The 72,089-nt window shown below is 37.4% G+C and overlaps 1 protein-coding gene across 1 annotated transcript; it reads left to right on the plus strand.

The window, feature by feature from the left end:
* The first annotated feature begins 3,621 nt into the window (after positions 1–3,621).
* MMP7 (matrix metallopeptidase 7) lies at positions 3,622–34,147 on the plus strand. Its single transcript, XM_059929888.1, has 7 exons — positions 3,622–3,718; positions 20,998–21,176; positions 23,688–23,914; positions 24,000–24,148; positions 25,508–25,636; positions 31,493–31,654; positions 34,119–34,147. The coding sequence occupies exons 1-7, from the start codon at positions 3,622–3,624 to the stop codon at positions 34,145–34,147; spliced, it is 972 nt and encodes a 323-aa protein (XP_059785871.1).
* The last annotated feature ends 37,942 nt before the right edge of the window (positions 34,148–72,089 follow it).

Consider the following 72,089-nt stretch of genomic DNA (forward strand, 5'->3'; position numbering starts at 1 on the left):
CTGGAGGATCAGAGAGGCTAAGTAATTACCCCCACATTACTGAAACCAGCATGCCAGATCACCTGAGTAGAATTCCCAGGTCTTTCCCAATGTACTACTGGCCTATCGTGTGTGTGTGTGTGTGTGTGTGTGTGTGTTTAAGAGAGAAAAGGCATCATGGCAGGTGTCAGTGCAAGGGGCAGGAGGCGTCCAGAGAGGACTCCATTTCAGCATATTGAGAGGACTTTACTTTGAAGAGGAATAATACTGTATCAAGTACTGGGCCATATTCTCTCTCCTTCAGCCCCCAAGCACATGTCTGTAGCTGCACTTACTGAGCACCTGTGATGTACCAGGCACTGCCCACTCACTATTACATTCATCCCTCCAAAATCCCTGCACTTAAATTCTCTCAACCCCATGGTTCCCAAACTTCCAGATGCACAAGTGGACTCACAGGATAGCTTAAATTTTCAGGGGAAATACAGCAGTGCCTAATGTTTCTTGGAAATTGGACAAAGTTGTAGTTTAAAGTAGTTCACAGTTTCAATATTAGATCATGCTACATTCCTTTTGATGTCATCAAACTTTGCAAAACTGGGTTTTCCACAGGTTCTGTGATTTAAAAAAAGCAAGTACTGTGTGAAAATCAGTGTGGATTGATCTTCCCCAAAATCCAGAAGTTGTGCAGTGTCCACCAGGAGCACACATACATTCCATTAGTAAGAAATTGTGATTATTTAAGGATGAAATAAAAATTATTTTTCTTTCAATTTATATGTATTCTTTTTTCAAATAGCTCCTAAGTTGTTAGGACTTAATTATGAAGTTGATTTGGACCTAACTACTTAATAAACAGGACTGTTGGACATTTCTTTTGGCTTAGAGGCACTGCAAAAAAAAAATTACCAAGACCCAGGGGACCAGAAACAAGAGAGTTTTAGAACCTCTTTGTAGAGGTAAAGAAATGGGCTCAGAGAAGTTAACTAACCTGTCCAAGGTGATAAAACTGGGACTTGAATCAATATGTATCTGATTCCAAAGTCTTTTTTTTTTTCTACCACCCTATATTTCCTCCTGCCTGTCAGACAACAAACCATCTCCATCAGTACAAACAGAGGGTCAGACTTGGTCACTGCCCCATCAAGAGATTCAGAAATGTAGTCAAGTCTTCTGTGGGGGCTACAGTAACCCTGCCAGCATGATGTTACTCACCCCAAATATCTATAATCCTCCAGTAACCTCCATTCTGCCTCCCCAACTGATGTTCTCTGTCTGGCTCATAACATACACCAAACTCAGGTCCCTAAGGACAAAGACCACCCCTTATACAAAATAACTCGGCTTATAATATATAGAGACATGATGTCAATTCATGCCAGTCTGTGATGAAGGCTAGACATAGGATGTGGGAAATTCAGTAATGAAGAGGGCCCCATGAAAGGAGAACTGGTGGGGTTTCCTAATAACTAAGGGGAATCTTTCTGACTGTACACTTCGGGAAATTCTCAGACTTAGAATGACTGGAATAAGACGTGATGTTAGAATTACTTCCAAAGGGTGTAGTAAACATTACAGAAGTCTTTCTTTCACCATTAATGAATGCAGCTTCTTCAAACCAAAAAAGTAGGCAAAAGAAAATCCTGATAGCAAAATTATTGAATTTATTACCTAATGTCACACACAAAGAACAGTGGCTACATGTCTAATTTAATTATGATTTACATCAAGGGAAAAAAAGGCCAAAAATAATCAAATGCAAATGATAAAAAAACACCAGCTATTATACTGAAGGGAAGATAGGGGACTTTTCACATGCATTGCTATATCCCTCAAGGCCTTCTCCTCTGTAGGTGCTTAACGATTATGAGTGGGTTTGAATTGAACCAAATTATTGGACACCAAACTAAATACCGCAGTGAATTTGAAAATACTACCATGAGCTAAAACAAAACTCTCTAACCAAGATTTTTCTGTTTTTCTAAACCAACTACCATTAACAGATGAATTTTATGGTATGTAAATTAAACCCCAATAAAGCTGTTTTTTAAAAAAATGCTGTTAATATCTTCGAGGCTCTCTTAAAAATTGCACAGGTGATAGTTTAAAATTCTCTCTTTACCTTGTAAAAATTTACTTATTTTCCATTCACATTTCTTTTCATAGTTTTTAATTTCTCCAAGATACATAAGTAACACATGTATTCATAAGCATGCTTACAAAAAATTCAAAAACTCAGGAGAATTGAGAAGGCAGTTTGACTAAATAATTAGGAGCATAGGTTTTGGTGACAGACTGGATTTCAAACTTGGCTCTACCACTTACTAACAAGTTACTTAAAACCTTTGTGCCTCACTTTGCTCATCTATAAAATGAAGATGATGATAATAATAATAATTTCATGAGTGTTTACCACGTGTCAAGGGCTGTTCTAATAAGCTTTTTAAAATATATATATATATATTTATTTATTTACTTATTTGGCTGCACCAGGTCTTAGCTGCGGCATGAGGGATCTAGTTCCCCGACCAGGGATGGAACACAGCTCCCTGCATTGGGAGCGCGGAGTCTTAACCACTGGACCACCGGGGAAGCCCCGGGAAGCCCCTGTTCTAATGAGCTTACGTGTATACCTCAATTAACCCTCATGGCAACCCCATTACTTAGGTACCACTTTTATTTACATTTTGCAGATGAGAAAACTGAGGCACAGAGCATTTAAGTAACTTGTTTAAAGCTCACAGTCGCACAGCTAGTCTGTTTGTAAGGTGAGATATGAACTCTGAAATGTCTGTAGACTAGAAGAGCCTACACTCTTAACCACTGGTATCTTCCTCCTGGGATGGTAATGAGTACATGAAATGAAACAGGTAAAGCTTTAGGAGAGGGTCTGCCACATGCAATAAATGTTAGCTTTTATTACCTGTTATAAAGTAAAAAGTGAAAATCTCCCTTTATCTGTATTCCACTGCCCCCACCTCCTCAAAAGAAATCACTATTACACATATATTTTATATTTAAATGTATATTTATTTATGTAAATGGAATAATACTAAACATTTTGTTTAGCTATTTGCTTTTAACTTACCTATATGTCTCTGGATACTTGGAAACATTTACATGAGAGTGCACAAGGATCATTTAATTTAGGATAAAGATGATGGTTTAATTCAGTGGAGAAGATGAATGTGAGAAATGACAACATAAGAAAAGGGGCTTTAAGTCTCCAGGGCAACAAACTGTGAGAAGGTAGATATATGGAGGAACTAATAGAAGATCTAATGAGTAAAGTTTGCTAAATAGATTCTTCTAGTGCTGTCTCTGAGCTCATAGGGGTCTAGAGTTGACCTGGGTGATTAACTTCTGTCCTTCCTGGTAGACAGGGGAGGGGGGATAACTTTATAAATGTATGCCCTTCTTTTAGGCAAATAGAGAAAGGGCAGAGAGCTTTTCTTATCTCTGTTTTTTCTCACTTGCCTTCAGCTCAAAATAAGCCTTATGCCAAAGTGGCATATTTTGGGGTGGCATATTATGCTCCCCCTTCACTACTGATGACAGGGAAAAAATTCATTCCTAGCTCACTGTAGACTGCTGCTGTACTCTAGCTTCCCAGGGGGTGACTCTGAAGGACAGGAACGAGGGATGATCATTCCAGTAAGCAGAACACTGAGCAGTACATTTGGTCTTGATGCTGATGATGATAAGCAGTCATCAACTCAGCCTGGAGGACGAAGTGATCGTAAGTAAGAATATACATAAATTCCTGGGAAATCACAAGTCACTTGACTGGTTCATCAAGGGTCTGGAACAAACAAGATAGAAATATTATAAGACCAAAGACATGGAGGTCTGGGAAAGTAACACCTGAATGAACTTACGCAAGTAAGCACAAAATGTGTGGATCTTTGTGTCTCATTCACATCAATGCCTGAAGGAGAACATCTACCTAGGAGGAAGCACTGAACACCTGTGTGGATGTAATCATGCATACAATGGAGGTCAGCCTGCCTCTGTCCTCAGTTACCGCATGAACATAATGGGCCTATGAACAACATGGCACAGTAATGGACATGGAAGCTATTCATGAGCCCAACTACAGTTCACCTAGCTGCTGCCACTGTTACTACAGATTTGACTTGTCAGTATTAAGGACTGAATCTGAGCCCTCAATATGGTACCATTCCTCAAGGGGGCCAAACGGTTACTTGAGACAATATATCTGATTAAATCAGATATTGCAGGTATGTGTATGCCTTCATTGTCCTCAGTGCATCAGCCAGCAACACCAGGCTGTGCTAAATATTCCTCCTCCATATTCCTCAATATCTCAGCAAAACCTTATCATAGCACTAACCATACTGTATTCTAATTTTCTGTGTCTATTTCAACCAAGCTGCCAATTTCTTGATGGCAGAGTCTAGGTGTTATTTTTCAAGAGTTTCCTAGCCCTATTACAGTGTCAGACCATACACCACATGCTTTATAAATATTTGGTAAGTAAACGAATAAGTTAAAAAAACTCATGCAAACACCCAAATGAGGGATACTAAGAACTATAACTGGGGCAGTGGCAGTACGTTTAGAGAATCCTCTGTCCTTGGTCCATCAGTCCATGCATGCCGCTGTCACTGTCACTACAGCAAGATTAGATAGCCTAAATGTAAAATAGATAGTTAGTGGGAAGCAGCTGCATAGCACAGGGAGATCAGCTCGGTGCTTTGTGACCACCTAGAGGGGTGGGATAGGGAGGGTGGGAGGGAGATGCAAGAGAGAGGGGATATGGGGATATATGTATACATATAGCTGATTCACTTTGTTATACAGCAGAAACCAACACAACATTGTAAAGCAATTATACTCCAATAAATATGTTAAAAAAAAAAAAAAGATTAGATAGCCTTTCATAACCATATTAGGATCAGGGTAGAAGGAGACTCAGACCAGACAGTAATTTGGTTGGTGAAACTATTTTATTATCTATTCATTATTAATCACCATGATTATCACAATGACACAAAAGCCTAGTATTAAAAATCTGTCATGTGTCTGATACTATACACAGAAAATCCTAAAGATGCCACCAGAAAACTACTAGCACTAATCAGTGAATTTGGTAAAGTAGCAGGATGCAAAATTAATGCACAGAAATCTCTTGCATTCCTATACACTAACAATGAAAAATCAGAAAGAGAAATTAAGGAAACACTCCCATTTACCTTGCAACAAAACAGATAAAATACCTAGGAATAAACCTACCTAAGGAGGCAAAAGACCTGTATGCAGAAAACTATAAGACACTGATGAAAGAAATCAAAGATGATACAAACAGATGGAAAGATATATCATGTTCTTGGATAGCAAGAATCAACATTGTGAAAATGACTACACTACCCAAAGCAATCTACAGATTCAAAGCAATCCCTATCAAATTACCAATGGCATTTTTCACAGAACTAGAACAAAAAATTTCACAATTTGTATGGAAACACAAAAGACCCCAAATAGCTAAAGCAATCTTGAGAAAGAAAAACAGAGCTGGAGGAATCAGGTTCCCTGACTTCAGACTGTACTACAAAGCTACAGTAATCAAGACAGTAAGGTACTGGCACAAAAACAGAAATAAGATCAATGGAACAGGATAGAAAGCCCAGAGATAAACCCATGCGCATATGGTCACCTTATCTTTGACAAAGGAGGCAAGAATATACAATGGAGAAAAGACAGCCTCTTCAAGAAGTGGTGCTGGGACAGCTACATGTAAAAGAATGAAATTAGAACACTTCCTAACACCATACACAAAAATAAACTCAAAATGGATTAAAGACCTAAATGTAAGGCCAGACACTATCAAACTCTTAGAGTAAAATATAGGCAGAACACTCTATGACAAATCACAGCAAGTTCCTTTTTGACCCACCTCCTAGAGTAATGGAAATAAAATCAAAAATAAACAAATGGGACCCAATGAAACTTAAAAGCTTTTGCACAGCAAAAGAAACCATAAACAAGACAAAAAGACAACCCTCAGAATGGAGAAAATATTTGCAAATGAAGCAACTGACAAAGGATTAATCTCCAAAATATACAAGCAGCTCATGCAGCTCAATATCAAAAAAACAAACAACCCAATCCAAAAATTGGCAGAAGACCTAAATAGACATTTCTCCAAAGAAGATATACAGATTGCCAACAAACACATGAAAAGATGCTCAACATCACTAATCATTAGAGAAATGCAAATCAAAACCACAATGATGTATCACCTCACACAGGTCAGAATGGCCATCATCAAAAAATCTACAAACAATAAATGCTGGAGAGGGTTTGGAGAAAAGGGAACCCTCTTGCACTGTTGATGGGAATGTAAATTGATACAGCCACTATGGAGAACAGTATGGAGGTTCCTTAAAAAACTAAAAATAAAACTACCATATGACCCAGCTATCCCATTACTGGACATATACCCGAGAAAACCATAATTCAAAAAGCTACACATACCACAATGTTCACTGCAGCATTATTTACAATAGCCAGGACATGGAAGCAACCTAAATGTCCATCAACAGATGAATGGATAAAGAAGATGTGGCACATATATACAATGGAATATTAGCCATAAAAAGGAACGAAACTGAGTTATTTGTAGTGAGGTGGATGGACATAGAGTCTGTGATACAGAGTGAAGTAAGTCAGAAAGAGAAAAATACCGTATGCTAATGCACATATATGGAATCTAAAAATCGGTACTGATAAACCTAGTGGCAAGGCAGGAATAAGGATGCAGACATAGAGTACGGACTTGAGGACACAGGGCCGGAAGGTGAAGCTGGGATGAAGTGAGAGCGTGGCATCGACATATATACACTACCAAATGTAAAATGGATAGCTAGAGGGAAGCTGCTGCATAGCGCAAGGAGATCAGCTCGATGCCTTGTGATGACCTAGAGGGGTGGGATAGGGAGGGTGGGAGGGAGGCTCAAGAGGGAGGGGATATGGGGATATATGTATACATATAGCTGATTCACTTTGTTGTACAGCAGAAACTAACACAATATTATAAAACAATTATACTCCAATAAAGATATAAAAAAAAAAAATCTGTCATATGTCTCTATAGCACTAGCACCTAGCAGAGTGCCTGGCATGAGGCAAACACTCTATATATATCTGTAGAATGAATGACTCAATGTCCCAATTAATGAATGAAAGGTAGCATGGAATATTGAAAGTACTATGGGTTTCACAGACAGGCGGGCCTGGATTTTATTCCCAGCTCTACCATTTAATATCTATGTAACTTTGAAGCTAAAATATAAATAATAATACCTTCTGAATTACTTGGTTGAAAGCATCAGAAAACCATCCCAAACAATCACAATCAAAAACAAACAAACAAATACATGGGGAATTTCATTGGCTTGCATAATTGGGAAATTCAAGTAGTGGAAATCTCTTCAGCTCTGTTTGCACCCAAGGAATCAAATGATATGACTGAAAATCTGAAGACCAACCTCTGCTTAGTTTTATTCTCAGACAACTTTTCTCCACGTGGTAGCAAGATGGCTGCTAGATGCTCCAAGCTTGCATGGTTCATATAGCTCATGTTCCAAAAAAAGAACAAGAACAAAAAAGTTCCCTCTCTCAGCAGTTGTCTACATCAAACCCAGAAAAGGTTCTCACTGGTACTTCTGGAATACCTGCCCCTTCGACTAATCATTGTATCCAAACCTTGGAAAAGGGTGTGGAGGCCAGTGAAAGCACATGAAGAATTACTTAAGTTTGGGGAGAGACAGTTCACTAAAGGAAAAATTTCCAAGCAGACAAAAAGTAACATATTTGCACTATAATTATCTTTCAGCATTGATGTGATGATTAACAGCAAAATCCCATGTAAAGCATTTACTAAGTAGTAATAAACACTCAACAAATAGCAGCTTTATTAATAACAAAGCTTTTAGGGGAATGGAGTTCAATGTAATTACAAGAATTACACATTCAATTTGAATTTTCTCCTTATTTGAATACAACAAAAACCTACTTATTTTTAAATGTTGAATTTTGTGTGTCATACTGCCCTAATTTAAAGAACAGAAAATTATTGGTATCATTGAAAACTAAGGAAGAGAACCTGGTGGTTAAAAATTCTCAATATTTAGAGTTAGGCCATTTGATATCATTATCAAATTGGCTCATATAGTCAGCTTTCCTCTCTTGCTTATTTGCTGATTTAAAGAAAAAAAAAAAAGGATTCCAAATGCAATTTGGTATACAGAATTGGACCCTGGAACAGAAAAGAACATTACTGCAAAAACTGGTGAAATCTAAATAAAGCCTGTAAATTAGTTAAGTGATATTCCAATGTTAATTCCATTTTGATAAATGAATCATGGTTATATAAGATGTTAATATTAGAGGAAGCTGGGTAAAGGGTGTTTAGGAACTCCTTGTTTTATCTTTGAAAACTTTCTACAAATCTAAAATTATTTTAAACTAAAAAGTTTTTTTAAGGCAAATATGAAAAGAGAAAAGTACTTGGAGGACACGCAAAATGGAGCACACAGCAAAAAAAGACAAGATCTTGCTTTCAAGGACCTTGTAGTCCTATTGAGGAAGGAAATGACCTTGAAATAATTTATGAAACAATATTTCATCCCATGAGAGAGGCAGTGTTACACAGTGATGAAGAGGACAGACTGCCTGTCTCTTCCGCTTAATAGCTGTGTGATACTGGGTAAGTTACTTAAACTCTACACCTCAGTTTCTTCATCAGTAAAAGGGGATGATAATAAAAGTACCTACCACAGGATTGTTTTGAGGATTTAACAACATGTAAAACACTTAGAGCCGAGTACCTGGTAAACTTTATAATAATGTTTGCTATTATGATTATATTATAAAGTACAAAAATAAACAGCACTTCCAAACTGGAAAGCAAGAAGTAAACCTGTCACTGTTTGCAGATGACATGATACTATACATAGAAAATCCTAAAGACACCGCTAAGAAATTACTAGAGCTCATCAGTGAATTCAGTAAATTGCAGGATACAAAATTAATACATAGAAATCTGTTGCATTTCTATACACTAACAATGAACTATCAGAAAGAGAAATTAAAGAAATAATCCAATTTACAATTGCATTGAAAAGAATAAAATACCTAGGAATAAACCTACCTAAGGAGGCAAAAGACCTATACTCAGAAAACTGTAAGACACTCATGAAAGAAACTGAAGATGACAAAAACAGATGGAAAGATTTACCATGTCCTTGTATTGGAAGACTTAATAGTCTTAAAATGACCATACGACCCAAGGCAATCTACAGATTTAACGCAATTCCTATCAAAATACCAATTACACTTTACATAGAACTAGAACAAATAATCCTAAAACTTATATGGAACCACAAAAGACCCTGAATTCCCAAAGCTATCTTGAGGAAAACAAACAAACAAACAAAATACACAAAAAAAACAAAGCTGGAGGTATCATGCTCCCTGACTTCAGATTATACTACGAAGTTACAGTATTCAAAACAGTACAGTACTGGCACAAAAATAGACAAATAGATCAATGGAGCAGAAGGCCTAGAAATAAACCCACATATTAATGGTCCATTAATCTGTGACAAAGTGGGTAATAATATACAATGGAGAAAAGAGAATCTCTTCGATAAGTGGTGCTGGGGAAACTGGACAGCAACATGTAAAAGAATGAAATTAGAACATTCTCTAACACCATATACAAAAATAAACTCAAAATGGATTAAAGCCCTAAGTGTAAGACCTGAATCCCTAAAACTCCTGGTTGAAAACATAGATGGAACACTCTTTGATATAAATCGTAGAAATATGTGCCTGGATCTGTCTCCTAAAGCAAAGGAAACAAAAGCAAAAATAAACAAATAGGACCTAATTAAACTTAGAAGTTTTTGCACAGCAAAGGAAACCATCGACAAAATGAAAAGACAACCTACAGAATGGGAGAAAATATTTGCAAATAATATGACTGATAAGGGGTTAATATCCAAAATATAGAAACAGCTCTTACAACTCAACATCAAAAGAACAAACAACCATGTCAAACAATGGGTAGAAGACCTGAATAGACACTTCTCTAAAGGAGACATACAGATGGCCAACAGGCATATGAAAAGATGCTTAACATCACTAATTATTAGAGAAATGTAAATCAAAACCACAATGAGGTATCACCTCACACCTGTCACAATGGCTATCATCAAAAACTCTACAAATAACAAATGTTGGAAGGATATGGAGAAAAGGGAATCCTTATACACTGTTGGTGGGAATGTAAAGTGATGCAGTCACTATGGTAAACAGTATGGAGGTTCCTCAAAAAACTAAAAGTAGAAATACTCTTGGTTAGATATCTGGAAAAAATGAAAACACTAATTCGAAAATATACTTGCACCCCAGTGTTCACAGCAGCACTATTTATGATAGCCAAGACATGGAAGCAACCCAAGAGCCCATCAACAGATGACTGGATTAAGAAGACATGGTAGGGCTTCCCTGGTGGTGCAGTGGTTGAGAATCCGCCTGCCAATGCAGGGGACGTGGGTTCGTGTCCCGGTCCGGGAGGATCCCACATGCCGCAGAGCGGCTACGCCCGTGAGCCACAGCTACTGAGCCTGCGCATCTGGAGCCTGTGCTCCGCAATGGGAGAGGCTGCAACGGTGAGAGGCCCACGCACCGCGATGAAGAGTGGCCCCCGCTCTCCGCAACTGGAGAAAGCCCGCGCACGGAAACAAAGACTCAACACAGCCAAAAATAAATAAATAAATTAATTAATTAATTTAAAAAAAAAAGAAGACATGGTATATACACATGGAATATTACTTTATATATAATGGAATATTACTCAGCCATAAAAAAGAATTAAACACCTCCATTTGCAGCAACATGGATGGATCTAGAGAATATTATGCTCAGTGAAGTAAGTCAGACAAAGACAAATACTGTATGTTATCACTTATATGTAGAATCTAAAACATAATACAAATGAATGTATACACAAAACCGAAACATATTCATAGATATAAAAAACAAACTTGTGGTTACCAAAGAGGAAAGGGAAGGGAGGAGGGACAAATTACGGGTATGGGATTACCAGATACAAACTACTGTATATAAAATAGATAAGCAACAAGGGTATACTATATAGCACAGGGAATTATAGCCATTATCTTGTAATAACCTACAATGGAGCATAATCTGCAAAAATACTGAATTATTATGTGGTAAACCTGAAACTAACACTAACTTGATTTAATATTGTAAATCAAGTATACTTCAATTTTTTAAAAAAATAGATAGCATTATCCTTTGTTTCCAGGATGTAGAAATGACCAATTCTGCTACTAATGTTGCTTTAAAAAGTGTTTTGGGTTAAGTTAAGAAGTCTTTAGTTTCTTTGAGTAGTATAACTTTGTGAGAGCTTCCTTTAGACATAAGTAATTTGGGGTTCTTTTCCACTGCATACATTTATTAAAAGGGGTTTTCACTGCTTTCATGTCTACCAGGTGTGAATGAGGTTCCTGTTTGGCTGCACTGTTTCCAGCATTTGTTAGTTGTGTATGTGAGAGAGAGTCAGGGAGGAAGGGAGGACTAGATATAAGGGTTTAAAATATAGTACTGTATTTATGTTTATCAAAATTTTCATTTTGTCTCTATTTTTTCATGGGAAATCTAAATTACTCTTCATTATAATTAGTTATAGCTTCTTAGTAGTCTTATGTCTTAGTTCTTACTTTAATCTAGCTTTATAGTTTTCTTTCTATAATAGAGACCTTTGAATTTTGCAAGCTTTGTTATCATTTGTCATTTAGTTATATATTATAATAGAAATGATATATAACTGGGCTATAATATATAATTTTCCTTACTTATACATGTTCTATTCCTTGACTTTTATTTTGTGTTCTATTCCTTGGTAACTATTTGGATTCTGTGACTTCTTTTTGATCTTGATTCTTTTAATGATTTTAAATGATACTTGTTACCTTTTAAAATCTGTGTTCTGCTTTGATATATTAAAGAAAACCTTATGCCCTTAGAAAACACATACACACAATAAAAAGTCCCAATAACTGTTCTGTCTCTAAAACAATCCAGTTGTTTTCAATGTCAATCAAAATATGGGAGAAGAGGGGACAGAGTAGAGCAAATATTCTCAGAGTGATTGACTGCCATGGCACTTATAGACACAATCTGGAGTAAATTATTTGCTTCTCTCTCTTTTTTTAAAACCACAAAAAGCAATATAGGCATGAATATGAATTACTTCTACAAAGTGTAGGTCATGTAATCTGATGTAGCTGAGGAGCTAAGTTTTTGTTTTACCAGTAGGCATAGAGTCCCCCTAGAAAAATAACTGCCTTTGTTGAGAAAAATACCTTGAAGAGCTGTTTGGTAATGGAAAGGGAGTGCTTGCATTATAAGGATTACTAATGGGTCCCTAATTAAAAACAATAATAAAACAAAAGTTTAGGGTTGGAAGCCAGTAGAAATAGAAAAAGCCCAGCAGCAGGGCAGGAAACAGATCTAGATGGTGACAGGTTTTTGGTTTTTTTTTTTTAGAACAGGGAAGCTTATCACTAAATTTTAAATTATCTATGGTACTGTGCTGGGTAAGGAGAATTACTTTCTCCTTCCCTTACCCCTTACTCTTCAGTCAAATCTGTTACACAGAACTGCTGTTTGCAAGTCCATCTGGAGGATGTCGAGCACACAAAGTTATATCCTACTTCAGGGTTGGGCTGAGACAAGGACAATCGCTTCCCTTCCTTCCTGAGGTATAACTTGTAAAAATTGGCACTGATGGAAAAAATGTCTAGCTCCATTCAGAAGTTTCCCTGCCCTTCCTCTTGCAAGCAAGGGAGGTGGGCTTGGTTACACACAGTCTGGATCGTTGCAGGTTATGGTTTGAGAGGAAAGAAAGGGATAGACAGAAAGGAAGAGTAAATGGTTTTGTTTTCACTTTCTCCCTTTGGTGGTAGAGGAAGGAAGCTTCAAGAAAAATGGAACCTAAGCAGAGGATGCGGTCACTCAGCTCATCCTGTCTTTCACTTTCTTCTCACTTCCCTTCCCTCTGTGTGCTCCTTCTTCCTCCTGTTTCTCAATTCTAGAACTTTCCATTAGCTGATGCATGGGGCTGCAGGGTGAGGGGGGCGCTGCAATGAGAGGCAACATTGCTGCAGCAGCTCACACTCCACTCAGAACAGGCTTAAATGTCACTTTGTTCGGTCGCCTCTCACCCAGATGGAAAGGGAGGGCTGTATGTATCATCAGCTGCGTCCATTAAGGTATTTCACTGCCTTCCTTTCCTCTGTATAAACCCATCTTCTCTTGAATGTGAACTGTTTCCATGCATTTAAAAATTAAATTTGTGTCACTAGTCCTAATATTTGACTTACTCTATTTCAATCTTTGTGCCTTTTTCTTCTTTGTGCCTTTCTGTTTTGTTGCTCATATTCTCCACCCAAAAATTTTATTGATAAACACCACAAATGCTTTTCTTGTTTAAAAAGTAAATAACATCTATGATAAGATTTCTTTGGTTACTGTAATACACCACATTGTAATATTTAAAGTAGTTACTTCCTTGTGTCTCAGAAGACATTGGCATTATCAGCATCAGTAAAACTACTAGAACAAAACTATTTAAACCTCTTGTTTTTCTTTTATACTTAATCTGATCACCATGCTATGTTTAAAGAGGTGAAAGAAAAAGTGCATTATGATATATAAAATCCCTAACATATAACGACAATGACAACAATACTAGCTAGCTAGCATTTATAGAACTCTTACCATACCATGCTCCATAAATACTGCTAAGTCTTTTATACACTTAATCCTCTCATTTAATTTCCAACACAATCCAAAGAAAAAGGTACTATCCCCATTTTTAGATAAGGAATCTGAAGCACAGAGAGGTTAAGTACTTTGTCACTATGACACAAAAGGAAACTGACCCCTTTAACATGATAACAAGTTCAGTCAGTGTGATCAGAACACCAAAGCAGAAAATCACAGTACAGCAGGGGAAAATTAAAGGTATAAAAAGGAAAACTATCAAAAATAAAGCATACAGATCAGTGACCTAAATATAAGAGCTAAAACCATAAAACTCTTAGAAGAAAACATAGACATAAATAATCACGACTTTGGACTTCGTGGTAGATTCTTAGATACAAAACCGAAAGCATGAACAACCAAAGAAAAAATAGATAAATTGGACTTCATCAAAAGTAGAAACTCTATACATCAAAGGACATTATCAAAAGAGTGAAAAGATGACCTACAGAAAGGGAGAAAATACTTGCAAATCATATATCTGATAAGGGCTTAGCATCCAGAATATATAAGGAATTCTTACAACTCAACAGAAAAAAGACAAACAACCCAATTTCTTAAAATGGGTAGAAGACTTGAATAGACATTTATCCAAAGATTTACAAATGGATAACAAGCACATGAAAAGATGCTCAACATGAGTCACTACTCATTAGAAATACAAATCAAAACCATAATGAGATACAACTTCACACCTACTAGGATCGTTATAATTTTGAAAAATTTAACACACATAAAAAATGTTGATAAGAACATATAGAAATTGAAAACCTCATACATTGCTGGTGGGAATTTAAAATCGGAAGGACCTTCAAGAAGGTGGAGGCTTAAGACGTGGAGATCACCTTCCTCCCCACAAATACATCAAAAATACATCTACATGTGAAACAACTCCTACAGAACACCTACTGAATGCTGGCAGAAGACCTCAGACTTCCCAAAAGGCAAGAAACTCCCCATGTACCTGGGTAGGGCAAAAGAAAAAAGCAAAAACAGAGACAAAAGAATAGGGATGGGACCTGCACTTCTGGGATGCAGATGTGAAGGAGGAAAAGTTTCCACACACTAGGAAGGCCCTTCACTGGTGGAGATGGTGGGTGGGCGGGGGGGAAGCTTTGGAGCCATGGAAGAGAGCGCAGCAATAGGGGTGCAGAGGGATTTCCGCACAGAGGGTTGGTGCTGACCAGCACTCACCAGCCCGAGAGGCTTGTCTGCTCACCCGCCAGGGTGGGTGGGGGCTGGGAGCTGAGGTTCGGGCTTTGGAGGTCAGATCCCAGGGAGAGGACTGGGGTTGGCTGCATGAACACAGCCTGAAGGGGGCTAGTGCGCCACAGCTAGCTGGGAGGGAGTCCGGGAAAAACTCTGGACCTGCCTAAGAGGAAAGAGACCATTGTTTCAGGGTGCGTGAAGAGAGGAGATTCAGAGCACTGCCTAAATGAGTTTCAGAGGCAGGCATGAGCCATGGCTATCAGCGTGGACACCAGAGACAGTCATAAAACGCTAACACTGCTGCTGTAGCCACCAAGAAGCCTGTGTGCAAGCACAGGTCACTATCCACACCTTCCATCCCAGGAGCCTGTGCAGCCTGCCACTGCCAAGGTCCAGTGATCCAGGCACAACTTCCCCGGGAGAACACACAGCTTGCCTCAGGCTGTTGCAACTTCATGCAGGCCTCTGCCACCACAGGCTCACCCCACATTCGGTACCCCTCCCTCCACCTGGCCTGAGTGAGCCAGAGCCCCCGAATCAGCTGCTACTTTAACCCCACCCTGTCTGGGCAGGGAACAGATGCCCTCAGGTGACCTACATGCAGAGGCGGGGCCAAATCCAAAGCTGAACCCCAGGAGCTGTGCGAACAAAGAAGAGAAAGGGAAATTTCTCCGTGTAGCCTCAGGAGCAGCAGATTAAATTTCCACAATCAACTTGATGTACGCTGCATCCGTGGAATCCCTGAATAGACAATGAATCATCCTGAAATTGAGGCAGTGGACTTTGGGAGAAACTGTAGACTTGGGGTTTGCTGACTGCAACTGATTTGTTTCCGGTTTTATGTTTATCTTAGTTTAGTATTTAGAACTTATTATCATTGGTAGATTTGTTTACTGGTTTGGTGGCTCTCTTCTTTTTATTTTTTTATTACTTTTTTATTCTTTATTTTAATAATATTTTTAAATATTTTATCTTAATAACTTTATTTTCTTTATTTATTTTTATTCTCCCTTGTCAACTGAACTGTGTGGCTGACAGGGTCTTGGTGCTCCAGCTGGGTGTCAGGCCTGAGCCTCAGAGATGGAAGAGCAGAGTTCAGGACATTGGATCACCAGAGACCTCCTGGCCCCACATAATATCAGTCAGCAAGACCTCTCCCAGAGATATACGTCTCAACGTTAAGACCCAGCTCCACTCCAACCAGCAAGCTCCAGTGCTGGATACTCCATGCCAAACAACTAGCAAGACAGGAATACAACCCCACCCATTAGCAGAGAGGCTGCCTAAAATCATAATAAGGCCACAGACACCCCAAAACACACCACCAGATGTGGACCTGCCCACCAGAAAGACAAGACCCAGCCTCATCCACCAGAATACAGGCACTAGGCCCCTCCACCAGGAAGCCTACACAACCCACTGAACCAACCTTAGCCACTGGGGGCAGACACCAAAAATGACAGGAACTATGAACTGCAGCCTGTGACAAGGAGACCCCAAACACAGTAAGTTAAGCAAAATGAGAAGACAGAGAAATATACAGCAGATGAAGGAACAAGGTAAAAACCCACCAGACCAAACAAATGAAGAGGAACTAGGCAATCTACCTGAAAAAGAATTCAGAGTAATGATAGTAAAGATGATCCAAAACCTTGGAAATAGAATGGGGAAAATACAAGAAACGTTTAACAAGGACCTAGAAGAACTAAAGAGCAAACAAACTATGATGAACAACACAATAAATGAAATTTAAAATTCTCTAGAAGGAATCAATAGCAGAATAACTGAGGCAGAAGAACAGACAAGTGACTTGGAAGATAAAATACTAATAACTACCACAGACCAGAATAAAGAAAAAAGAATGAAAAGAATTGAGGACAGTCTCAGAGATCTCTGGGACAACATTAAATGCACCAACATTCGAATTATAGGAGTCCCCAGAGGAAGAGAAAAAGAAAGAGTTTGAGAAAATATTTGAAGAGATTATAGTTGAAAACTTCCTTAATATGAGAAAGGAAATAGTCAATCAAGTTCAGGAAGCACAGAGAGTCCCATACAGGATAAATCCAAGGAGAAACATGCCAAGACACATATTAGTCAAACTATCAAAAACTAAATACAAAGAAAAAATATTAAAAGCAGCAAGGGAAAAGCAGCAAATAACATATAAGAGAATCCCCATAAGGTTAACAGCTGATCTTTCAGCAGAAACTCTGCAAGCCAGAAGGGAGTGGCAGGACATCTTTAAAGTGATGAAAGGGAAAAACCTACAATCAAGATTACTCTACCCAGCAAGGATCTCATTCAGATTCGACAGAGAAATTAAAACCTTTACAAACAAGTAAAAGCTAAGAGAATTCAGCACCACAAAACCAGCTTTACAACAAGTGCAAAAGGAACTTCTCCAGGCAGGAAATACAAGAGAAGGAAAAGACCTACAATAACAAACCCAAAACAGTTATAAAAATGGTAATAGGAACACACATATCAATAATTACCTTAAATGTAAATGGATTAAAAGCTCCAACCAAAAGACAGAGGCTTGCTGAATGGATACAAAAACAAATCCGTATATATGTTGTCTACAAGAGACCCACTTCAGACCTAGGGACACATACAGACTGAAAGTGAGGGGATGGAAAAAGATATTCCATGCAAATGGAGATCAAAAGAAAGCTGGAGTAGCAATCCTCATATCAGACAAAACAAACTTTAAAATAAAGACTATTACAAGAGACAAAGAAGAACACTACATAATGCTCAAGGGATTAATCCAAGAAGAATATATAACAATTGTAAATATTTATGCACCCAACATAGGAGCACCTCAATGCATAAGGCAATTGCTAACAGCTATAAAAGGAGAAATCAACAGTAACACAATCATAGTAGGGGACTTTAACACCCCACTTTCACCAATGGACAGATCAACAAAATTGAAAATAAATATGGAAACACAAGCTTTAAATGACACATTAAACAAGATGGACTTAATTGATATTTATAGGACATTCCATCCAAAAACAACAGAATACACTTTCTTCTCAAGTGCTCATGGAACATTCTCCAGGATAGATCAGATATTGGGTCACAAATCAAGCCTTGGTAAATTTAAGAAAATTGAAATCGTATCAAGTATCTTTTCCGACCACAACGCTATGAGACTAGATATCAATGACAGGAAAAAAAAAACTGTAAAAAACACAAAAAACATGGAAGCTAAACAATACACTACTAAATAACCAAGAGATCACTGAAGAAATCAAAGAGGAAATCAAAAAATACGTAGAAACATATGACAATGAAAACACGATGACCCAAAACCTATGGAATGCAGCAAAAGCAGTTCTAAGAGGGAAGTTTATAGGAAGAAAATCGTAACTCAAGAAATAAGAAAAATCTGAAATAAACAACCTAACCTTACACCTAAAGCTATTAGAGAAAAAAGATACCCCAAAGTTAGCAGAAGGAAAGAAATCATAAAGATCAGATCAGAAATAAATGAAAACGAAATGAAGGAAACAATAGCAAAGCCCAATAAAACTAAAAGCTAGTTCTTTGAGAAAATAAACAAAATTGATAAACCATTAGCCAGACTAATCAAGAAAAAAAGGGAAAAGACTCAAATCAACAGAATTAGAAATGAAAAGGAGAAGTAACAACTGACACTGCAGAAATACAAAGGATCATGAGAGATTACTACAAGCAACTCTATGCCAATACAATGGACAACCTGGAAGAAATGGACAAATTCTTAGAAATGCACAACCTGCCGAGACTGAACCAGGAAGCAGTAGAAAATATGAACAGACCAGTCACAAGCACTGAAATTGGAATTGTGATTAAAAATCTTCCAACAAACAAAAGCCCAGGACGAGATGGCTTCACAGGCGAATTCTATCAAACATTTAGAGAAGAGCTAACACCTATCCTTCTCAAACTCTTCCAAAATATAGCAGAGGGAGGAACACTCCCAAACTCATTCTACAAGGCCACCATCACCCTGATACCAAAACCAGACAAAGATGTCACAAAAAAAGAAAACTACAAGCCAATATCACTGATGAACATAGATGCGAAAATCCTCAACAAAATACTAACAAACAGAATCCAACAGCACATTAAAAGGATCATACACCATGATCGAGTGGATTTTATCCCAGGAATGCAAGGATTCTTCAGTACACACAAATCAATCAATGTGATAAACCATATTAACAAATTGAAGGAGAAAAACCATATGATCATCTCAATAGACGCAGAAAAAGCTTTCGACAAAATTCAACACCCATTTATGACAAAAACTTTCCAGAAAGTAGGCATAGAGGGAACTTATGTCAACATAATAAAGGGCATATATGACAAACCCACAGCCAACATCATTCTCAATGGTGAAAAACTGAAACCATCTCCACTAAGATCAGGAACAAGACAAGGTTGCCCACTCTCACCACTCTTATTCAACATAGTTTTGGAAGTGTTAGCCACAGCAATCAGAGAAGAAAAAGAAATAAAAGGAATCCAAATCGGAAAAGAAGTGAAACTGTCACTGTTTGCAGATGACATCATACTATACATAGAGAATCCTAAAGATGCTACCAGAAAACTACTAGAGCTAATCAATGAATTTGGTAAAGTAGCAGGATACAAAGTTAATGCACAGAAATCTCTTTCATTCCTATACATTAATGATGAAAAATCTGAAAGAGAAATTAAGGAAACACTCCCATTTACCATTGCAACAAAAAGAATAAAATACTTGGAATAAACCTACCTAAGAAGGCCAAAGACCTCTATCATATTTTTCAGCTCCAGCATATTTGGGGAGTTTCCCATGACTTATTATAGTAAAAAAGCCACGCACTCTCTCAAGAAATGTGTATTCTATATAATGACAAAATGAATAGGTAGTGTGATATGACACAAAAAGCACTGGATTGGGAATCAGGCCTACTATTAACTGGCTGTGTGAGCCTTGGAGAAATAAGTGAACCTGTTGTCTTGGTTTCAGTTTCATCTTCAGGAAAATTGAAGTAAATGGACTAGAATCTCTAGGTCATGGGTCTTTAATTGTTATATGTAGAATAACCATTATGTGTTGTGAGGACCAAACTAGCCCAAGTGGTGGCTGGTCAGCAGCCAGAGTCAGGGCGATTGGAAGAGAAAGATTGGAGAGAGTGATTTCCAAGTTGAAGGCCAGCTTTGGAGAAACCTGCAACTACAGAAGGTGAAGCATGGTAAGTATGGTAGATGAACAGGCAAGCCCATGCCTGAAGGGTTTTATTGTTTAATATTTTTTCATGTAATTCAAGAGGAATTCAAGTGATGTTGACCACTAAGAAAAGAAATAATCTGATTAAAGGGAGACTTGAAGAGGGAATTCTCAGGGCTCCACTAAGGTATCTGGAAGGTGAGGGAGTGGAGCACAGGCTTTACGGTGGCCACCGACCCAATCACGGCAGAGCATTTCCACTTGCCACTCCTCCCATCATTCCCCTCTATGACTTTGGAGACTGTTACAAATGCTTGCTTAATAGTGATTTGAGTATTTGTATCTTTTATGTACTTTTCCATGCATTTCAAATTTTTAAAAAATTATGTTAAGATAAAATATGTCCTGAATAATGCTCCCCAAATTTTTAAACTGAGAAGACATGTCTAAGTAGCAATTTGATTCTGGCAAATAAAATGTGTTAAATTTAAATTGTCATGGGTCAAATTTATACAGAAGACAGGTGGGAGAAAAGTCTTTTGAAAGACAAACACTTTGTGTGCTTCTTGCCAATAAGAACGTAATACTTCCTCATTGTCATTAATAAAAGATAATACACACTTTCAAAGTTCCGTAGACACTAAAAAGAAAGAAAACACTCAAATGCGTCACCTATTTCCACATTCAAGTCTGAGAAGCTATATAAATTTCTCCAGCCTCTGGCAAAAAACACCAAACCAACCGTAAGTCCGAGAGCAATCATCTCTGGACAGCAGCTATGCAGCTGGTTGTGCTGGCCGTGCTGTACGCTGTGAGTGTGCTGCCTGGCACCTTGGCCCTGCAGCTTCCCCGGAAGGCAGGAGGCATGAGTGAGCTGCCGTGGGAACAGGCGCAGGTATGTCACTGGCCCACTCACCTGGGCCTCCACAGGCTCACCATCAGCATTAGCAAGTATGTTTTTCAATTTTAATAATTTTTCTGATTATATAGGTAATATATGTTTCAATCAAGTAGCTGTTAGGAGCAAGCTTTGGAGCCTGCCCAAAGTAGATTCAAGTTCCAACTCCTCCACTCAACTGTGTAGATGAACACAGGAATGTTATTAAACTTCTCTGAGCTTCAGTTTTCTAATTTGGAAGTTGGATAATATAATGATATCAACCAAACGGGGGTGTTGTGAAGCACTTAACAGAGTACCTGAGACAGATTCAATAAGTTGAAGTTCTTATTGCTACTATTATGTATTGTAACTTGAGATTTTTCTCATAAAGAGCAAAGTGTTGCCTCTTAAGATGAGGACTGCTTGTGATGGAGAGACTTGAAAAGAAAAAATGAGGGTATAAGTTGCAGTCCTCCCACTGACAAGCCAATGATGATGGGCAAGGCATGAACTTCTGACTTTGTTTTCTCATATATCTAATAGAGATAATAATATTGTGCTTTATACCTCACAGGATTATTCTAGCGAATAAAGGAAGTGGTAACAATACCAACTAACATGTATGTAACAATTACAGATTATAAAGTACTTCATATACATTGTGTCATTGAATCCTTAGCTCTATCCTGGGAAAAAGAAGAAACCAAAGTAAGGTTAATTCACATACTTGCTAATTGTAGAGGTAAGAGTCAAGGACAAGTTCTGGCTCAAAAATCATGTTCTTTCCAATATACTACTTAATAAGTAGCCTAATAATTGTAAGTAATTATTACCTGGTAAAATAATGGGACATCTACTCCTACGTATTGGTTATAAATTTAAGCTTTAAGCATAAGAAAAGTTGTGTTTTATTTCACACTAACTTTGACTTTTTAAAAGTCTATGTAATACATTGGACTGAACCATATGAAATTAGTGATATTTGACAGGTTTCTTTTTCTCCAAAAGAGCAATTTCATATGGGTCCACCTAATGGACTCTGCAGAAGGAGTACACTTGCAAGAGTATTGAGTCCCTTTACCCCTGGTGCATGTTGCCAATAAACCAGAGGGAGGTTCTCTAAGTTTAAAGGAAGGCAGGAAAATTAATCTTAAGGATGCAGAGAGATTTCTTTCAAAGGGTGTCTTTGTAAAGCCTGTAGCTCTGGAAGGGAAAAAAATGAGCTATTTGTTTTCAAATCAGGGATTAATTGCTAATTGTCATAGGTGAACAGTAAGTGTTTGTTGTATTGAATGAAATACAGTCGTTGGTAACAGGAAGACAGAGCACAATATTGCTAAGGTTACTTACATAAAGTGCATACTCCTAAGCGATTCTCAGACAAGTAACCATTACCACCTACTCCAAATTAGACTGCAAATGAGTGAGCCAATGTTTAAATCATTTCAACGATATTATCACATATTATATAACACTATACATTTTTCTGATGAAATGGGCTTTGGAATCAGAACACAAGTTCAAATACCAGCTCCTTTGGTTACTCATGGGGTGACCTCGTGCAACTTATTTCACTCTTCTGAGCCATGATTCTTCAAGTGTGAAATAGGAAAATAATGCCATACCTTACTTCACAGGGTGGTTATGAGGTTTAAATGAGATAAGTAATGTAAAGCTCCTGGTATAGTCCCTGGCACTAGTAAGTGCTTAATAAAAGTTCTTTGCTGCTGTTGTTATTTCATTCGCTTTCTATTTTTTCCTATTTAGGCTGCTGGACTGCCATCTTCATACCCATTCACTAGTGTCCTTTAAGAAATTCCCAGGGACCCAATTGCCCATGGAATACACCTGAGAGACCTGCTTTATCCTGCAGCCTCACAAAGAGGGTTTTACTAAGGATTTAGCCATGGAAAGAGCACTGGCCTGGCAGTGAAGAAACTCAGAGCCAGTTCTGCTACTAACTTAACATGTGACCCCAGGGCAAATCATTTAGTTACTAAGAGTTTTGATTTCTTCACCTGGAGAATACGTATATTAAACAAAATAATGTCATAATAACCTTTCCCAGGACTAAAATGTTAAGGCCTTTAACCTCAGCTGGGACCTGATCTCCAGAGAATTTTAGAAAGGGCTGGGTGACTTTGGATCTCCCCATAGGGTCTCTGATACCAAGGGGAGGTCTCAGCTGTGCCCCTTGAGGGCACACTGGGCACTCTTCCTGATTGGCTATTACACACAAGTCTATGTTTTATAAAGTATACAGTGTGTTTCTCTTCAAAACATTTAATGGGATAAAAGAAAAATGGAGGGACTCTTTTGCTCATGAAATGAAATGGCAGTGCTTCATCATCAATATTAAGTTTTCTTTTCATTAATGCACTCTTGTTTTACTTGGTTACTATGTAAGTATTCTGCCTTCACACTACTATCTGGGTCCACAGGAGTCAGAGGCAAAGATGTGCAGACTTCTGAGCTAAAAGAAGACAATAAACAAGAATTATAGATCAATTACTCTCTTTCCAATAGGACTATCTGAAGAGATTTTATCCATCTGACTCAAAATCAAGGGACCCCAATAGTTTAGAAGTCGAACTCAAGCAGATGCAAAAATTCTTTCGCCTGCCTATAACTGGAAGATTAAGCTCCCATATTATAGAAATCATGCAGAAGCCCAGATGTGGAGTGCCAGATGTTGCAGAATATTCCCTATTCCCAGATCGCCCAAAATGGACTTCCAAAGTAGTCACCTACAGGTTAGTTTTGCTTTGGCTCATTTTAGCAAAAACAATAAAGCCTATTTCCTAAAAGGTCAAACATTGTTTTCTTGTTTTCTACCAGGATCGTGTCATATACTCGAGACTTACCACATGTCATAGTGAATCAATTAGTGGCAAAGGCCTTCAACGTGTGGAGCAAAGAGATCCCACTGAGCTTCAAGAGAGTTAGTTGGGGAATTGCTGATATCATGATTGGCTTTGCAAGAGGAGGTAAGGAAGATTCCTGCAGGCTGATCCTGGTGCTATTTTGCTTGTTGCTTATATCAATGCCCTCCTCTTTCTGGGATTTAAAATCTTTAAAGAGATATAGATAGATGATAGATGATATAGATAGATAGATAGATAGATAGATAGATAGATAGATAGATAGATCTCATTAAAGATCAATGTTCTTACACTTTTTCTAGTCCATTAACTTAGAGCCACTTTTTATAGCACAAGATGGCAAACTATGGCCCATGAGCCAAATCTGTAAATAGTTATTAGAACACAGCCATGGTCCTTCATTTACCTATTGTCTATGAGTGCTTTGGGGCTACAATGGCAGACTTTAGCAATTCTGACAGAGGTCTTCAAGCCCACAAACCTGGTCCTTTACAGAAAATGTTTGCCAACCTCTCTTTTGTAACATGAATCATGATATACATATATATGTATATTTAAGGGACAGTTTAAAATATATCTAACTAACATCAACATTAAACCAAAAGAAGAGGTTACAACTTCCAAAGGCCTTAAGTGGTCTCCAAGAAGTGAACAGTCCCTGTGGCTTATTGCCAACACCTTTCATGTAGTAAAAAGTAGAAAATAGAGAACTTTCATATTAAAGGGCTTAAGGAGATATAACCCATATACATGAACTGTTATTAATTGCTGGTGTTTCATGGTGCAAATTTAGAGGAAAATGCTGCTCTTTTTGGCCTGCTTTAATGTTAAACTTCCTGGGTGCTGTGAATTTAGCCGAAATTTGAGCTTCAACCAAAATATCAACAAGACTGAAGAAAACCTTACAGAAAAGCACTGACCATGGCACTCCATGTTTTTCAAGAACTGGATAAACTGGATATGGCCTGACACCAATTTGAAAATAAATGTCTCTGCATCACAAATCAAAGCACTATCAAAATCTATTTTAAGACACCTTCAGCACAGTTCTTCAAGAGACTGTCTACTACACCCACAAAGAAAAAGCTGGGTTTTTAAGAAAACGTATACTAAATGGTATGCAATTACCTGCTGAATCCAGTACGCAAACTCATTCTCTACTCTGCCACCATCCAGCTAAGGAAAATGATCAAATATAACACTTAGATGCCACCATAAGTAGGATGTGAATGTATTTAAAGTCCATATCAGTAAGCTTTCAACATGTGGTGGTTATCAGGGATGAGCAGTGGTTCTGTGAAAGAAAAAGTCCCTGTGACAAATAAACACCCAAACCACCCTGTGTATGCAGCTGACTGCTTGGGCTAATCTTTCTAACCTCAATTATCATGTACTGTAAACTAAAAGATGAAATGACTGGAGATAAATTCAGTCACTAAAGGCAATTACCCTTTTTTCTTTCAGCTCATGGGGACCCCAACCCATTTGATGGGCCAGGAAACACACTGGCTCATGCCTTTGCACCTGGGCCAGGCCTGGGAGGAGATGCTCACTTTGATGAGGATGAACGCTGGACTGATGGTAGCAGTATGGGTACAGCATCCCATATCTCTTCCACTACATATCCTTCTTAAAATCCTGAACTTTTTATATCTTAACTATGTTTAATTTGACAATTGAAAGCAATTAATAATAGTTATTGAGCCCTTGCTAACTGCCACCTCTGTACTTTAAATGCATTATTGCATTTAATATGCTCATAATGCTCCATATATAGAAGATGGATACTCAGGCTACAGTGTCAAGCAATGTTGGGTTCAATTTGCTGTACCTCTACCAATTACTCACTTTGTGTCTTTGGGCAAGTTATTTAACTTCTCTGAGCCTCAGTTTCCTTATCTATGAAATGGGACTATAAGGATTTAGTAATCCCTCACAGGATTGCTGTTTGAATTAAATGAGATAATGCTTATGCAGTGCTTAGCACAGTGCTTGGAATATATTAATAATTCAATAAATTATAGCTCTTTTGTATATATCTCCAAAATAAGTTTTTTAATAGAAGGAAAAAGAGGAGCAGAGACTATGATATTTGAGAAGTATATACAGTTCTGATATTATTCACTGTTTTCCAGAAAGAACCCACACCATAACCCAGCCCATTGTATTCATCACTTTACAAAGTAGAAGATCATAGACAAAACAGAAAACTAATGAAGAGAAGCTCTAGATAAATAATCCTAATTGGAGACAATGTTTTTTAAAAAGTGGCTACTAACTGGCCCTGAAACAGAAATGAGTACTTGTGTTTGGCAATGGGAATTCACCTCTAAAGTGATGCCTTGCCGTGAAAATCTAACCTATTTGAAATTATGACACTGCTTCCGTTTCACATCTTGCATACCTTTTTCATTCTTCCTTCTTCCCACTCAAGGTAAGCTAAAGACAGCTTCCTTCAATCTAATGCACCACAATTGGAACTCTGGCCACTCAAACTCACACACTCACACCTTCCCCCTTATTTGCAAAGCCTTTCTATGAGTCTGAGGGAGAGAGAGCACATACATAATACACTTTAACAAATCAAAACCAAATCCCAGCATCGCCTGGAGTTCCTGCCTTATGGCCGTGCTTTCTCAAAGCCAACATTCTCTCTCCTGCTATTCAAAGTCACTATCATTTATTGAATAGCCATTATTATTTTCCAGATATTGGGAAACTCATTATGACAAATCGACAAGGTAGGAATTATTATCTCCATTTAACAGATGAGGAACTGAGACTCAGAAATACCCATTAATTTGTCCAAAGTTGTCCAGCTAGTAAGTAGCAGAGCTGGGTTTCAAAACCAGGTATTTATACAATACTTATAAGCCTTTGCTTTCCTCTACTGAATACTGCTATCTGAGTGATTACATAAGAAGAAAATAGGCAGAAAAACATTATATTTTAAAAAAAAAGGTGATGAGATTAAAGCACTACTATTCTTTTTTTTAAAACTTTATTGAAGTATAGTTGATTTACAGTGTTGTGTTAATTTCTGCTGTACTGCAAAGTCATTCAGTTATACACATATTCTTTTTCATATACTTTTCCATTATGGTTTATCCCAGGATATTGAATAGAGTTCCCTGTGCTTTACAATAGGACCTTGTTGTTTATCCATCCTATATATCATGGTTTGCATCTGCTAATCCCAAACTCCCAATCCTTCCCTCCCACACCCCCACCCCCTTGGCAACCATGAGTCTGCTCTCAATGTCTGTGAGTCTGTTTTACTTTCATAGATATGTTCATTTGTGTCATATTTTAGATTCCACGTATAAGTGATATCAGATGGTATTTGTCTTTTTCTTATTTCACTTAGTATGATATCTCAGGTCCATCCATGTTGCTGCAAAAGGCATTATTTCATTCTTTTTTATGGCTGAGTAGTATTCCATCATATAAATGTACCACATCTGCTTTTTTTTTTAACATCTTTATTGGAGTATAACTGCTTTACAATGGTGTGCTAGTTTCTGCTGTATAACAAAGTGAATCAGCTATATGTATACATATATCCCCCCCCCTTGCATCTCCCTCCTACCCTCCCTATCCCACCCCTCTAGGTGGTCACAAAGCACCGAGCTGATCTCCCTGTGCTATGTGGCTGCTTCCCAATAGCTATCTATTTTACATTTGGTAGCATATATATGTCCATACCACCCTCTCACTTCATCCCAGCTTATCCTTCCCCCTCCCTATGTCCACAAGTCCATTCTCTATGTTTGCATCTTTATTCCTGTCCTACTCCGAGGTTCTTCAGAACCTTTTTTTTTTTAGATTCCATATATATGTGTTAGCATACGGTATTTGTTTTTCTCTTTCTGACTTATTTCATTCTGTATGACAGACAATAGGTCCATCCACCTCGCTACAAATAACTCAATTTCATTTCTTTCTATGGTTGAGTAGTATCCCATTGTACATAAGTGCCACAACTTTTTACCCATTCATCTGTCGATGGACACTTAGGTTGCTTCCATGTCCTGGCTATTGTAAATAGTGCTGCAATGAACATTGGGTACATGACTCTTTTTGAATTATGGCTCTCTCTGGGTATATGCCCAGCAGTGGGATTGCTGGGTCGTATGGTAGTTCTATTTTTAGTTGTTTAAGGAACCTCCATAGTGTTCTCTATAGTGGCTGTATCAATTTACATTCCCAAAAACAGTACAAGAGGGTTCCCTTTTCTCCACACCCTCTCCAGCATTTGTTTGTAGATTTTTTGATGATGGCCATTCTGACTGGTGTGAGGTGATACCGCATTGTAGTTTTGATTTGCATTTCTCTAATGGTTAGTGATGTTGAACATCCTTTCATGTGTTTGTTGGCAATCTGTATATCTTCTTTGGAGAAATGTCTGTTTAGGTCTTCTGCCCATTTTTGGACTGGGCTGTTTGCTTTTTTGATATTGAGCTGCATGAGCTGCTTGTATATTTTGGAGATTAATCTTTTGTCAGTTGCTTCATTTGCAAATATTTTCTCCCATTCTTAGGGTTGTCTTTTCGTCTTGTTTATGGTTTCCTTTGTTGTGCAAAAGCTTTTAAGTTTCATTAGGTCCCATTTGTTTCTTTTTGTTTTTACTTCCATTCCTCTAGGAGGTGGGTCAAAAAGGATCTTGCTGTGATGTATGTCATAGAGTGTTCTGCCTATGTTTTCCTCTAAGAGTTATACAGTGTCTGGCCTTACACTTAGGTCTTTAATCCATTTGGAGTTTATTTTTGTGTATGGTGTTATGGAGTGTTCTAATTTCATTCTTTTACATGTAGCTGTCCAGTTTTCCCAGCACCACTTATTGAAGAGGCTGTCTTTTCTCCACTGTATATTCTTGCCTCCTTTATCAAAGATAAGGTGACCATATGTGTGTGGGTTTATCTCTGGGCTTTCTATCCTGTTCCATTGATCTATATTTCTGTTTTTGTGCCAGGACCATATTTTCTTGATTACTGTAGCTTTGTAGTGTAGTCTGAGGTCAGGGAGCCTGATTTCTCCAGCTCCGTTTTTCTTTCTCAATACTGCTTTGGCTATTCAGGGTCTTTTGTGTTTCCATACAAATTGTGAAATTTTTTGTTCTAGTTCTGTAAAAAATGCCATTGGTAATTTGATAGGGATTGCACTGAATCTGTAGATTGCTTTGGGTAGTATAGTCATTTTCACAATGTTGATTCTTCCAATCCAAGAACATGGTATATCCCTCCATCTGTTTGTATCCTCTTTAATTTCTTTCATCAGTGTCTTATAGTTTTCTGCATACAGTCTTTTGTCTCCTTAGGTAGGTTTACGCCTAGATATTTTATTCTTTTTGTTGCAGCAGTAAATGGGAGTGTTTCCTCAATTTCTCTTTCACATTTTTCATCATTAGTGTATAGGAATGCAAGAGATTTCTGTGCATTAATTTTGTATCCTGCTACTTTACCAAATTCATTGATTAGCGCTAGTAGTTTTCTGGTAGCATCTTTAGGATTCTCTATGTATAGTATTATGTCATCTGCAAACAGTGACAGTTTTACTTCTTCTTTTCCAATTTGGATTCTTTTTATTTCTTTTTCTTCTCAGATTGCTGTGGCTAAAACTTCCAAAACTATGTTGAATAAGAGTGGTGAGAGTGGGCAACCTTGTCTTGTTCCTGATCTTAGTGGAAATGGTTTCAGTTTTTCACTATTGAGAACGATGTTGGCTGTGGGTTTGTCATATATGCCCTTTATTACGTTGATGTAAGTTCCCTCTATGACTACTTTCTGGAGGGTTTTTATCATAAATGGGTGTAGAATTTTGTCAAAAGCTTTTTCTGTATCTATTGAGATGATCATATGGTTTTTACACTTTAGTTTGTTAATATGGTGTATCACATTGATTGATTTGTGTATATTGAAGAATCCTTGCATTCCTGGGCTAAACCCCACTTGATCATGGTGTATGCTCCTTTTAATGTGCTGTTGGATTCTGTTTGCTAGTATTTTGTTGATGATTTTTGCATCTATGTTCATCAGTGATATTGGCCTGTAGTTTTCTTTCCTTGTGACATCTTTGTCTAGTTTTGGTATCAGGGTGATGGTGGCCTCATAGAATGAGTTTGGGAGTGTTCCTTTCTCTGCTACATTTTAGAAGAGTTTGAGAAGGATAGGTGTTAGCTCTTCTCTAAATGTTTGATAGAATTCGCCTGTGAAGCCATCTGGTCCTGGGCTTTTGTTTGTTGGAAGATTTTTAATCACAGTCTCAGTTTCAGTGTTTGTGATTTGTCTGTTTATATTTTCTATTTCTTCCTGGTTCAGTCTCAGAAGGTTGTGCTTTTCTAAGAATTTGTCCATTTCTTCCAGGTTGTCCACTGTATTGGGATAGAGTTGCTTGTAGTAATCTCTCATGATTGTTTGTATTTCTGCAGTGTCAGTTGTTACTTCTCCTTTTTCATTGCTAATTCTGTTGATTTGAGTTTTCTCCCCTTTTTTCTTGATGAGTCTGGCTAATGGTTTATCAATTTTGTTTCTCTCTCAAGAACCAGCTTTTAGTTTTATTGATCTTTGCTATTGTTTCCTTCATTTCTTTTTCATTTATTTCTTATCTGATCTTTATGATTTCTTTCCTTCTGCTAACTTTGGGGTTTTTTTGTTCTTCTTTCTCTAATTGCTTTAGGTGTAAGGTTAGGTTGTTGGTTTGAGATGTTTCTTGTTTCTTGAGGTAGGATTGTATTGCTATAAACTTCCCTCTTAGAACTGCTTTTGCTGCATCCCATAGGTTTTGGGTCATTGTGTTTTCATTGTCATATGTTTCTAGGTATTTTTTGATTTCCTCTTTGATTTCTTCAGTGATCTCTTGGTTATTTAGTAGTGTATTGTTTAGCCTCCATGTGTTTGTATTTTTTACAGATTTTTTCCTGTAATTGATATCTAGTCTCATAATGTTGTGGCTGGAAAAGATACTTGACATGATTTCAATTTTCTTAAATTTACCAAGGCTTGATTTGTGACCCAAGATATGATCTATCCTAGAGAATGTTCCAGGAGCACTTGAGAAGAAAGTGTAATCTGCTATTTTTGGATGGAATGTCCTATAAATATTTATTAAGTCCATCTCGTTTAATGTATCATTTAAAGCTTGTGTTTCCTTATTTATTTTCATTTTGGATGATCTGTCCATTGGTGAAAGTGAGGTGTTAAAGTCCCCTACTATGACTGTGTTACTGTCGATTTCGCCTTTCATGGCTGTTAGCATTTGCCTTATGTATTGAGGAAAGCACTATTATTCTGATTCCTCTTCTAAACCTTCCGCCTTTGTGTAGGCCTGGAAACAAATAAGCAAACTATGGAGAATTTAAATAGTTAGGTATTTTATAGTTATTTTATTTTTATTATCTATTTTGATTTTATAGTTATTTTTTACAGTTACTGTACATCTCTTTGGTTGCAGGAATTAATTTTCTGTATGTTGCGACTCATGAACTTGGCCATTCCTTGGGTCTGGATCATTCATCTGATCCTAATGCTGTGATGTATCCAACTTATGAAGAAGGCGATTCCAAGAATTTCAAACTTGCACAGGATGATATCAATGGAATTCAGAAATTATATGGTAATATTTATGATTTCCGTATTTCCAATATCTCCTTAAGACATTGCCTCCTTTGGGTAGGCTTGAATGAGAAAGGCTGGGAAAGAGGTATTTACTTGGAAAAGCACACTGGAACTTTTATATCCAAAAGCCAACTGAGGGGAGAAATTTGAGACATTAGATACTTGAAATTTAATCATGCTATTTTATACTATGAGGATATTGATTTTAAATTTTCAGTAATACAGTATCATTTGGTGAAATCATGAAAATGACACTGTCAAGCGTTTTTTTTAAGCTGCCACTCACTCTTCTTTCTTGCTTGGTTCAAATACTTTAGGGGAGCCTCCCCCATAGGGACGGACAGAGGAACATAACACCTTCCCCTGTAGCTTCCCACTCCCAAGGGTTTGGCCCTAGGTGCTTAAAAGTTACCCAGGGCTTCCCTGATGGCGCAGTGGTTGAGAATCTGCCTGCCAATGAAGGGGACATGGGTTCGAGCCCTGGTCTGGGAAGATCCCATGTGCCACGGAGGAGCTGGGCCCGTGAGCCACAATTACTGAGCCTGCGTGTCTGGAGCCTGTGCTCTGCAACATGAGAGGCCACGATAGTGAGAGGCCCACGCACCACAATGAAGAGTGGTCCCCGCTTGCCACAACTAGAGAAAGCCCTCACACAGAAATGAAGACCCAACACAGCCATAAATAAATAAATTAAAAAAAAAAAAAGTTACCCAATTTTTCCTGCCTGTATATATGCATAGGGAAAGGGGTTAACCATAGACAGTGACTTCTTATAATCGCTGGTCATGTCGGGTATGAATATACCATGTCCCAATCTACACTTTTTTGTTTTAATCAAGTTCCAAATTCAATTTAAAAGAATAAACTGATTTGTATTTGCTTGATCAACTCAGAAAGAGTAATGTGAGAAAGGAATCAAAGGACAAGGATAAAAAGCCATGTCTCTAGATAAAGATGAGAATAGTAAGAATCAAAGAAGCTAAATAAATCGTCCAAGGACAAGAGGCTGCTGAGTTCTTGAACAAAGATTCCAAGCCAGGGCTGCATGACTTCACATTCTACTTCATATTTCAGCCTATCACTACTTAGTATGCTTCTAAAAGCAATTTGGAAAAGAAAATACATACGGAATGATATCTTTAAGTACACAGATATAATTAAACCTTTCCGGCAAAATACCAGGATGATAAGAACATACGGCAAAAAGATAACGTAAGAGTCTCTGAATGTTCAGAAGAGCAATGAAAGTGCTTCCACATAATAAGTAATGTAATGTCCTCAGGGGGAAATTACTCCTGTAGGATAATGGATTTAAGCTATCAGTTGAACCTATAACTTACTATCGATCAGCATCTCCCAAATTGTGTTCCCAGAACACTGGTCCTACCAGACAATTCCCCAAAAAAAGATGCTTTGGAGAAACAAGTTCAAAAACCACTACTTACTGTATTTAAGGTGTACAGGATGTTAAAAAGGATCTAACAAACTGTCATTTAACTCAGCTCTTCCCAAATTATAATCCTTTTTGTGGCACACCCATTGAGCCCTCTCAGAATAGCATTTCAGAGAACACATTTTGGAAAATACCATTAACTGTACCACAAAGTTCTGACTTAAGGAGCTGCTGCTGTCCAAAAAAGTTCACAAAACACTGCAATTGTTGGTAAAGTCAACACCAACAAAACAGAAAATAGTACCTCCCCTTATATAAAACTACGGAACTCACAGAATACTCTATGGCATGTATAACTATCTTTGAACCTTAAGAAAATTAGAAAGGGCCTGAAAAATGTTCTTTGGCAGACTGATTAGATTTAACATAAAGAAGATGGATTAGTGCATTAAATCCTTAAGTATTAGACAGTGAAGTGCCTCTAGTCAAAGTTGGAAAGAGGTAGCTTCTGGACAAATGAAAGTAAGATTTAATTACATAGGTTTTTAATGTAGGTAGTTCATTAATACAAGAAGTGATGTGAGCAGAAAATATAAATTCAAAAGAATGTGATTAAACTCATGGATATAAAATTCCCAATGTTCCTTTCAGAATAATAAAAATAATAGCTAAAATGCATCAAGTTTTTATAGTGTGCCAGGCATTTCATGTGCAATAGCTTATTTAATTCAACAATCCAATGAATTGTTACTGTCCTCATTTTACAGGCTGGTAATCTAACATGAAGAGAGGCTAAGTAATAACTTACCCAAGACAAAATGGCTGGTAAAATGACAGAGTGAAAAGACAGGGTGCAAAGATATCTGACCACCCAGGGACTACACTCCATACAGGGTTGCCTTTTTAGCCTTTGGAGGTTGTTCTTCAGAACCGTTGTCCCAGGCACAGAAACTGGGCTGGGTTAACAATGGACTGTACATACTGTGACATTTCTTGTGTTTTTATAGTCTTAGGATTTTTTAATATGTTTTATACATTGTCAGATTGTTCTTATTTTGTCTCTTCACAGGAAAGAGAAATGATTCAAGAAAAAATTAGAAACTTCAGGGAGAACACACATTCATTCATTGGATTCTATATAGTTGTTCCCAACCAGAATTAAAGAACACTGTTGCTGCACTCCATTTACCCCTTGCTGCCTCCATCCTTGTATTGTGGTTGGTTTTTGTACATCTCTCTCCCCCTCCGGGGATAAATCCTTTTATGACATTACTATGTCTTACTCATCTATGACTCTCCTCAAGCAACATGCACTTGGCGGATGCCAATAAATGTTAAATACATAGATAAATAAAATTTTTATTCCATGGTAAAATGATTTCTATTTGGAAGTACTGTTTCTGTGGCAAGAGAAGATATGCTATACAATGAAATCAGACTAAGACCAGAAAAAAGAATTAAGTAACCCCACCACATTATTTTGGGTCTTCAGCTGCACCTCACCCTATCACCAGTTGGGTAAGGTATAGTATAGTGTAGTATAGTATAGTATAGTAGAGTACAGTATAGTATAAACCAAGATAGTATAACCCAAAGGTATGTTAAGTTCCCCTCATCCTTTGGTCCAATCCCTCACTCTGAGTATTCTGGGAAGTCCAAATCTTCCCACAAAATGTGTGTGAATTCCCAGGGATTTACATTCTCATAGTCCCTTCTGGCACCAAGTTCCTGCCCCTGAACTGACTTCATGGCATCTCTCCTACCACAGCTGCTCTGTGTTCCCTTTCCTCTGCCCCATCACAACCCAAATATCAATCTTACCCTCTTCTCTTTTTTTTTTTTTAATTTTTATTTATTTATTTATTTATTTATTTATGGCTGTGTTGGGTCTTCGTTTCTGTGTGAGGGCTTTCTCTAGTTGCGGCAAGTGGGGGCCACTCTTCATCGCAGTGCACGGGCCTCTCAGTATCGCGGCCTCTCTTGTTGCGGAGCACAGGCTCCAGACGCGCAGGCTCAGTAATTGTGGCTCACAGGCCTAGTTGCTCCGCGGCATGTGGGATCTTCCCAGACCAGGGCTCGAACCCGTGTCCCCTGCATTGGCAGGCAGATTCTCAACCACTGCGCCACCAGGGAAGCCCCACCCTCTTCTCTTTTACTTTCTCCAAACCAGTCCTACAAGGCTTTTGTGAGATTGTTGACACTGCTGAAGATTTGTATCAACGGTGAGATTTTACACTGCACAAGGACAATGAAATTGAACTAAACTCAAATTGGATATTATCCTCACCCTTCAAATCCTTTACCCATCCCAGCATCAGGAATTTCCCACTGGTCACCTACCTCTGCAGGCTCCAACCTCCTACCACATCTCTCCTTAATCCTCAAATCTCTAAACCCCAGTCCTTCTGACTTCCCTCAGAAACTCATTTCCTGAGGTTCAAGTAGCTCTCCCTCTCGGTGCACAGAGACTCGCTACTGTGTTTCTGTGGGAAAAACACTCTCTATGCAGGGCTTAACCCTTTAGCAGGACACAGAGCTGGCAGAGCCTTTTCCATTTCAGCCGTTCCTCCTCCACACTCCCTACACCCATGCATGGTTTTCTCTACAAATAGAGGGATAAATAATTGTAATTTACTTTCTTACTGATACAAATTATGCCACACATAAGCACCCTGAAAAGATGTATTCATTTTTTAAAATTTCATTTAAGGATTTTTTTTTCACCCAAAATGGATCAATAATCCAAAACTCAGAAATACCACCAAAACCATTAGGAAGCCATTCCAGGGACAGATAAAATGAGGGGGGGAATCTACAACCTAGGCAAAATGAGGTATATATTCAAAGACTCTCTTAAAACATAAGGGAATAGGTCTATAATAAAAATGAAAAGGAAGAAGTCATTAAATTTAAGTTCCTCATTTTGTAGATGATAAAACAGACCAAGAGAGATTAAATTTCCATAAATTTTGCAGTAAACAAATGTGTCCTGTGATTAAAGCATTTTGTTTGTTTGTTTGCCTGTTTGTATTCTGGTTTGGGCAGCAGAAGGCAATATCTATCTTGTAGCTGAAATGGATATTAATTGTTTTTACCTGCCCAGCATCCCTTCACCCTATTTTTGGGGACAGGGACAGTCTTTCCCCTTTGCGTATTATCTTAGTGAGACACAACTTAGTATGCCACATGCTGCCAGGGCTGAGAAGGGAGTACAGGACCCAAGTTTGGCCTATCAAGACACTCCCTCTGAAAACACCAGACACTGATTCACCCTGGTAGTGGGTTTTGGAGACACTGCCTATTCATTCCTGCACCCAGATAAATCTCTGAAGCTGCCTTGGGTCCTGTCCTACAAACAGCTTAGGTACAGGGCGTCTCTTCCAGGTTTTGCAGCTGACTGCATTGCCTTCTAATAAATTTTGTCTTTTGCTTATGTTAGCAAGAGTCAGTTTATGTCTGTTGCTTGCAAATCCCTGACACAGTAGCTTGAACGGCTCTCCTATGGTATCTGATATATGGGCTCTGTTATATATCTCACCACATACTCCAATCTTAACTCTAGGAAGTTAAGCTCTAACTGAGCATAGAAGTTGAATTTTCTTATTCCTATCCAAAAAACATAAAGCTGACTTCTAAAGAGAAATTTTGCCTAGAAAATAAGGACCCATGTTCTTTTTTTTTTTTTAATTGTGGTAAAATACACATAACATAAAATTTATCATCTTAACCATTTTTAAGTATATAGTTCAGTATTAAGTATATTCACATTGTTGTACAAGTGTAAATGTTCTTACCCTTAGCACTATTAGCATGTTCAACTGAATAATTCTTTGTTAGGGGCTATTCTGTGCATTGTAGGATGCTCAGCAGCATCCCCTGGCCTCTCCCCACTAGATGCCAGTAAAACATCCTCAGTCGTGGAAACCAAAGATGTCTTCAGACATTGCCAAATGACCCCTGAGGGGCAAAACAGCCCCCAGTTGAGATCCATGGAGCTAAAGAAAATAAATTCCTATTTCACTGCATTATACTCAATGTCCCTTTTTACCTTTTTTTCATCCCTACCATCCGGTAATCCTGTGCCATCCCATGGGAAAGGAAAACCAATAAAAGATTTATGTGGCTTTGTCTGTTTTTGACACTTATTTGAGGAAAGGACTGTCATATTTTAAGGAATAAAACCAACTGTATGCCAAAGCCAAGATAATGTATATTTATAGAAGTTCACAAAACTTGTTTGTATTCTGTCAATTATTTTTATTGTTATCTTTTCTAATTTTAATGTCAAACTCCAGTTTAAGATAGAGGGCTGAGCACATGAATTTGTCTTCACTCCCCTCTGAGTTTCCATTTAAGTGGTAGTAGGGCAATAAAACAGAATAGGAGGAGGAGGTCTATCCATAGACAAGGAATTTCAATAAATTTCTGACGACCTAATACAGGTGATAGGTGAAACATATCAGACTTAGCCTGGGATATATGAAGAGGTCTCAGGTGGAAATGGGAGTTAACTATGGTTACAGGATGAAATGTAAATTTGATCAATCATGACAATGTAAAAATGTAGGAAGTTGGAGCACATTGCCAATTTCACATATTGTAAAACATACGTGTTTACATATTAACATTGTTAAAAATAAGAGGACATCTTGCAGCTGGGGCTGGCAATTCTCCAGGAGAAGATTTGGGTTTGCTTCTGCCAATCACATGGAGCCCTATCAACCTGAGATCACTTTATATTACATCATTTGCTTGGGGTTGTTCAGACCACACTGTTCATGTGAATTCAGTCAGCAAATCTGTAGGAGTACCAGCTTGGAGACCACATATTCAGGAAGTATGTCTTTTTCCTCTCAGTACTATGACTGAGGCAGCCATGTGCCCTTGCTGCATTGTTGGTGTTGCAGGTTTATTTCTCTTTTACCCTTACACTGAAAGACCTGTCATTTGGTCTCCCAGATTTAAGTCAGGATCTCCTGTTAGAGTCTGCTTCTTGAACATCTTTACTTTTTTCATAGTACACAAAGAGGTGGTTTCATGCTACAATAGATGACATTTTAATTCACTGAAATGTGCTAATTGGAATACGAAGTTTAGATGCAGTATGTGAAAAGACACAAAACTTTGTACATTAATCTTCCCTTATTTTAAATGTCACTTTTCCAGAACTGTTGATTTCTTGTCAGTCTTTTTAGGGATAAACACAAATAACAGTCACCTTCAGGATGTTGACCACTTCCCCTGACAGTCCTTATTCTCTGAGAAGTGCCGCTGACCCACAGTGGACCTCGGACGGCAAGTGTGTACTATCCCACCTCCTGCCACAGGTGTCTGGAACAAGGGCAGACACCCACCTCAGGTAAGGCCCTTTAGGTACCTTCTCCAGGGGGACTGTGATTCCACTCACTTATTTATTCAATAATATTTATTGAGTGTTTACCATGTTCCAGGCACTGTTTAACCTTGAGGATATAATTCGAAACAAAGAAAGTCACTATGCACATGGATCCCACAAACTCACCAAAAACAATGAACAGAGAGACCTAGAGACTGGGATTTCTGAGCTGAGCCTTGTTACTGGTGAAATTCTATAGGAAAGATCCATAAATTTCTATGGCTAAAGATCTCAGAAATTCTGTAGTGCTTTCATTTCCCAAGGCCTTGTTGTTCAATAGTTTTCTGGATTCCATAGGCAGTCTAATGTCCTTCCAATAAATCTCCTTTTCAACTAAGCTAATACCAAAACAAACAACTCCAACAATTAAGAGAAACAGTATAATATAGGCATCTTCTTCCTCCCTTCACTAGCATCATCTACCATTTTTGCCATGAAACCTTCCAGAAAAATGGACATCAACAATACAGAACAAAGATCAGATCAAAGTGACTGAAGTGGTGTAGACTGTGCCAGCCCAGTGTGAAGCTAACCAAAGCTTCTCTTACTTTGTTGTCATTGCCATTGCTGATAATGTAAAAATAATGATATGAAATGAAAAGAGTATTGAACTGTGTCTGAAGTTCTGTTTTGATCCTGGCTATGGTCTAACAGACAGTAAGAAAGCCTTGGGCTTCCTTATCTTCTCTTGGCTATGCGTTGTCCTTTGTTTTAATTCTCTCACTTCATAAAGCAGGACTTAAGATCTAGAATTTAATGATCAACTAAGGTTTCACTCTTGACTAAATTTACCTATCAATTTGATCAGGAAAAACAAGGATATGAAGGCAAATGTGTGCCATCAGAATCACTCACTGAGGCTCTACAAGGGAAACAACCCTAGCTTACAGCACTCAAAGAAGATACAAAATATATATATATATATATATATATAGGCATCGCCTTTTCTTCACCTGGCAATCCTACAGTTTTTCACACCTCAGCCTTGACATTTCCATGCCCAAAAGACCTCCACTTGACCTCACACTCCCCTACACCTGCCTAGCTGCCCCTCTTATGATTTTCCATGGTACCAAACAGGTACCCCTCACAGTCATCTTTTATCTCACTGAATTATAATCTTCTGATGAATTATGACAATATCCAGTAGATTGGCAGCTCCTTGATGAAACTGACTATGTTTCTGTGTAAAGAAAAATTATTCCTGAAATACAATGAAAGGTTCACTCACAGAAACCTCTCATTTAGGTTGTGTCCAAATTAGTAAATCATTCAAACACTTCTAAAAGACATAAGATCAAGCTATACATTAGAATGTAATTGGATTGATGCCCTAGAAATTATGAAAAAGAAAACACAACTTTACAAAGAAACACAGAGGAGGATTCTGGGAAGATGGTGGAGTACGAAGCATCAGAAATGTATCTCCCCACCTAGACAAAAAAATACACTGGAAAACTCTGTTTGATGCAACTCGTTTGGAACTGTGGAGTCTATTGAAGGCCTGAAACTTCCAGGGGAAGGCTTGGACAGTAAATTACAGTCAATATTGGTCAATTTCAGCTCTTAGTATATTGGTAGCTACCCACCTCAGCCCTATGGCAGGGAGCTGTGCACATGCTCCTGGAGCAGCCTGTACACAGCTTGCACACAGCTGTGGGAGTGAGGGTGTCCTCCAAATACTAGAGATCTGATATCTTATCATTGATTGCTGCTTCTGATCACACAGGTGCAGACAAAAAGGCAACAGCCATTGTGGTTGCAATTCCTCCCATCATTGCAAGTCCCTCCCACTCCTGCCAAAGTGACTTCCAGCTGCTTTAAAGGATCAGTAAATTTTTTCTCCCTCATTTTTGTCTTTTTTCCCTATTGGGAGTCAGACAGAAGACTAGGAATTTCAAAAGCAACTGTATATCTAGGGAAAATTAGGAAGTTACCACACATGCCCCGGAGAAGGTGCAGGCTCAGAAAAGACATGAGAGGGCTTCCCTGGTGGTGCAGTGGTTGAGAATCTGCCTGCCAATGCAGGGGACACAGGTTCGAGCCCTGGTCTGGGAAGATCCCACATGCTGCGGAGCAACTAGGCCCGTGAGCCACAATTACTGAGCCTGCGCGTCTGGAGCCTGTGCTCCGCAACAAGAGAGGCCACGATAGTGAGAGGCCTGCACACCATGATGAAGAGTGGCCCTCACTTGCCGCAACTAGAGAAAGCCCTCACACAGAAACAAAGACCCAACATAGCCATAAATAAATAAATAAATAAAATTTAAAATCTTTTTTTAAAAAAAAAGAAAAGACATGAGAAAATCCTAAGTTTGCACCTCAGGCAGATCCCTGGCACAGAGATAGTCTATAACAATAAAAAATAAATAAACAAAAACAAAAAAACAGCCAACACTGTGAAAGACAGAGAATCAGATTTCCAGTTACCACATTATTAGATTCAGCTGTCCAGTTTTCAACAACAACAAAGAAAAAAAAAAATCACAAGGCAAGCAAAGAAACCACAAAGTATGACTCACTCAAAGGAAAAAAAAAAAAAACTATCCCTGAGAAATACCTGATGGTGGACTTACTACAAAAAACTTTAAAGCAACTATCTTAAAGATGATCAAAGAACCAAAAGAAGACACAGGGAAAATCAAGAAAACAATGTATGAACAAAATGGAAATATCAATAAAGAAATATTGAAAAGAAACCAAAAAGAAATTCTGGAGCTGTAAAGTAAAATAACTGAAATTTTAAAATTCACTAGAGGAGTTCAAAGAGATTTGAGCAGGCAGAATAAAGAACCAGCAAACTTGAAAATAGGACAATGGAAATTATTAAATTATAGGAACAGAAAGAAAAAAGACTGAAGAAAAGTGACCATCAAGCAGACCAATATACACACTGTGGAAGTCCCAGAAGGAGACAAGAGAAAAGGACGTAGGAAATACTTGAAGAAATAATGGCCAACAACTTCCCAAATTTGATGAAAGACATGAATATAAATGTCAAATAAACTCAACAAATTCCAAGTAGATAAATTTAAAGAAACCCACACCAAGACACATTTCAATCAATCAACTGAAAGGCAAAGACGAAGAGGGACTCTTGAAAGCAACAAGAGAGAAGCAACTCATCATATACAAGGGATCCTCAATCAGATTATAAGCAAATTTCTCATCAGAAATTTTGGAGATCAGATGTATTAAGCTGATATATTCAAAGTGCTAAAAGAAAAAATACTGTCAACCAAGAACTGTATATCTGGTGAAACTGTCCTTCAAAAGTGAGGGAAGGGAATTCCCTGGAGGTCCAGTAATTAGGAGTCAGTGCTTTCACTGCTGTGGGCCCGGGTTCGATCCCTGGTCAGGGAACTAAGATCCTGCAAGCTTCACAGTGCAGCCAAAAGAAAAACAAGTGAGGGAAAAATTAAGACATTACCAAATGAAAGCAGAAGGCGTTCATAACCACTAGACCTGCCTGCAAGAAATGCTTATAGGAGTCCCATAGGTTGAAGTGAAAGGACAGTAATTCAATGCCATATGAATAAATAAAGATCTCAGTAATGTAAATATACGGCCAATTATATATTGTAATAATGATGTGTAACTCCACTTTTGTTTTCTACATGATTTAAGAGACTAATTTTTTTTAAATTATTAGTCTAAAACTAGGATTATTGTAACTTTGGTTTGTAACTCCACATTGTTTTCTACATAACTTAAGAGATTTTAAAAATTACTAGTTTATATTTTGGGACACACAATTGTATAAAGACGTAATATTGTGACATCAACAACTGAAAGGGGTGGAGATGAAGCTGTTAAAGGAGAAAAGTTTTTGTATGCTATTGAAATTAAGCAAGTATAAATTAAAATTAGAGTGTTATAACTTTAGGATGTTAAATGTAATCCCCAGGGTAACCACAAAGAAAATAGCTCAATAATACACACAAAGGAAATGAAAAACGAATTTAAATATTTCACTACTAAAAAGCAACTAAACATAAAAGAAGACAGTAATGCAAGAAATGAGGGACAAAAATTTATAAGGCATATAGAAAACAAATAGCAAAATGGCAGAAGTAAGTTCCTCCTTATCAGTAATTACTTTAAATGTAAATAGATCAAACTCTCCAATCAAAAACAGAGATTAGCAGAATGGATTTTAAAAAATATGATACAACTATGTACTGTCTACAAGAGGCTCACTTTAGATCCAAAGACACAAATAGGTTGAAAGTGAAAAGATAGAAAAGTATATTCCACACAAATAGTAACCAAAAGAGAGCAGGGGTGGCTATACTAATAACAGATAAAATATACTTTAAATCAAAAAAGTTTACAAGAGTCAAAGAAGGACATTATATATTAACAAAAGTTCGATACAGCAAGATTATATAACAGGGAGTTCCCTGGTGGTCTAGTGGTTAGGATTTGGAGCTTTCACTGCTATGGCCTGGGTTCAATAATTAGTCAGGGAACTGAGATCCCACAAGCCACAAGGCACAGCCAAAAAAAAAAAAAAAAAGATTATATAACAATTATAAATATTTGTACATCTAATAACAGATCATCAAAATACATGAAACAAAAATTGACAGAATTGAAGGGAGAAATAGATAGTTCTACAATAATAGTTGAAAACTTTAATGCCTCACTCTCAACAATGGATAAAACAACCAGGCAGAAGATAAGTAAGGAGACAGAGGACTTGAACAACACAATAAACAAACTAGATCTAAGAGAAATATTCAGAACACTCTAAACAACAACAGAAGACACATTCTTCTCAAGAACCATGAGACATTTTCCAGGACATGTGACCATATGCTAGGTCACAATAAGTCTCAATAGATTTTGAAAGATAGATATCATATAAAGTATCTTCTCAGACCACAACAGGATGTAGTTAGAAATCAGTAACAGAAATAAAACTGGAAAATTTACAAATTTGTGGAAATAAAGCAACACACCTTTAAAAAGCCAATGAATCAAAGAAGAAATCACAAGAGAAATTAGAAAATATTTAAATATGAATGAAAGTGAAAACACAGCATACCAAAACTTATGGGATGCAGCCAAAGGAGTGTTAAGGGGGAAATTTATAACTATAAATGCTTACATTAAAAAACAACAAATATCTCAAGTCAAAACCTTAATTTTACAACTTAAGTAACTAGATAAAGAAGAATGAACTAAACCAAAGCTAGAAGGATGAAAGATATAATAAAAGTTAGAGCAGAGATAAGTGAAATAGAGAATAGAAGAATAATACAGCAAATCAGTGAAGCCAAAAGTTGGTTCTTGAAAATGATCAACAAATGCAAAGTGGTAGAGCCATTTTGGAAGACAGCTTGGTGGTTTCTTACAAAACTAAACATAATCTTACCATATGATCCAGGAGTCACACTCCTTGGTATTTACCCCAAAAAGTTGAAAACTTAAAAACCTGCATATGGATGTTCAAAGCAGCTTTATTCATAATTGCCAAAATGTAGAAGCAACCAAGGTGTCCTTCAGTGGGTGAATGAATAAACTGTGATTTATCCAGACAATGGAATATTATTCAGCACTAAAAAGAAATGAGCTACCAAGTCATGAAAAGACATGGAGAAAATGTAAATGCATATTACTAAGTGAAAGAAGTCAATCTGAAAAGGCTACATACTGTATTATTCCAGCTATATGACATTCTGGAAAAGGTAAAACTATGGAGACAGTAAAAAGATCAATGGTTCCCAGGAATGTGGGGAGGACAAGGGATGAAGGTGGAGCACAGAGGATTTTTAGAGCAGTGAAAATACTTTGTGTGATGCCATAATGATGGATACATGTAATTATATACTTGTCCAAACCCATAGAATGTACAACATCAAAAGTAATGTTAACTGTAATGTAAACTATAGACTCTGGGTAATCTTGATGTGTCAGTTAAAGTTCATCAATTGTAACAAATGTGCACTCTGGTGGGGGATGTTGAAAACAGTGGATGCTATGTGTGTAAGGGGTTAAGGGGTATGTGGAAAATCTCTGTACCTTCCACTCAATTTTGCTGTGATCTTAAAATGTCTCTTAAAAATAGTCTTAATTTAAAAAAACTATAGATTAAAAATAACATTACAATCTGGACTTTTTAAAATAAAAAAATTGACAAACCTTTAGCTAGATGGACTAAGAAAAAAAGAAATAAGCCTCAAATTACTAAAATGAGCAATAAAAGTGGAGGCATTATGACTGATCCTACAAAAATAAAAAGGATTATAAGACAGTGCTATAAGCAGTTCTATGCCAAAAAATTGTATAACCTAGACTAAATGGACAAATTCCTAGAAATGCAAAACATACCAAGATTAAACCATGAAGAAATAGAAAATCTGGATAGACTATAGCTAGTAAGGAGATTAAATCACTAATCAAAAATCTCCTGATACAGAAAAGCCTTGGACCTGAGGGCTTCACCAGTGAATTCTACCAAACATTTAAAGAAGAACTAACATTGATCCTTCTCAAACTTTTCCAAAAATTGAAGAAAAAGGAACACTCCTTAACTCATTATATAAAATCAGCATTATCCTTCTATCAAAGCTAGACAAAGACACTACAAGGGAAAAAAAAAACACTACAGACCAATATTCCTTATAAAACTGATGCAAAAATTATCAGCAAAATACCAGTAAACCAAATTTAGCAGCATATTAAAAGGATTATATACCATGACCAAGTGTGATTTATTTCTGGAATGCAAAGATGGTGCAACAATATGAAAATCAGTGTAATACACCACATTAACAAAAAAAAGGAAAAAACTACATAATCATCTCAATCGATAAAAAGCACCTGACAAAAATTTAACACATTTTTATGATAAAAGCACTCAACACACTAGGGATAGAAGGAAACTACCTCAACAAAATAAAAGCCATATATGAAAAATCCACAGTGAACATCATACTCAATGGTGAAAGACCTAGATCTTTTCCTCTAAAATCAAGAACAAGGTAAGGATGCCTGCTATTGCCACTTCTATTCAAATGGTACTAGAAGTCCTAAGCAGAGCAATTAGACAAGAAAAAGAAATAAAAGCCATCCAAATTGGAAAGGAATAAGCAGAATTATCTCTATTCACAGATAATATAATCTTATATACAGAAAACCCTAAAGATTATATACACACACATGCACACACACACCAAAAAAACCTGTTAGAATAAACAAATTCAGAAAAGTAGCAGGATGCAAAGTCAACACACAAAAATCAGTTGCATTTCTGTACATTAACAATAAACAATTCCAAAAGGAAATTAAGAAAACAATTCCCTTAATAATAATATCAAAAAGGATAAAATACTTGGGAATTAACAAGGAAGTGAAAGGGTTGTACAATAAGAACTATAAACAATTTCTGAAAGAAATTAAAGAAGACATAAATAAATAAATGGGAAGATCCCATGTTCATGAATTGGAAGACTTAATATTAAGATGTCAATACTACCCAAAGTGATCCACATATTTAATACAATCCCCATCAAAATTCCAATGACATTTTTTGCAAGAATAGAAAAATGCATCCTAAAATTCATATAAAATTTCAATGGACCCTGAATAGCCAAAACAATCCTGAAAAAGAATAACAAAGCTAGGGAACTCATATTTCCTTATTTCAAAACTTACTAGATAGAGGATACAGTGGGGGAAGGGGAGGCTGGACGTAGTGAGAGAGTGGCATTGACATATATACACTACCAAATGTAAAACAGATAGCTACTGGGAAGCTGCTGCATAGCACAGGGAGATCAGCTTGGTGCTTTGTGATGACCTAGAGGGGTGGGATAGGGAGGGTGGGAGGTAGGCTCAAGAGGGAGGGGATATGGGGATATATGTATACATATAGCTGATTCTCTTTGTTGTACAGCAGAAACTAACACAACATTGTAAAGAAATTATACTCCAATAAAGATGTATAAAAAATAAATAAATAAAATTTAAAAAAAAAACTTACTACAAAGCTACAGTCATCAAAACCGTGACACTGGCATATAGACAGTCATTGAGACAAATGGAATAGAATAGAGAGTCCAAAAATAAACCTTCACATATGTGATCAAATGATTTTCAACAAGGGTGTCAAAATGATTCAATGGAAAAAATACAGTTCTCAACAAATGATATTGGGAAAACTGAATATCCACATGCAAAAGAATGAAGCTGGACCCTTTCTTAACACCATATACAAAAATTAACTCAAAATGGATCCATGGTTTAAATGTTAAGACCTAAAATATAAAACTTTTAGAAGAAAACATAAGGACAGAAGTTTCACAACATTGGATTTGGCAATGAATTTTTGAATATGACATGAAAGACACAGACAACAACAACAAAATAAACAAATAAGGCTTCATGAAAATTTTTAAATGTTGTGCATTAAAAGAGACTACCAACAGAGTAAAAAGGAAATCCACAAAATGGGAGAAAATATTGGCAAATCACATATCTGATAAAGGAGTAATATCCAAAATACACAGAGAACTCCTAAAATTCAATAATAAAACAAACAACCTGATTCAAAAATCAGGAAAGGACTTGAATAGACATTTTTCCAAAGAAGATATACAAATGGCCAATAAGCACGTGAAAAGATGCTTAACATCACTAATCATTAGGGAAATACAAATCAAAACTACAATGATATACCACCTCACACCCCTTAGGATGACTACTATCAAAAAACAGAGAACGACAAGTGTTGGTAAGGATGCAGAGAAACTGGAACCCTTGGTGCACTGTTGGTGGGAATGTAAAATGGCACAGCTGTTGTGGAAAGCAATAGGGTGGTTCTTCAAAAAAATAAATTGGGAAGATTGGTTCAAGATGGTGGACTAGAAGGACGTGCTCTCACTTCCTCCAGCAAGAAAACTGGAATCACAACTAACTGCTGAACAATCATCGACAGGAAGACACTGGAACTCACCAAAAAAGATACCCCAAATCCAAAGACAAAGGAGAAGCCACAGTGAGATGGTATGAGGGGTGCAATCACAATAAAATCAAATCCCATAACTACTGGGTGGGTGACTCACAAACTGGACAACACTTATACCACAGAAGTCCACCCACTGGAGAGAAGGTTCTGAACCTGGGGGTCCAGCAATGAGAGGAGGAATTCCTAGACAATCAGACTTTGAAGGCTAGAGGGATTTGATCTCAGGACTTCGACAGGACTAGGGGAAACAGAGGCTCCACTCTTGGAGGGCACACACAAAGGAGTGTGCGATTTGGGACCCAGGGGAAGTAGCAGTGACTCCACAGGAGACAGAACCAGACCTACCTGCTAGTGTTGGAGGGTCTCCTGCAGAGGCGGGGGTGGCTCTGTCTCACCATGAGGACAAGGACACTGGAAGCAGAAGTTCTGGGAAGTACTCCTTGGCATGAGCCATCCCAGTGTCCACCATTACCTGAACAAAGAGTCCGGGTAGTCTCCAGTGTTGGGTCGCCTGAGGCCAAACAACCAACACGGAGGGAACCCAGTCCCACCCAACAGTAATCAAACAGATTAAAGTTTTACTGAGCTCTGCCCACTAGAGAAACAGCCAGCTCTACCCACCACCAGTCCCTCCAGTCAGGAGACTAGCAGAAGTCTCTGAGATAGCCTCATCCACCAGAGGGCAGACAGCAGAAGCAAGAAGAACTAAAATCCTGCAGCTTGAGGAACAAAAACCACATTCACAGAAAGAAAGACAAGATGAAAAGGCAGAAGGCTATGCACCAGATGAAGGAACAAGATAAACCCCAAGAAAAACAACTAAATGAAGTGGAGATAGGCAACCTTCCAGAAAAAGAATTCAGAAAAATGATAGTGAAGATGATCCAGGACCTCAGAAAAAGAATGGAGGCAAAGATTGAGAAGGTGCAAGAAAAGTTTAACAAACACCTAGAAGAACTAAAGAACAAACACCTAGAAGAATTAAAGAACAAACAAACAGAGATGAACAATACAATAACTGAAATGAAAACTACACAAGAAGGAATCAATAGCAGAATAACTAAGGTAGAAGAACAGATAAGTGACCTGGAAGACAGAATGGTGGAATTCACTGCTGTGGAACAGAATAAAAAAAAAAAGAATGAAAAGAAATGAAGACAGCCTAAGAGACCTCTGGGACAACATTAAACACAACAACATTCTCATTATAGGGGTCCCAGAAGGAGAAGAGAGAAAGGACGAGAGAAAATATTTGAAGAGACTATAGTAGAAAACTTCCCTAACATGGGAAAGGAAATAGCCACCCAAGTCCAGGAAGCGCAGTGAGTCCCACACAGGATAAACCCAAGGAGAAACATGCCAAGACACATAGTAATCAAATTGGTAAAAATTAAAGACAAAGAGAAATTATTGAAAGCAGCAAGGGAAAAATGACAAATAACATACAAGGGAACTCCCATAAGGTTAACAGCTGATTTCTCAGCAGAAACTCTACAAGCCAGAAGGGAGTGGCATGATATACTTAAAGTGATGAAAGGGAAGAACCTACAACTAAGATTACTCTACTCGGCAATGATCTCATTCAGATTCGATGGAGAAATCAAAAGCTTTACAGACAAGCAAAAGCTAAGAGAATTCAGCACCACCAAACCAGCTCTACAACAAATGCTAAAGGAACTTCTCTAAGTGAGAAACACAGGAGAAGAAAAGGACCTACAAAAACAAACCCAAAACAATTAAGAAAATGGTCATAGGAACATACATATCGGTAATTACCTTAAACGTGAATGGATTAAATGCTCCAATCAAAAGAAACAGGCTTGCTGAATGGATATGAAAACAAGACAAACAAATATGCTGTCTACAAGAGACCCACTTCAGACCTAGGGACATATACAGACGGAAAGTGAGGGGATGGAAATAGATATTCCATGCAAATGGAAATCAAAAGAAAGCTGGAGTAACAATACTCATATCAGAAAAAATAGAATTTAAAATAAAGAATGTTACAAGGGACAAGAAAGGACAATATATAATGATGAAGGGATCAATCCAAGAAGAAGATATAACAGCTATAAATATATATGCACCCAACAAAAGAGCACCTCAACACATAAGGCAACTGCTAACAGCTATGAAAGAGGAAATCAACAGTACCACAAAAATAGTGGGGGACTTTAACACCACACTTACATCAATCGACAGATCATCCAAACAGAAAATTAATAAGGAAACACAAGCTTTAAATGACACAATAGACCAGATCGATTTAATTGATATTCATAGGACATTCCATCCAAAAACAGCAGATTACACTTTCTTCCCACTTGCGCATGGAACATTCTCCAGTATAGATCACATCTTGGGCCACAAATCAAGCCTCAGTAAATTTAAGAAAATTGAAATCATATCAAGCATCTTTTCTGACCACAATGCTAAGAGATTAGAAATGAATTACAGGGGAAAAAAATGTAAAAAACACAAAAAAATGGAGGCTAAACAATATGTTACTAAATAACCAAGAGATCACTGAAGAAATCAAAGAGGAAATCAAAAAATACCTAGAGGCAAATGACAATGAGAACACGACGAACCAAAACCTATGGGATGCAGCAAAAGCAGTTCTAGGAGGGAAGTTTACAGCTATACAAGCCTACCTCAAGAAACAAGAAAAATCTCAAATAAACAATCTAACCTTACACCAAAAGGAACTAGAGAAAGAAGAACAAACAAAACCCAAAGTTAGCAGAAGGAAAGAAATCATAAAGATCAGAGCAGAAATAAATGCAATAGAAACAAAGAAAACAATAGCAAATATCAATAAAACTAAGAGCTGGTTCTTTGAGAAGATGAACAAAATTGATAGACCATTAGCCAGACTCATCAAGAAAAAGAGGGAGAGGACTCAAATCAATAAAATTAGAAATGAAAAAGGAGATGTTACAACAGACACCACAGAAATACAAAGCATCCTAGGAGACTACTAAGCAACTCTATGCCCATAAAATAGACAACCTGGAAGAAATGGACAAATTCTTAGAAAGGTATAACCTTCCAACACTGAACCAGGAAGAAACAGAAAATATATACAGACAAATGACAAGTATTGAAATTGAAACTGATTAAAAATCTTCCAACAAACAAAAGCCCAGTACCAGATGGCTTCACAGGAGAATTCTTTCAAACACTTAGAGAAGGGTTAACACCCATCCTTCTCAAACTCTTTCAAAAAATTGCAGGCAAAGGAAAACACCCAAAACTCATTCTATGAGGCCACCATCACCCTGATACCAAAACCAGACAAAGATGTCACAAAGAAAGAAAACTACAGGGCAATATCTCTGATGAACATAGATGCAAAAATCCTCAACAAAATACTAGCAAACAGAATCCAGCAGCACATTAAAAGGAGCATACACCATGATCAAGTGGCGTTTATCCCAGGAATGCAAGGATTCTTCAATATATGCAAATCAAACAATGTGATACACCATATTAACAAATTGAAGAATAAAACCCATATGATCATTTCAATAGATGCAGGAAAAGCTTATGACAAAATTCAACACCCATTTATGATAAAAACTCTCCAGAAAATGGGCATAGAGGGAACCTACCTCAACATAATAAAGGCCATATATGACAAACCCACAGCAAACATCATTCTCAATGGTGAAAAACTGAAAGCATTTCCTCTAAGATCAGGAACGAGACAAGGATGTCCACTCTCACCACTATTATTCAACATAGATTTGGAAGTCCTAGCCATGGCAATCAGAGAAGAAAAAGAAATAAAAGGAATACAAATTGGAAAAGAAAAAGTAAAACTGTCACTGTTTGCAGATGACATGATACCATACATAGAGAATCCTAAAGATGCCACCAGAAAACTACTAGAGCTAATCAATGAATTTGGTAAAGTTGCAGGATACAAAATTAATGCACAGAAATCTCTTGCATTCCTGTATACTAATGATGAAAAATCTGAAAGAGAAATTAGGGAAACACTCCCATTTACCACTGCAATGAAAAGAATAAAATACCAAGGATAAACCTACCTAGGGAGACAAAAGACCTGTATGCAGAAAACTATAAGACACTGATGAAAGAAATTAAAGATGATACCAACAGATGGAGGGACATACCATGTTCTTGGATTGGAAGAATATTGTGAAAATGACTATACTACCCAAAGCAATCTACAGATTCAATGCAATCCCTATCAAATTACCAATGGCATTTTTTACGGATCTAGAACAAAAATATTAAAATTTGTATGGAGACAGAAAAGACCCCAAATAGCCAAAGCAGTCTTGAGGGAAAAAAGCAGAGCTGGAGGAATCAGACTCCCTGACTTCAGACTATACTACAAAGCTACAGTAATCACGACAGTATGGTACTGGCACAAAAACAGAAATATAGATCAGTGGAACAAGATAACAAGCCCAGAGATAAACCCACGCACCTATGGTCAACTAATCTATGACAATGGAGGCAAGGATATAGAATGGAGAAAACACAGTGTCTTCAATAAGTGCTGCTGGGAAAACTGGACAGCTACATGTAAAAGAATGAAATTAGAACACTCCCTAACACCATACACAAAAATAAACTCAAAATGGATTAGAGACCTAAATGTAAGACCGGACACTATAAAACTCTTAGAGGAAAACATAGGAAGAACACTCTTTGACATAAATGACAGCAAGATCTTTTTTGATCCACCTCCTAGAGTAATGGAAATAAAAACAAAAATAAACAAATAAGACCTAATGAAACTTCAAAGCTTTTGCACAGCAAAGGAAACCATAAGCAAGATGAAAAGGCAACCCTCAGAATGGGAGAAAATATTTGCAAACGAACCAATGGACAAAGGATTAATCTCCAAAATATATAAACAGCTCATGCAGCTAATATTAAAGAAACAAACAACACAATCCAAAAATGGGCAAAAGACCTAAATAGACATGTCTCCAAAGAAGACATACAGATGGCCAAGAAGCACATGAAAAGCTGCTCAACAACACTAATTATTAGAGAAATGCAAATCAAAACTTCAGTGAGGTATCATCTCACACCAGTTAGAATTGGTGTCATCAGAAAATCTACAAACAACAAATGGTGGTGAGGGTGTGAAGAAAAGCGAACCCTCTTGCACTGTTGGTGGGAATGTAAATTGATACAGCCACTATGGAGAACAGTATGGATGTTCCTTAAAAAACTAAAACTAGAACTACCATACGATGCACCAATCTGACTATTGGGCATATACCCAGAGAAAACCGTAATTCAAAAAGACACATGCACCCCAAAGTTCATTGCAGCACTATTTACAAGAGCCAGGTCATGGAAGCAACCTAAATGCCCATCAATAGGTGAATGGATAAAGAAGATGTGGTACATATATACAATGGAATGTTACTCAGCCATAAAAAGAACGAAATTTGGGTCACTTGTAGAGACGTGGATGGATCTAGAGACTGTCATACAGAGTGAAGTAAGTCAGAAAGAGAAAAACAAATATCGTATATTAACACATATATGTGAAACCTAGAAAAACGGTACAGATGAACCAGTTTGCAGGACAGAAATTGAGACACAGATGTAGAGAACAAACGTATGGACACCAAGTGGGGAAAGCAGCGGGGGGTGGGAGGGGGTGGTGTGATGAATTGGGCGATTGGGTTTGACATGTATACCTTGATGTGTATAAAATGGATGACTAATAAGAACCTGTTGTATAAAACAATAAAAAATAAATTTAAAAAAAACAAAAAAATATTGCCCACTACCAATGGTTGTTTCAATTAAACAACTGTTATATAATTTAGCTTAAAAGAAGGAGGAGGAGGAGAAAAAAAATTAAAATTGGAATTACCATATGATCCAGCAACTCCACTTCTAGATATATGTTCAAAAGAAAGTAGAGTCTTGAAGAGATATTTGTATACATATATTCATAGCAGCATTATTCACAATAACTAAAACATGGAAACAACCCAAGTACCCACTGATGGATGAATAGATAAGGAAAATATGGTCTATACACACAATGGAATATTATTCAGCCTACAAATGAAGGAAATTCTGACAAATGCTACAATGTGGAGACCATTATGCCAAATGAAAAAAGGCAATCACAAAAAGACAAATACTGTATGAGTCCACTTATATGAGGTTCTTAGAGTAGTCAAAATTACAGAGACAGAATAGAACAGTGGTTGCCAAGGGCTGGCAGGAGAAGGAAATGAGGAGTTATTATTTAATGGGTATAGAGCTTCAGTTCTGCAAGATGAAAGAGTTCTAGAGATGGACTGTGGCGATGGTTGTACAACAAATATGAATGTACAGTTATATGCAGATTTTTTCAATAAATATGTACCACAGAGATGCACACTGGCCACGGTGTGAGACCCCCAAGACCCGCACCCACGGGGACCTGTACCCACCCCTCCCTCCCACCCCGGGTGTCACCTAGGCCTGAGCAAGTTTCCCTGAAGGGCTGTCCTCGGGGCAGCGGAACGTCCTGAAAACCGCGGGTGGTGAGCACATTTCTGTCTCCTGTGGAAACAGGAACAGGTCCTCCCTTAGGCAATGAACCTCGCTCCGGTGTCCATGCTTCCACAAACCTGAGCCAGGCATCCCCGTAATCCTTCAGTATCCACTGAGGCCAAGAGGAGAACCTGAACTTCCATCCCCACCTAGCAATGACAGAGTAATGTATGTCCCCCTTTCCTTTACCAAAGCTGTGTCAGAAAAGACCTGCTAAAACACAAGATTTAAATAAGATCCAGAATTTCATAACATAATACTCAAAATATCCTAGTTTCAATAAAAAATTTATACCAAGAACCAGGAAAATCTCCACTTGATTGAGAAAAGGTAATCAATAGATACCAACACCAAGATGACACAGGTGTCTAACATGGATTTTAAAGCAGCTATGATAAAAACCCAGATAGCATTGGAGCTGAATTAGAATCTACCTCTGCTGCCTTTGCCTGAATAGGGAATCAAAACCAAGGAAGACCTTTCACACTGGGGAAAGAGCTGACTTACCAAAAGGCTATGGCTCTAACCCTTTATTCTGTTTTATGATAATAGAAGGAGGTTGAGAAGGAAGTAGTGATTTTTGACCACAAGCTAATTTTACAAATATCCGTGCAAGCTAAACTGGCACCCAGAACAATAAATTGCCTTAATCGAAGGCATTGACTTGGAGTTAAAAAATAAAATAGGAATATTTCATGGAAATGTTTCCCTTCTGGAAAATAAATGTAAAGTATCTTTGGCCTAATTCAATCTAAACTTTCTCCTGAATCATTAGCTTGTGAAACAGCTATGATTAAAATAGTAACTTTCTGGGAGACCTTCAAGATGGTGGAGGAGTAAGATGTGGAGATCACCTTCCTACCCACAAATATATAAGAAATACACCTACATGTGGAACAGCTCCTACAGAACACCTACTGAACGCTGGCAGAAGACCTCAGACTTCCCAAAAGCCATGTGGCTGACAGGGTCTAGGTGCTCAAGCCGGGTGTCACGCCTGTGCCTCTGAGGTGGGAGAGCCGAGCTTAGGACATTGGCCCATCAGAGACCTCCCAGCTCCAGGTACTATCAAATGGCAAAAGCTCTCCCAGAGATCTCCATCTCAACACTAACACCCAGCTCCACTCAACAGACAGCAAGCTACAGTGCTGGACACCCTATGCCAAACAACTAGCAAGACAGGAACACAACCCCACCCATTAGCAGAGAGGCTGCCTAAAATCATAGTAAGGTCACAGACACCCCAAAACACACCACTGGACGCAGTCCTGCCCACCAGAAAGACAATATACAGCCTCATCAACCACAACACAGGCACTAGTCCCCTCTACCAGGAAGCCTATACAACCTACTGAACCAACCTTAGCCACTGGGGGCAGACACCAAAAACAATGGGAAGAACAAACCTGCTGCCTGTGATAAGGAGGCCCCAAACAGTAAGTTAAGTAAAATGAGAAGACAGAGAAACACACAGCAGATGAAGGAGCAAGGTAAAAACCCATCAGACCAAACAAATGAAGAGGAAATAGGCAGTCTACCTGAAAAAGAATTCAGAGTAATGATAGTAAAGATGATCCAAAACCTTGGAAATAGAATGGAGAAAATACAAGAAACGTTTAACAAGGACCTAGAAGAACTAAAGAGCAAACAAACAATGATGAACAACACAATAAATAAAATTTAAAATTCTCTAGAAGGAATCAATAGCAGAATAATTGAGGCAGAAGAACAGATAAGTGACCTGGAAGATAAAATAGTGGAAATACTACCACGGACCAGAATAAGGAAAAAAGAATGAAAAGAATTGAGGACAGTCTTAGAGACCTCTGGGACAACATTAAACACGCCAACATTCGAATTATAGGGGTCCCAGAAGAAGAAGACTAAAAGAAAGGGACTGAGAAAATATTTGAAGGGATTATAGTTGAAAACTTCCCTAATATGAGAAAGGAAATAGTCAGTCAAGTCCAGGACATGCAGAGAGTCCCATACAGGATAAATCCAAGGAGAAACATGCCAAGACACATATTAATCAAACTATCAAAAATTAAATGAAAAGAAAAAATATTAAAAGCAGCAAGGGAAAAACAAAAAATAACATATAAAGGAATCCCCATAAGGTTAACAGCTGACCTTTCAGCAGAAACTCTGTAAGTCATAAGGGAGTGGCAGAACATATTTAAAGTGATGAAAGGGAAAAGCCTACAATCAACATTACTCTACCCAGCAAGGATCTCATTCAGATTCAATGGAGAAATTAAAACCTTTATAGACAAACAAAAGCTAAGAGAATTCAGCACCACTAAACCAGAAATACAACAAATGCTAAAGGAAGTTCTCTAGGCAGGAAATACAAGAGAAGGAAAAGACCTACAATAACAAACCCCCCAAAATTAAGAAAATGGTAATAGGAACATACATATCGATAATTACCTTAAATGTAAATGGATTAAATGCTCCAACCAAAAGACATAGACTGGCTGAACGGATATAAAAACAATACCCATATATATGCTGTCTACAAGAGACCCACTTCAGACCTAGGGACATATACAGACGGAAAGTGAAGGGATGTAAAAAGATATTCCATGCAAATGGAAATCAAAAGAAAGCTGGAGTAGCAATCCTCATATCAGAAAAAAATAGACTTTAAAATAAAGACTATTACAAGAGACAAAGAAGGATACTACATAATGATCAAGGGATAAATCCAAGAAGAAGATATAACAATTGTAAATATTTATGCACCCAACTTAGGAGCACCACAATACATAAGGCAAATGCTAACAGCCATAAAAGGGGAAATCGACAGTAACACAATCATAGTAGGGGACTTTAACACCCCAATTTCACCAATGGACAAATCATCCAAAATGAAAATAAATAAGGAAACACAAGCTTTCAATGATACATTAAACAAGATGTACTTAATTGATATTTATAGGACATTCCATCCAAAAAAAACAGAATACACTTTCTTCTCAAGTGCTCATGGAACATTCTCCAGGATAGATCATATCTTGGGTCACAAATCAAGCCTCAGTAAATTTAAGAAAATTGAAATCATATCAAGTATCTTTTCTGACCACAATGCTATGAGACTAGATATTGATTACAGGGTAGAAACTGTAAAAAATACAAACACATGGAGGCTAAACAATACATTACTAAATAACCAAGAGATCACTGAAGAAATCAAAAAATATCTAGAAGCAAATGACAATGAAAACACAATGACCCAAAACCTATGGGATGCAGCAAAAGCAGTTCTAAGAGGGAAGTTTATAGCAATAGAATCCTACCTCAAGAAACAAGAAACATCTCAAATCAACGACCTAACCTTACACCTAAAGCAATTAGAGAGAGAAGAATCAAAAAAACCTCTAAGTTAGCAGAAGGAAGAAATCATAAAGATCAGATCAGAAATAAATGAAAAAGAAATAAAGGAAATGATAGCAAAGATCAATAAAATAAAAGCTGGTTCTTTGAAAAGATAAACAAAATTGATAAACCATTAGCCAAACTCATCAAGAAAAAAAGAGAGAAGACTCAAATCAACAGAATTAGAAATGAAAAAGGAGAAGTAACAACTGACACTGCAGAAATACAAAGGACCATGAGAGATTACTACAAGCAACTCTATGCCAATACAATGGACAACCTGGAAGAAATGGACAAATTCTTAGAAAAGCACAACCTTTGGAGACTGAACCAGGAAGAAATAGAAAATGTAAACAGACCAATCACAAGCACTGAAATTGAAACTGTGATTAAAAATCTTCCAACAAACAAAAGCCCAGGACCAGATGGCTTCACAGGTGAATTCTATCAAACATTTAGAGAAGAGCTAACACCTATCCTTCTCAAACTCTTCCAAAATATAGCAGAGGGAGGAACACTCCCAAACTCATTCTATGAGGCCACCATCACCCTGATACCAAAACCAGACAAAGATGTCACAAAGAAAGAAAACTACAGGGCAATATCTCTGATGAACATAGATGCAAAAATCCTCAACAAAATACTAGCAAACAGAATCCAGCAGCACATTAAAAGGAGCATACACCATGATGAAGTGGCGTTTATCCCAGGAATGCAAGGATTCTTCAATATACGCAAATTAAACAATGTGATACACCATATTAACAAATTAAAGGAGAAAAACCATATGATCATCTCAATAGAGGCAGAAAAAGCTTTCGACAAAATTCAATACCCATTTATGATTAAAAACTCTCCAGAAAGTAGGTATAGAGGGAACCTACCTCCACTTAATAAAGGTCATATATGACAAACCCACAGCCAACATCGTTCTCAGGAACAAGACAAGGTTCCCCACTCTCACCACTATTATTCAACATAGTTTTGGACCTTTTAGCCACAGCAATCAGAGAAGGAAAAGAAATAAAAGGAATCCAAATTGGAAAAGAAGAAGTAAAACTGTAACTGTTTGCAGATGACATGATACTATTCATAGAGAAGCCTAAACATGCTACCAGAAAACTACTAGAGCTAATCAAAGAACTTGGTAGAGTAGCAGGAGACAAAATTAATGCACAGAAATCTCTTGCATTCCTATACACTAATGATGAAAAATCTGAAACAGAAATTAAGGAAACACTCCCATTTGCCATTGCAACAAAAAGCATAAAATACCTAGGAATAAACCTACCTAAGGAGACAAAAGACCTGTATGCAGAAAACTATAAGACACTAATGAAAGAAATTAAAGATGATACAAACAGATGGAGAGATATACTATGTTCTTGTATTGGAAGAATCAACATTGTGAAAATGACTATATTACCCAAAGCAATCCAGAGATTCAATGCAATCCCTATCAAATTACCAACAGCATTTTTCACAGAACTAGAACAAAAATTTTCACAATTTGTATGGAAACACAAAAGACCCCAAATAGCTAAAGCAGTCTTGAGAAAGAAAAACGGAGCTGGAGGAATCAGGCTCCCTGACTTCAGACTATACTACAAAGCTACAGTAATCAGGACAGTATGGTACTGGCAGAAAAACAGAAATATAGATCAATGGAACAGGATAGAAAGCCCAGAGATAAACCCAGGCACTTATGGTCACCTTATCTTTGATAAAGGAGGCAAGAATATACAATGGAGAAAAGACAGTCTCTTCAATAAGTGATGCTGGGAAAACTGGACAGCTACATGTGAAAGAATGAAATTAGAACACTCCCTAACACCATACACAAAAATAAACTCAAAATGGATTAAAGACCTAAATGTAAGGCCAGACACTATAAAACTCTTCGAGGAAAACATAGGCAGAACACTCTTTGATATAAATCACAGCAAGATCTTTTTTGATCCACCTCCTAGAGTAATGTAAATAAAAACAAAAATAAACAAAGGGGACCTAATGAAACTTAAAAGCTTTTGCACACCAAAGGAAACCATAAACAAGACGAAAAGACAACCCTCAGAATGGGAGAAAATATTTGCCAACAAAGCAACTGACAAAGGATTAATCTCCGAATATACAAGCAGCACATGCAGCTCAATAACAAAAAAACAAACAACCCTATACAAAAATAGGCAGAAGACCTAAATAGACATTTCTCCAAAGAAGATATACATGTTGCTAACAAAAACATGAAAATATGCTCAACATCACTAATCATTAGAGAAATACAAATCAAAACCACAATGAGGTATCACCTCACACTGGTCAGAATGGCCATCATCAAAAATCTACAAACAATAAATGCTGGAGAGGGTGTGGAGAAAAGGGAACCCTCTTGCATTGTTGGTGGAATGTAAATTGATACAGCCACTATGGAGAACAGTATGGAGGTTCCTTAAAGAACTCAAAATAGAACTACCATATGACCCAGCAATCCCACTACTGGGCATATACCCTGAGAAAACCATAATTCAAAAAGAGACGTGGACCACAGTGTTCATTGCAGCACTATTTACAATAGCCAGGACATGGAAGCAACCTAAGTGTCCATCGACAGATGAATGGATAAAGAAGATGTGGCACATATATACAATGGAATATTACTCAGCGATAAAAAGAAACGAAATTGAGTTATTTGGAGTGAGGTGGATGGACCCAGAGTCTGTCATACAGTGTGAAGTAAGTCAGAAAGAGAAAAACAAATACCATATGCTAACACATATATATGGAATCTAAAAAAAAAAAGAAAAAGAAAAAAAAAGGTTTTGATGAACCTAGGGGCAGGACAGGAATAAAGACACAGAGAATGAATTTGAGGACACAGGGAGAGGGAAGGGTAAGCTGGGATGAAGTGAGAGAGTAGCATTGACATATATACACTACCAAATGTAAAACAGATAGCTAGTGGGAAGTAGCTGCATGGCACAGGGAGATCAGCTCGGTGCTTTGCGACCACCTAGAGGGGTGGGATAAGGAGGGTGGGAGGGAGACGCAAGATGGAGGGGATATGGGGACATACGTATGCATATAGCTGATTCACTTTGTTATACAGCAGAACTAACACAACACTGTACAGCAAGTATACTCCAATAAAGATGTTAAAAAATAAATAAATAAATACATGTCAGTGCCCCTAATTTTTTGAATGATACTAGTCCATAAAATCCAAAAATCTGGAAATCACTGTAGCAGGCTACAAAGACAGGGGAGGTTTTCAGTAAGGAACTCACAAGATGAGCTTTGTTTTCTAGATGTCAACTAAAATGTCAGCCTTATGAATTATGAACTCTCCTATCTATAACCCCGTCAAAAAAGGGCAGGAGACCAGTACTAGTTGGCAAGACTGTTAAAAATATTTACCATGGTAGGAATAGCAAAGTACAATTTAAAAAAATATTCCTAGGCAAATGTGATTTTCTTCATCAAGATTATTTAGAAGTCCATTTATTTTTAACACATTTTAAAAGAGGTAATTAACATTCGGCTATTTCATCAACAATGAATCCCTGTATTTACCAGATAGTTATAACTTATTCTAAGAACTACACAGAAACCATGATTTGACCATTATTCTCAGTTAACCATTCAAAAAACATTCATTGAGTCAGGAACTTGGGGGTCAAAGAAGTATACAAAGGTGAAAAATACATAAAACCTGTCTTCAAAAATCTCAAAGTCAGTCTAATTAATAAAGCACATACTCAAGAAATATTTATAATACAACATTTTAAGTGTTACAATAGAGCATTTTATAATGTGTGAGGGAGAAAGTCCTAATATTGAGATTCCAGGAGTTATTTTAATGAATTTCTGAGCTACATTCAACAAATTCTAGCATACCACAGATAACATGCAAGACCAAAACTCCAGTTTGATCATAAAGTATTCCAGATAAGTAGGACTTCTCAAATAGGCCTAGGACTTCCCACCAGCCTGGCCAAAACTTTTTTAGAACTGTGATGTATCCTAAGACTTCACAGATACCAGACCTGCATCATGGTCTGAAGGCTCTCCCTACCTACTCCACTCCCTCCCCCTTTATCGTTCCTAACTCTAGGAAGGATACCTAAGAACAAATCTCTTGCATGTCTAATCTAAAAAAAGAAACCAAACTCACAGAAAAAGAGATCAGATTTGTGGTTGCCAGAGGCAGTGAGTAGGGAGTGTGGGAATTGGGTGAAGGTGGTCAAAAGGTACAAACTTCCAATTATAAGATAAATAAGTGCTGGGGCTGTAATGTACAATATGATGACTATAGTTAACAATGCTGTATGGTATATTTGAAAGTTGTGAACAGAGTAGATCCTAAAGTTCTCATCACAAAGAAAAAAATTTTTCATAACTAAATGAGGTGATGGACGTCAACTTATTGTGGTAATCATTTCACAATATATATGTATGTCAAGTGATTATGCTGTACATCTTAAATTTATACAATGTTGTATGTCAATCATATGTCAATAATACTGAAAGAAAAAAATCTCTTGCATGTCTAATCCTCTCTTAGCATCTGCTCTTTGGAGGACCCAAAGTAACACAAGCGGTGTTCTGTTTATCTATCATTGCATTTAAGACTGCCCTAAATCGTCACTTAAAACAACAATTATTTTATTAAATCTCATGATTTTGTGGGTCAGGAATGCGGGCAAGGCTCCACGGGGTAATTCTTTTGTTCCATCAGGCAGATGGGTTGGTTTGGAGGGTCCAAGATGGGTGCACTCATATGTCTGCCACTTTGGTATAGATGGCTAGAAATCTGGGCTCAGCTGGCACTGTCAACCATATGGCCCACATGTGCCCTCTCCAGTATGGAGATCTTAAGGTGGTCAGACTTCACACATGTGGCTCAGGGCTCCAAGAGCAAGTGTTCCCACAAACAAAGAGAAGCTGTAGAGCCTTCTAGACACATAGCATCACTTCTGCTATACCCTACTAGTCAAAGTAATCACAGGCCACCCAGAGTAAAGATGAGGGGGAACACCTCCCACTTTGATACAAGAAGTGCCAAAGAATTTGCAGTCATGTTTTAAAACTGCCACATGGGGTCACCCTTCCTCTTACAAAACCATCTATCATTTAAACCAGGGGAGATTAATTCTAGCTGAAAGTATACTTGCTACAATAAAAATGCTATATGTATCAGCAGAATTAAGTTTTACTTTGCACTCTCGTTTGCCATCACAGCCCAGATGTCAATACCCCGATGAACAAAAAGGGAATTCAGAGTGCTTTACTGTTCAGGTGTAGACCTGTAGACCATGACCCTGGTGATCACAACTGTTTCTTTGGGGGTAAATTTTTTACTTTCTGCATGTATTGAAGGCTGTCATGCAACATGACCCCTGCCCACTTATTCAGTGATCATGCTAAGTGTGTGAAAGAGTTACTCCCATTACTAGCAAGCATAAAGAGGATGGTGAACTGCCCTTTGGCTTGACTCCAACTAAGGGACAGCTGTGAGCTACTATTGCAACTTTAATTGGTGAGAAAGAAGCATGGTGTTGTGATTACCAAAGGATAATGGGTTAAATTTTAAGGAACAACACAGTCTTTCATCCCTGATTTCTTTTGCTGAAGCATTTTCCTGAGGATTATAGACTTTAGGGCCAAGAACCAATGATTCTCCTTGGATATAAAATACCTAAGTAAGGGTGGACTTGCTCTCTTAGACTTTAATAGTAATGATTGTCATTTGTTTTATGTGTATGTGTATGGGCTAAACATTCACATGGAAGAAGCCTTGAGAACTACCTCAGCATCAGAGCAAATACATTCGACAGGCTTCTTTTTCTTGCTTCTCAAGTTAGCAAATACACCTAGCCCTGAATAAAAACAAGCAACTATGTAGAAAAGTTTGGGAACCTTAAATAACGAATTGGACTTCTATTCAAACTTAATACCTAATATACTTTTTTGGTTATCTATAACTAGATCATATTCAGGGATGAATCTACCTCAAAGTAAGTAGATTACAACCTCTATCTAAGGAATCATTCTGGTATAAAAACATGATTAATCTAATATATTTTAAAACTTCTTCTCCCCCATGACATTGATAAGAAAAGTGTAGTTCTTGACAGAAAAGGCAGTCTATGAGTTAATTGTTCTGAATTAGAAGCCTAAGGATTAGCACCATCACTGGCACATAAAGGTTGTCTGATAAATTTATTTGTTGAATGGTTGAATGATTGAATGAATACAGTAGTTGAATTAACTTGCTCAATTAAAATTTTCATTTTAGACATCTTCCAAAAGATGATGGTATAAATCAAGAATGATATGTAAGGTGGAGGCTAATTTAAATTTGAAATACTTTAATGGTTTCTATTCAGCTTATTAAGGATTAATACTTAGAAGATGTTAATTATAACTTATGTAGGACAGATTTCCTTTGAACCTCATTTCTTATATGTTCATATCAGATAATTAGTCCTTTTTAGTTAAACCCTAATATTCTGGTTATATCGATATCACAAACAAAGACTAAAGGATATCATCTTAATTACTTTCAGGCAGGGAATTTAGCTGCTTTGTTAGTACCCAGAAGAGTATGTGACAAAGAGTAGGGCACCCATTCAATATTTTCTGAATGAAGGAATTAATGAATGTATATATTAGTGGCCTGGAAAAGCATTGGCTAGAAATTGACTTTTTCCTGAATGATTTCTCCATGTGCTGGGCTTACTGGAATAATAATTGCTAACATGTAAATGCTTAGAAGAATTACTTGGAATACTGTTCCAAGCATTCTGGTGGTTGTTGAATATATTCTTTGGGTTGTCTATTGCTACATAGCAAACAAACCCCAAACTTAGTGTCTTGAAACTACTACAACCATTTTCTAACACATAATTCTGTGGCTTAACTAGGTTGTTCTGCTAGTTTTGTTTAGGGTCTCTCATAAGTCTTCAGGCAGATGGTGGCGGGGCTAGAATGCCCAAGATGGCTTCATTCACATGTCTGGTGCCTTAGCAGGATGGCTGGAGAGCTGGGACCTCTCTCCCCACAAATGGTCTCTGCTATATGCAGTGACTGAATCCCCGGACCTACTGCTTCCAAGGAGGAAGAAGTAGAAGTATCACTTCTTCCAAGTGCTACTGGTTAAAGCAGCCACAGTGCCAGTCAGCCCAGATTCAAAGTGAAGGAAAATAAACTCCATTTCTCAATGGGAGAACACAAACAAAAAATGTGTAACCATCTTCAATCCACCCTACATACTTACATTCTAATCATTAGAGCAACCCTGAAAAGTAGGTATTATTTTCTCCATTTCTTAAAAGAGGAAATTCTCACAGCCAATAATGGCACTTGGATTTGAAGCTATGTTTGTATATTTCCAGCCTTTTTTACTGCCTCTCCAAGAAGATAACACTAAGGATACATACAAAATAAAAACAAACAAAATTACTGTATATCTAATTCTGTGTCTGGACTTGGTCACTTGTTTTATTCTTGTCCCTGCAATTGAATCATCAATCAGAGCCTCATATTGCTTTTTGCCTCCAAAGTCTGCCCCTTCAGGTTTTCCCATCATTGTTGTCGACCAAAAAAAAACAATCATTCTTTATTCAGCCTGGCATTCCTTTCTTTTCACAACCCAGAAATGGTTCAGCCACCAGCGCATCACCAGTCCTCGGTTCTTTGATTGAGCCTATGCTCACCTGAGTTTACCATGAAGATTTCAGCTCCAGGGTAACTTGCCCTAATAACACAATCAATTTCTCTGGTGACATGTCCTCCGAGAATGCAAAGTAGTTTAATACTGGCCTAACAATCATAATTCTTCCCTACCCCAAAGTCCTAAAGATAGTTGATATGTTCTTCTAGCAATTTTAATCTTTCATATTTAGCACCTTACTTACTTTTATATTCTGGAGTTTATTTTTATATTTTGCCTGAGGTAGGAATCTTTTAATTTTTTTCATATAGTGAACCAAATTTTCCTACAAAATATTTAAATAACCCAAATTCCCATGTGCATTTTTCTGAGTTCTATTCTGTTCCACAGTGCATTTGTATGTTTCTATACCAGTACCACATTGTTTACCTAGGATGGCTGGGTAATATGTCTAAATATCTAGTAGAATGAGTCTGTCTCTTCCCTGCTTTTCTTTTTCATGATTGCCTTAATCAGGGATCAGGGAACTGCAGCCCATGAGCCAAACCCTGCCCGCTGACTATTTTTGTAAATAAAGCATTATTAGAACACAACCACATGCATTTGCTTACATACCATCTACGCCTGCTTTTGAGCACTACAACAGCAGAGTTGAGTAGCTGCATCCTGCCACCAAAGCCTAAGATATTTATAGTATCTAGCTTTTTTACAGAAAAAGTTTGCTAACCCCTGGTCTAGGTTACTCATTAACTTGAATTCTTCTACATAAATTACAGAATCATTTTGGCAAGACTCCCAGTTCCAAGTTCTTGATTGCAAGCAACAGAAACTGGTTCTGTCTAGTTTAATGCAAAACAAATTTATTGGAGAAGATATCAGTGAGTTCACAGAAGTTCTCAGGAAGGAGGTTATAGAAGAAGCCTCAAAAATGGGCAAGAACCAAGGGAGGCCTGGCAGTAGCATGACAGACAAGGCTACAATGCAGGGGACACCCGGTTAAGATGCCACCATGCCACCACAGTGAAAAGCCTTCTGAACTCTCCCTGCACCACTGTAACACTCACTCAAGATTCAGAGTCCTGGGAAGGAAAATTTTATGTCCGAGCTGGGATCACATACTCATGTGCTAGCTTCCAAAGAGTGAGAAGGAGTGTCTGACCCTTCTACTTCCATAGAGGGAGAAGGAGTGTCTGACCCTTCTACTTCCATAGAGGGAGGTAGAGTCCTGCCTTCCATCACGAGTTTTGATGGTTCATTCAAAATATGAAAGGAGCAGCATCTCCCCAAAGGTAGCTATGACTTTGCTTGGAACTGCATTACATTTGGGGAAACTTGTTATGTCTAAATACTGCATTCTCATTCATGAAGATGATTCACCTCACTGTTAATTCAACTCTTTCTTTAGGCCCTTTTGCAGAGTTTTTAAATGTTCTTCTGTAATGGTCTTGTGAGTTTTTATCCAGTAAGTCCTTGAAATTTTCCAGTTTAGTTGTTGTTGTTTTGGATGATATCTTACTATCTTCTTGATATTAATATTGCTGGTATTGAGGAAAGCTACTGATTTTGGTATACTGATCTTATAATCAGCAAACTTACTGAACTCTCTTATTACTTCTAAGAGTCTGTTGATTTTCTTTAGTCTTCTATGTAAATGATCATGACACTTGAAAATGACAATTTTATCTCTTCCCATCCAATCTTGTATTTCTTAGTGTTATTTCCTATCTTAAAACATTGGCCTGAACGTCCAGCATTATGCAGAACATTGTGATAGCATATATTCTTGCATTGTTCCTAATCTTAAGGCAAATGCTTTTCAAGTTTTTCCAGGTAAAAAGATAAATACCTTTCTATCACATTAAGGAAGTTCCCTTCTATTTCTAGTTTAAATCATAAATAAGTATAAAACTTTAAAGAATGCTTTTTCTGCATCTGCTGAAATGTATTTCCTTCTTTAATATGTTAGTATGAGAAATTATATTAATAGATTCTTTTCACATAGAATTTTCTCCTTGCATTCCTAAGAATTAACCATAATTGGTCACAATATATTACATACTTTTTTTAATTTTTGAATTTTATTTTATTTTTTATACAGCAGGTTCTTATTAGTCATCAATTTTATACACATCAGTGTATACATGTCAATCCCAATCGCCTAATTCAGCACATAACCATCCCCACCCCCCCGCAGTTTTCCCCCCTTGGTATCCATACGTTTGTTCTCTACATCTGTGTCTCAACTTCTGCCCTGCAAACCGGTTCATCTATGCCATTTTTCTAGGTTCCACATACATGTGTTAATATACGATATTTGTTTTTCTCTTTCTGATTTACTTCACTCTGTATGACAGTCTCTAGATCCATCCACTTCTCAACAAAGGACTCAATTTCGTTCCTTTTTATGGCTGAGTAATATTCCATTGTATATATGTACCACAACTTCTTTATCCATTCGTCTGTTGATGGGCATTTAGGTTGCTTCCATGACCTGGCTATTGTAAATAGTGCAGCAATGAACATTGGGGTTGCATGTGTCTTTTTGAATTATGGTTTTCTCTGGGTATATGCCCAGTAGTGGGATTGCTGGATCATATGCTAATTCTATTTTTAGATTTTTAAGGAACCTCCATACTGTCCTCCATAGTGGCTTTATCAATTTACATTCCCAACAACAGTGCAAGAGGGTTCCCTTTTCTCCACACCCTCTCCAGCATTTGTTGTTTGTAGATTTTCTGATGATGCCCATTCTAACTGGTGTGAGGTGATAACTCATTGTAGCTTTGGTTTGCATTTCTCTAATAATTAGTGACGTTGAGCAGCTTTTCATGTGCTTCTTGGCTATCTGTATGTCTTCTTTGGAGAAATGTTTATTTAGGTCTTTTGCCCATTTTTGGATTGGGTTGTTTGTTTCTTTAATATTGAGCTGCATGAGCTGTTTATACATTTTGGAAAATAATCCTCTGTTCGTTGGTTCATTTACAAATCTTTTCTCCCATTCTGAGGGTTGTCTTTTCGTCTTGTTTATGGTTTCGTTTGCTGTGCAAAATCTCTGAAGTTTCATTAGGTCCCATTTGTTTATTTTTGTCTTTATTTCCATTACTCTAGGAGGTGGATCAAAAAAGATCTTGCTGTGATTTATGTCAAAGAGTATTCTTCCTATGTATTCCTCTAAGAGTTTTATAGTGTCTGGTCGTACATTTAGGTCTCTAATCCATTTTGAGTTTATTTTTGTGTATGGTGTTAGGGAGTGTTCTAATTTCATTCTTTTACATGTACCTGTCCAGTTTTCCCAGAACCACTTATTGAAGAGACAGTCTTAGCTCCATTGAATATCTTTGCCTCCTTTGTCATAGATTAGTTGACAATAGGTGCGTGGGTTAATCTCTGGGCTTTCTATCTTGTTCCATTGATCTATGTTTCTGTTTTTGTGCCAGTACCATATTGTCTTGATTATTGTCGTTTTGTAGTATAGTCTGAAGTCAGGGAGTCTGATTCCTCCAGCTCCACTTTTTTCCCTCAAGACTGCTTTGGCTATTAGAGGTCTTTTGTGTCTCCATACAAATTTTAAGATTTTTTGTTCTAGTTCCGTAGAAAATGCCATTGGTAATTTGATAGAGATTGCATTGAATCTGTACATTGCTTTGAGTAGTATAGTCATTTTCAAAATGTCGATTCTTCCAATCCAAGAACATGGTATATCTCTCCATCTCTTGGTATCATCCTTAATTTCTTTCATCAGTGTCTTATACTTTTCTGCATACAGGTCTTTTGTCTCTCTAGGTAGGTTTATTCCTAGGTATTTTATGCTTTTTGTTGCAATGGTAAATGGGAGTGTTTCCTTAATTTCTCTTTCAGATTTTTCATCATTAGTGTATAGGAATGCAAGAGATTTCTGTGCATTCATTTTGTATCCTGCTACTTTACCAAATTCATTGATTAACTCTAGTAGTTTTCTGGTGGCATTTTTAGGCTTCTCTATGTATAGTATCATGTCATCTGCAAACAGTGACAGTTTAACTTCTTCTTTCCAATTTGTATTCTTTTATTTCTTTTTCTTCTCTGATTGCCATGGCTAGAACTTCCAAAACTATGTTGAATAATAGTGGTCAGAGAGGACATCCTTGTCTTGTTCCTAATCTTAGAGGAAATGCTTTCAGTTTTTCACCATTGAGAATGATGTTTGCTGTGGGTTTGTCGTATATGGCCTTTATTATGTTGAGGTAGCTTCCCTCTATGCCCACTTTCTGGAGAGTTTTTAACGTAAATGGGTGTTGAATTTTGTCAAAACCTTTTTCTGCATCTATTGAGATGATCACATGGTTTTTATTCTTCAATTTATTAATATGGTGCATTACATTGATTAATTTGCATATATTGAAGAATCCTTGCATCCCTGGGATAAATCCCACTTGACCGTGGTGTATGATCCTTTTAATGTGTTGTTGGATTCTGTTTGCTAGTATTTTGTTGAGGATTTTTGCATGTATGTTCACCAGTGATATTGGTCTGTAATTTTCTTTTTTTGTAGTATCTTTGTGTGGTTTTGGTATCAGGGTGATGGTGCCCTCATAGAATGAGTTTGGGAGTGTTCGTTCCTCTGCAATTTTTTGGAAGAGTTTGAGAAGGATAGGTGTTAGCTCTTTTCTAAATGTTTGATAGAATTCACCTGTGAAGCCATCTGGTCCTGGACTTCTGTTTGTTGGAAGATTTTTAATCACAGTTTCAATTTCATTACTTGTGATTGGTCTGTTCATATTTTCTGTTTCTTCCTGGTTCAGTCTTGGAAGGTTATACCTTTCTAAGAATTTGTCCATTTCTTCCAGGTTGTCCATTTTATTGGCATAGAGTTGCTTGTAGTAGTCTCTTAGGATGCTTTGTATTTCTGTGGTGTCTGTTGTAACTTCTCCTTTTTCATTTCTAATTTTATTGATTTGAGTCCTCTCCCTCTTTTTCTTGATGAGTCTGGCTAATGGTTTATCAATTTTGTTTATCATTTTCTCAAAGAACCAGCTTTTAGTTTTATTGATCTTTGCTATTGTTTTCTTTGTTTCTATTTCACTTATTTCTGCTCTGATCTTTATGATTTCTTTCCTTCTGCTAACTTTGGGTTTTGTTTGTTCTTCTTTCTCTAGTTCCTTAGGTTTAAGGTTAGATTTTTTATTTGAAATGTTTTCTTGTTTCTCAAGGTAGGCTTGTATAGCTATAAACTTCCCTCTTAGAACTGCTTTTGCTGCATCCCATAGGTTTTGGATTGTCGTATTTTCATTGTCATTTGTCTCTAGGTATTTTTTGATTTCCTCTTTGATTTCTTCAGTGATCTCTTGGTTATTTAGTAACGTATTGTTTAGCCTCCATGTGTCTGTGTTTTTTACGGTTTTTTCCCTGTAATTCATTTCTAATCTCATAGCGTTGTGGTCAGAAAAGATGCTTGATATGATTTCAATTTTCTTAAATTTACTGACGCTTGATTTGTGACCCAAGATGTGATCTAACCTGGAGAATGTTCCATGCGCACTTGAGAAGAAAGTGTAATCTGCTGTTTTTGGATGGAATGTCCTATAAATATCAATTAAATCTATTGGGTCTATTGTGTCATTTAAAGCTTCTCTTTCCTTATTTATTTTCATTTTGGATGATCTGTCCATTGGTGTAAGTGAGGTGTTAAAGTCCCCCACTATTATTGTGTTACCATCGATTTCCTCTTTTATAGCTGTCAGCAGTTGCTGTATGTATTGAGGTGCTCCTATGTTGGATGCATAGATATTTATAATTGTTATATCTTCGTCTTGGATTGATCCCATGATCATTATGCAGTGTCCTTCCTTGTCTCTTGTAACATTCTTTATTTTAAAGTCTATTTTATCTGACATGAGTATAGCTACTCCAGCTTTCTTTTAACTTCCATTTGCATAGAATCTTTTTCCATCCTCTCACTTTCAGTCTGTATGTGTCTCTAGGTCTGAAGTGGGTCTCTTGTAGACAGCATATATATGGGTCTTGTTTTTGTATCCATTCAGCAAGCCTGTGTCTTTTGGTTGGAGCATTTAATCCATTCACATTTAAGGTAATTATCGATATGTATGTTCCTATGACCATTTTCTTAATTGTTTTGGGTTTGTTTTTGTAGGTCCTTTTCTTCTCTTGTGTTTCCCACTTAGAGAAGTTCCTTTAGCATTTGTTGTAGAACTGGTTTGGTGGTGCTGAATTCTCTTAGCTTTTGCTTGTCTGTAAAGCTTTTGATTTCTCCTTTGAATCTGAATGAGATCCTTGCGGGGTAGAGTAATCTTGGTTGTAGCTTCTTCCCTTTCATCAGTTTAAGTTTATCATGCCACTGCCTTCTGGCTTGTAGAGTTTCTGCTGATAAATCAGCTGTTAACCTTATGGGAGTTCCCTTGTATGTTATTTGTCATTTTTCCCTTGCTGCTTGCAGTAATTTTTCTTTGTCTTTAATTTTTGCCACTTTGATTACTATGTGTCTCGGCGTGTTTCTCCTTGGATTTATCCTGTATGGGACTCGCTGTGCTTCCTGGACTTGGGTGGCTATTTCCTTTCCCACGTTAGGGAAGTTTTCTACTATTATCTCTTCAAATATTTTCTCTGGTCCTTTCTCTCTCTCTTCTCCTTCTGGGACCCCTATAATGTGAATGTTGTTGCATTTAATGTTGTCCCAGAGGTCTCTTAGGCTGTCTTCATTTTTCTTTTCTTTAGTCTGTTCCGCAGCAGTGAATTCCACCATTCTGTCTTCCAGGTCACTTATCCGTTCTTCTGCCTCAATTATTCTCCTACTGATTCCTTCTAGAGTAGTTTTCATTTCAGTTATTGTATTGTTCATCTCTGTTTGTTTGTTCTTTAATTCTTCTAGGTCTTTGTTAAACATTTCTTGCATCTTCTCAATCTTTGCCTCCATTCTTTTCCCGAGGTCCTGGAACATCTTTACTATCATTATTCTGAATTCTTTTTCTGGAAGGTTGCCTATCTCCACTTCATTTAGTTGTTTTTCTGGGGTTTTATCTTGTTCCTTCATCTAGTACATAGCCCTCTGCCTTTTCATCTTGTCTATCTT

The sequence above is a fragment of the Balaenoptera ricei genome, chromosome 8 (assembly GCF_028023285.1).
Source record: "Balaenoptera ricei isolate mBalRic1 chromosome 8, mBalRic1.hap2, whole genome shotgun sequence".
In the NCBI taxonomy this organism is placed as follows: Eukaryota; Metazoa; Chordata; class Mammalia; order Artiodactyla; family Balaenopteridae; genus Balaenoptera; species Balaenoptera ricei.

Excerpts from the sequence above, each read along its gene's own strand:
- MMP7 (XM_059929888.1), top strand. The coding sequence starts at position 3,622 with ATGATCATTCCAGTAAGCAGAACACTGAGCAGTACATTTGGTCTTGAT. Across the intron at positions 21,177-23,687 it reads TGCCGTGGGAACAGGCGCAG|GACTATCTGAAGAGATTTTA; the intron begins GTATGTCACTGG and ends TCTTTCCAATAG. Across the intron at positions 23,915-23,999 it reads TCCAAAGTAGTCACCTACAG|GATCGTGTCATATACTCGAG; the intron begins GTTAGTTTTGCT and ends GTTTTCTACCAG.